Consider the following 72,089-nt stretch of genomic DNA (forward strand, 5'->3'; position numbering starts at 1 on the left):
AGGTGCTAGCAAAGTGTACCTACCACTTCACAACTGAAGGCACGCTCCTTCACACGTATGAATACAAAGCAAAAATGAAACACTAACAAGGTGAAATAAATGGTGGGTTAAGAGACAAAAATTTCAATACCAAACAAGAACACAATTTAATTAATATCCTTAGTACATTATATAATATGAATGTGCTATAATTACCTGACCTAAAAAGTTGATCTTCTCTATTCCTTTTCAGAGTATTATATTATTAAAAGTTGTCCCCTGATAGCCTAAGTATTCATGGGTACCCACATGTCTGACTAGAACAACGGATTGCCATACAGGGCAAGGAGCACTAGGATTTGGGTTGTATGAATAACATTCTGATTAAATATGTTCCTAGTATGAACATTTTCTTATTTAAAATGGTCATTTACTTGAAGATAAGCAAGTAGTAGAAAGATAAAATATTTTATGGTGATTCAAATAACTTGGAGATTAGATTCAAATATAGGATAGTTGAACATTGTTAAGAGTGCAATTTTTTAAAACTTAGAGTCAAAAAGAAAAGCTTTCAGCACTACCATTTTTTTGTGTAACTTTGCATTTAAAAAGAATAGTCATGGTAAGAATATTAAACATAATTCACCTTCTTTACAGATTTGAAAATACACTGTATAGTATTGTCAAATATAGTAGAACTTGTTCATCACAGTATCTGTAGCATACCATATCTACTATTGTTTATTATTGGAGTCAAATTTTCAAATGTCATAAAGTGATTGTTTCTGTCCTAAGGTAAATTTAAGCTTTTTCTAATAATCTCCAAAATCAATCACTGGGTGAATCTACTTTGTGGTCCAGATTCCATGACTAATGAAAGCAATTCACTAAAATTCAATGTTATAGAATTCCTCATCTAGGATCCATAGGATGAGAATTGAACATCCTCATAATTACTGGCAACTGCTCTATTGTAGGAGTGAAAAAACATGATAGGTAGATGGGGAGTCAAGATAATGAACTTCCCCAAGTAGAGGGAACACCAGAGTCATGAGTAAAGTTTTGTGACATGAAGGAGAGGATGTGAAAAGTAATTAATATAAAAGTACTCCAAATAAAACAAAGTTACTTACACAGTCTAAGGCTGTTTAAGATGCATTTGACCATGCATCTTAGTTTATGTGATAATAAATTAAAGAATGTTATCACAATATGTTACTTCAATGGATTTACTTTACTGCTGTCATGGCATCAAGTTTATGGAGGTAATTTTACTTTATGGGGTTCTTTGAGTCTTGGTTTATTTTTTGAGTCTTTTTTTTTTTTTTTGGAGGAACTCTGGCATTCTTTACATTTTTTTTCCTAGACTATTTCCTGTTGAGCACCATCTGGACTTGAAGTCAGTTTGTATTTATGCAGAATTGAAGAGAGAGTGTGGCCACTAGGTGGCTCCTATTCTCTTGGGTAGCCATCTCTACACAGACATATTTGGAAGTCTCTGAACAATTTCATTCAGGCTCAATTAATAGAGAGGGGGGACCAATTAACTGCCATGTAGATGTTCTAACACATTTCTATGAAAAGATGTTTAACAACAAGGTAGAGAAAATTTTTTAATAATATATGATGCTTAAACTGTGAAAACGCAGGGGATAAGTAGAAATGTAGGCAGGTGCTGGGAGTCACCATACAGTAAATGGAAAAATACCATTGAAAGTTTGGAATGTCCCTTTAAGGGTGCTTGTCAATAGTGGGTGCTCAATAAATACATGTTATTGATTAACTCAGATAACTTTCCTGCCCAGAATTGTAATCAAGTTTAAATTATGGTGATATTCATGATACACCTTGGAAAGTATAGTGAACTTTACTGCTGTCTGGAGGATAGGAGATAAGGGGAATGGTGATTAGAAAAGATGAGATTTTAAGGTGGGCAGATTTGATTGTAAATTTAGGCTGAATCTTGCTTATTAATTTTGTGACTTTTATTTGTCTTCAGTTTTTTTTATATCTAAAATAGGGATTATATTACATTTTAAATGTTGTTCAGTAGATTAAACAAGGTAAGTTCCTATGAGGCTTCTAATAAAATGTTTAATGTTTTGCTGGTGTTCCCAAATTGTTATTTGCTCTTTCATTCTATGCAAGGAAAAGACACATTTGTGCTGTTTTGGTTTAATATGAACATAAGCATAGCAGAGTTTGGGGAAGTTTTAAAAAATAACTTTTAGGTACACTTATACAATATTGGTGGGAATGAAATACAATCACTCTGAAAAGCAATATGGAGCTTCCTCAAAAAACTAAGAATGGAACCACATTTTGACCCAGTTATCCCACTCCTCAGTATATATCTAAAGGACTTTAAGTCAGAGTACTACAGTGACACAACCACATTAATGTTTATAGCAGCACAATTCACAATAGCTAAGCTATGGAACCAATCTAGATGTGCTTCAACATATGAACAGATAAAGAAATTGTAGTATATACACAACTGCCATAAAGAAGAATGGCTTTATGACATTTACTGGTAAATGGTTGGATCTGGAGACCATTCGTGCTAAGTGAAATAAGTTAATCCCAAATATACAAAGGTCAAATGTTTTCATTGATATGTGAAAGCTAACCCAAAACTGGAGGAGGGATATGATTTAAGTGGATTAGACAAACGGGAATGAAGGAAAGGGAGTATGGATAGGGAAAGGAAGGACAGTGGAATAAATCCAACATAACTCTCATATGTAAATATATGGATACACCACAGTGAATCTCACTGTGTACATCCAAAAGACTGGGGTCCTAAATAGAAAAAGATATTCCATGTTAGTGTAATTATATCAAAATGGATCCTACCATTATGTACAACCAAAATGTACCAATAAAATATAAAAATACTCTTTAGTCTCTCATGGAGATTGCTGAATTTTTCTGGAGTTAAAAAATATCTATATGTAGCCGAGCGCAGTGACACATGCCTATAATCCCAGTGGCTCAGGAGGTTGAGGCAGGGGGATTGTGTCAAAGCCGGCCTCAGCAAGAATGAGGCATTAAGCAACTCAATGAGACCCTGTCACTAAATAAAAAATATAAAATAGGGCTGGGGATGTGGCTCAGTGTCCAAATGCATGTGAGTTCAATCCCCAGTACCCTCTCTCCTCTCCCTAAAATATATACATATGTGATGGAGAAGACTGGGAACCATTTATTAAGAGTCTACTGCCTCCCTCACAGCCCACATGCAAATCTGTCTCCAATTCATTCAAAACAGTGAAATATGAATTATGCTGGAACATATAACGATGTACAAAAGGAGAGATGAGTCATATTGTTGAGTCTAAAGGAAAATCCACGATTTCCTTTAGATATAGACTCAAAGTAAAGAAAGCCTACAAGAAATTTCTGATGAAAATTACACTATTTCAAACTTAAATTTCAGTGACCACAATTAAAAATGTTTATCTTTATAACTTCAAATATTATTATTAAATCACTAAATAATCAATCTCACTATTTCTAGACTCACAATCAGATAATTTCATAGATATCAAAGACACATGGAACTGAATATGATAATTTAAATAGTAATTTATGGGCCATCCATAATAAAAATGGAGTCAGCTTCCATAATAGGTTGAACTCAAACTGTAACATTTATCTAGAAAATATACAACATGGCATAGCCAGGTATATATATATATATATATATATATATATATATATATATATATATATATAGAGAGAGAGAGAGAGAGAGAGAGAGAGAGAGAAATTAGATGTTTAAAATCCACATTCAGAATCCTTTTTTTTTTAATGATATGACTTTTGGGCTAGTAGTTTGTCAACTCCCAATTTAGCTTTTCCCTGTAAAGAAACAATTTCCTGGCACAGGTAGCCTTACCCTTAACTACTCAGTTAAAATTAATCATTCCAACCAGGACACTTTTCAGAGTAAAATGACTTAATAACTTAAACAGAATGATAAGGGTAAAACAGGGAAGTTCAGGTCAAACCACTTTATATACTTTTTTTATTGGATCCTTGTGTGTGCCTCACAAGTCAGTACTTTGACATCCACCATGATAACAGTGTTCTGTGAGCATGTGGGATGTTCTTACAACCATACTTTGTACACAGTGGGCACTCATTAAATGCTCATTTTTCCAAAACTAATATAATATTTACCTCACCATAAAGATTGAATATCATGATGTTTTCAAAATATTTTGATAACATAAGATATGACATAAAATGGTAGAAATCATTACATTTATTATGGAAGTCCCATATTGATGGATTTGGGAAGGTGCCTGAATTGAGAGGAGTGTTGATGTCTTAAAGCCCAGTGACATCACTAGAGGAGACAGGATAAGACCAGTGCAAACTATGACTGGAGGTCAAACCTTGGGATACATTATATTTTAGGAAAAGGAGATGAAAAAGGAAGCATTTAATAAGAAATATATTCATTCCTCAGAGAATTAGGAAGTGGATCAGGAGAATATTTTTTCAAATTCTTTCTCTCATGAACTTTTTATTTTCTTTATGCCAGAGAGCATATCCAAATAATTTTTATTCTTCATAATTTTTGTGATACTTGAAACATGATAGATGCTGCATTAGTTAGTAAAAAACAAAAAAAATACGTAAATAAAATAATGCATTTCTTCATGCTATGTGTGCAAAAGAAGGAATGTGGAATGGACCTTGGCCATCACATCAGAGAAAAAGGATGCCCCAAATGTGGAATTCTGAATCTCACGTCTTTAGAATGAGGTTAAAAGGAAAAACTTGAGAAAGATGGTGGGAACTTTTGAGTACTTACAGTGTCAAGAATATCATGCTGTCTCAAGACAGAAGGAAAACAATTTTTCCTTCTTTTTATCTTCCTTTTCTTCTGCAGGGTTATGGATAGCTTCATCCCAAATGTCTCTCTTCCCTAGATGCCATGGAATTGACTTCATTCTCTAGCTACAGATGATCTTCTTCAAATTATCTTCATCATTCAAAATCAACAAAATGGATTCTCCACGTGCTAGGTGACAGGGCAATTCCCTGCAAGCTACCGGAAGCAAAATTATCTCCTACTTCTCTGGGATGTTAAATGACTTCATGGTCCCTTTGGAGCCCCCGCCATGGTATGCCCCAAAACTGAGGAATAAGGAGCCCTGTGAGCATAGGAAGCAATTAAATGCTGAATGTTGAAATAGGTTTATAGTTACAAATTAGTACATGGTAATAAAGATAATCTTCAAGGAATTGGGAATTAAAAGAAATTGTAAATCCCACCTGACGACCCATTTCTCTGTTGTGGGAGGATATCTCATCAAATCTTTGTTCTCTATAGACCTTGGGAATCTGGCTGCCTATTCTATCATTTTTCTGATTTCTCCCTATTTTCTGTCTCTTGTGGTTTCTTGTGTTCCATGGGCCCAAACTTAATTGCAAGGTGACACCAGTTTTAAGGGATGCTGGGAAATGAATTTGAATAGCCATGGACTTGGCTCCACTTGGCTTACTTACTAATATAAAAGAATATGATGACCAATATTGGGGTACACCCAAAATACAAGCACAGACTTGTGAGGAGATACCTCAGTGAAGTAGCCTGTATTTGTTCTGTGTTGTACTACATTCATGTTACTGTGTGATGATGTTTACCTCCAAAAGTGGCCAAACCACATCTACGATGTTGTCCATTAAAGCATCATAGAGCTAATAATATTCCCATTTCCTAATGAAATGAATGTCCCAACCATCATAACTTCATAGCACAGTAAATCATGTTTCGGGGGTGATTCTGTTTGAAGCAAGCCTACTGCACTGCCATCATATACCTGTACAGCACATACAATTATGGATGCTATGCAGTACTTGAGAGTGATTATAGATGAATAAGTACTGGCTATGTATTTACTATACAATAAACCCCAGTAAATATGTGTTGACTTAAAAATGAATTATGCATTTCTCTATCTAAAGGTTGATCACTGGACTCAATTTATGTGGGGCTGGGGATGTGGCTCAAGCGGTAGCGCGCTCGCCTGGCATGCATGAGGCCCGGGTTCGATCCTCAGCACCACATACAAACAAAGATGTTGTGTCCGCCGAAAACTAAAAAAATAAATATTAAAATTTTCTCTCTCTCTCTCTCTCTCTCTCTCTCTCTCTCTCTCTCTAAAAAAAACGATTTATGTGAAAAAAGTGGAATTATCCACTGTGTTTAGATAAATATGATTAAACAAAAATATAAATAAACAAAATATAACATACCCATACTTTAATAAATATAAAGGCTTGTTTACTTGTTTATTATGCTAGGTTTAGGGGCTTTTCATATATTTATCTTTTTGATGACCATCAACATAATGTATTTCTTGATTCAGTTCCAGCTTCTCTCTGTTGCTTTCCAGAATCTTTAGCCAATAGAGTGAAATTACAGCTGAGAGAAAAAAATTACACACACTTAGCTTGGCATATGTAGTACTAATAAGAATTAGTACTAAAATTTAGTACTGATAAAATATAATTTGTTCTTATATAGTGCTTTTTACCTTTGTGCATGGATATGTATGTGTATTTACTTTCACATCCATTAAGATCCATTAAATCTAAAAACAACCCGGGGAGTTAGCTGTGTCACTATCTTCATCATACAAATGAATACTTAGGCAGAAATAAAAATTCCACAGCAAGTGCATCAGAGAGACCAAAATCAAAACAAGCCATCCATACTCATGATATATACTAAACACAGATTCTTACATTGACATGACTTTCTTTATGTCCCAGATTAAGTATGCATTTTTCAATACAGAGGATATAAGGAAATTTATCCCTTCTTGTGTACTTTAGCCAGGAAAATGAGTACAGATTCTCTCAGCTACTTGCATTGCTACACCATCCTGATGAAACACCCATGAGTCACCAGGCCGGGAAGAGGCAGTTCTTAAAAAATGGATAGCTCCCAAGAAAGAAAAAGTATGTTTTTCCCCCATTGCTCTGGGTAAAATGTAGAGACAGAGAATTAAAATTAGAGATGGGGAATAAATGACATATACCCACAATGTTCCTATTAGCAGGGTCAGAAGCTGGTAAAGTCTATTAAAGAGATATTTACTGTAGTGGACTGATCACTCAGAAAACACTCTCAGTCTGAATTTTGTCCAAATGAGAGTTTTTTATTCAGCCAGCTGGAGACTGGTCCCTGCAGGAACCAAATTGTCTCTGCCAGGAACAGTGTCAGGTTTGAGTTCTATGGGGTTTATAAGAGGAAAAACCACATACTTGAAAATGTAGGTACTGTCAAGCAAGCAGAATACAAGGGCTGAGAAAGCAGTTAGCAGAGCACAAACAAACAACTACATCCTGGGTTTGAGCAACTTGTTGGCATATGAAGTACAGAAAAATATTTTTTTTAACATCTTAGAGAGAGCTTATATAATAGTTTCATATGGGAGTCATAAAAAGGAAGTCATGATGGGTACTTATACTTGCCTATTGCTATACATTGTACTTAAGTATTGTTCCATTGACCTATACTTATCTGTAACTATGTTAACCTATGGGCTTATACTTATCAACTTCCACTGTTCTATATCTTATTTCTAACAACTTAAATCTTGTGTCTCACTGTTAGATGATTATGTTGTCCTATGATATTACTTCTTCTAACTTATAACTACAGCAGCTTAACATTATCTATTCTATAACACTTATCACATAATCCTATTATCCTACTTATTAATATTTCATAACCTATAACCTACAATTTATAATCGATAATCTATATTGATTATGCTCAGACCATAAAATTTAGTGTATTTTATATCATTGCTAATGTTCTGTTGCAGCACTTTCACCTGAAAAACAAACCCCTTCCCTGTGTATCCCTCTAACAGTTCCTTTGTAGACACCAGGCAGATGACAAAAGCAAATGTTCTCACGTTGGAGACTTTTACATGATCTGGAGAAAAGCAGAAGTGCAAATATTTGTTTAAGAATTATCAGTAGGTCCCTTAGTGATATAGTTGCTACTTTATAACTGGTCCCTAGAAGGGGGCGGGACTTCTAGGGAAATTTAACTGCAGTTGCTTTCACTTTGCTGTAGCGCAGAGCTCTGGGGACTTCAGGAGGAGGTAGGCAACCCTGCTGCCTGCACTGGGACAGAATCCCACCCCTGCACCTAAAGCCTGAGAGCCTCCCATTCTGCCTCCCTTTCCTCTGTCTTTACATCTGTTGGCGCCTGTTCTAGCCACAAGCTCCCAGAGTGTGGAATTTAGTACCCGTGTGTGCCCGGAAGGATTTATGCAAGTTTGGCTGTTTACAGGAATCTTGGGGAAAGGCCCTGGAGGAGGAATTTAGCCATCTTCTGATAATCTCCACATTTCCCTTTCTACTATCATTTACTTTTCTCTCTCTCCATACCTGTACTTTTCCTTCCTCCTGTTTTTTTCTCTGGGAAAAAGGTGATGTTTTCTCAGTTTTGTGTAAGTTTGTGCTGTCAAAATGTGGCTTTACGTCTCCACCCAACTCAATCATTGCAGTTGCTAAGCCCATTTATGTCGAAACTGAGATTGCTGTTGTTCCTTTTTGTAAATACCTGGGCAATGAGAATCTAGGACTAAAAATTTAAAGATTGAACCACTCTCTGTTTCTGGGAAAGCCCCACTCTGCAGCCCAAATCACTTCCTGGCTGGCCCTGTTACACTTCTCATAACAGGCTGTTAGGGTGTGGTTCACTGGACTCTCCTGCTCCTCCCCTCCCTGCCTGCCTGTGACTGCTTCTGTCAGACTCTTGCATCTCTGATGTCCTGTCCAGACAGAGGTCCCAGGCTGAGAGAGAGGCTCCCTCTCCTCCCAGCTGCTTCAGATCCAAGACTTTGACCTTGGTCAGTTGCTGTGATCAAGTCTTTGCCCTAGGCACTTTTCTGAAGTGCCATCCTGAGTGCTGGAACAAAATTCTGATCCAAACTAAATTTGATTGTATTGGGAAGGGTGGGGAGAGTATGAGCATAGCATCTTTGCCTCAGTGAAGGCTGTTTCTTTGTAGGGAACCCTAGTCCACCTGACTTCTCCCATCCACTGGGGTGAAAACTGGGCATCTGAGAGCTTGGGTTTTCTCACACAGTCTTTGAGCTTCACTGCTCCTGTGTGAATCTACTGCTTTAAGCTTTCTGAAGGTGTTGTTAGATGTTCTTCCCTGTCCCAACCCAGCCTCTTCTGTGTGTCCCACTCTGGGGGTCATCCTAGAACCCCTTTTCCTCAGTGTGTTCTCTTGTGTTCTCACCTAACTGTCCTCTGTATTGCTGTCAAAATGTGAGCTGTTTTGCAATGTATAGTTTTTATCCAATTGTGTAAAATAACAGATATGGAATGATGAGCCTGGCTTATTGCTATGCATTTGTATGTGGGGGTGTGGGAGGTAGGTGCACAGGAAACACAAGAGATATAACATGGATGATCAGCATGGATGTTGCATTGGTTTTGGAGATATATTCTCTCTCTCTCTCTCTCTCTCTCTCTCTCTCTCTCTCTCTCTCTCTCTCTCTCTCTCTGATTGATTTATGTGCTTTAGATCTTACCCAGGGTCTTGCACAAGTTAGATAAGAGCTTTTCTGCTGAGCGATATCCTCAGTCTCAAGGTGTGTTTTAAATGGTTATTTGAATGGACATCATGGGCCTATAAATAGTATTGACAAATGTTTCAGAATTCTTAGTGTAGGATTGTTCCAGAAGGGAATCTGTCCTTCTCGAGAACATTTGTTTTCTGGCTTTCAGGTCCCTTAGGGAAGGTTGGGGTTCTGTGCACTCATGTGCTTCTGGGGTTCTGGATGAGCACTTGTGTGTCTTTGTTTTTCAGCATGGTCTGTGCTCCAGGTAGTGCCATTTTAACTCCTTAAAGCCTGTTTTTGAGGAAAACCCTTCCTGGTCTTAGAAATTTTAGCCCAGGGCACCCTGTTTCAGAACAGAGAAAGTTCATGATCCAATGCATAATGGACCAAGAGATTTCCAGTGGCTCAAGGGTCCAGAAGTAGGATCAAACCCACCTCTGGATTCCCTGGATGAAAGAATCATCATGTTGGGCTGGGGATGTGGCTCAGTGGTAGAGCAACTGTCTAGCACATATGAGGCACTGGGTTCAATCCTTAGGATCACATAATAGATAAATTTACTTTAAAAAATAAATCATAACTTGTATATATAAAATCTCAGTTTATTATAATATCACATTTAATATTTGTCCAAGATTATATATTATTAGTTTGAGAAATATGTATCAGACAGCCTAATTTAAAAATAGAGAAAAATGTGTATATATGCACATATATGAAATTATTAATATATATACATAATATTTTGAACATAGATAATAAACTGTAGTTTGGTTCAATTCTGAGCCTCATGAGGAAAATCAGAAGGCACATGGTATAAAAAGGTGCAGGACTCTGAATAGCATGATACAAAGTGTATGAGTTTGCCAGGATGAACCCAACTACTATGTATAACAATAAAACTAAAATTTAAAATAGCAGAGACATTGAACAATAGAAATGATGACAACAAGAACAATGTTGGTATCTGTCTCCATTGCTTAAAAGTCATCTATGCTACTGACTTATTCTTGGTTTTATTTTTTTGAGCTTTAGCAGTCTTAATAAAGGCATTGGAGCTTGCACCAATATATCAGAGTGTAGACTCTATGGTCTCTTTTAGCAGTTGTAGTGTTTCTGTTTTCATTCCTAGGTCTTTGATCTACTTTGAATTGACTTTTATACAGGGTCAGTTCATAGTTTCATTCTTCTACATATAGATACGCAGTTTTCCCAGTACTTTTTGCTTAAAAGGTTGTCTTTTCTTCATTGTGTGTTTTTGACAACTTTGTCAAGAATCAGTTGACTGTATGATCTATGTGGATTTCTATTCTGTTGGCCTTCATGTCTGTTTTTTTATGCCAATACTATGTTGTTTTTTGTTACCATAGGTCTGTAGTATAATTTGAGATTGGATATTGTGATGCCTGCATTCTTGCTCCTATGCATTGCTTTGGCTATTCTGTTTTTATTCTTCCATATGATTTTTGGACTGTTTTTTTTCCCCCTAGCTTTGGGAAATTTTTATTTTGATGGGGATTTTAGTCCAACTGTAGGTCACTTTTGTTAATATGGCCATTTTAATAATATCAATTCTGTTTTTACAGGAATATGGAGATTCTTTCCATCTTCTGAGATCTCAAATTCCTTTCTTCACTATTCTGTAATTTTAACTGTGGAGATTTTTTTTTACCTATTTGATTAGATTTATCTAGTTTATTAAGTAGTTTATCTTTTTTGAGACTGTCATAAATGGAATTACTCCTGATTTCTTTCTCAGCATATTAATTATTAGATTATAGGAAAATTATTGGTTTTTGTATGTTACTCTCTGCCCTGCTACTTTGCTGAATTTATCAGCTAAAGGTTATCTGGTGGAATTTTGGAAGTCTTTCAAGTACAGTATCATATAATAGTATGAAAAGAGAGCCTTCAGAGCAGGACACAATCTTTACCACATGCTCTTCTAACAGAGAACTAATGTCCAGAATATGTGAAGGATTCAAAAAAACTTAACAACCAAACCAAACCAAAGAGCCTAATTGATAAATGGAAAACAGATATAAACAGATATTTCTCAAAAGAAGAAAAATACATTCTCAACAAATATATGAAAAAAAGTGTTCAACATCCTTAGCTGTCAAGGAATGCAAATTAAAACTACCCTGATATTTCATCTCACTCTAATTAGAATACAAATAATAATCATTACTGGTGAGATGTGGATAAAAAGGTATACATGTTTATTGGGACTGCAAATTGGTACATTCATTTTGGAAAGCAGTTTAGACATTCCTCAAAACACTTGGAATAGAACCACCATATGACCCTGCTATCTCGATCCTTGGTATTTAGCCAAAAAGACTAAAATCATTTTATTATAGTGATATATGAATACCAATATTTTAACAGTGCAACTCACAAAGCAAAATTATGGAAACTGCCATCAACAAATGAAAGTTAAAGAAGATGGGGTATACATACACAATGGAGTTTCATTCAGCTATAAAGGAGAAGAACAAAATTATATCATTATATCAGTGCTGGTAAATGGATGGAATGGGTGAAATAAGCCTGACTCAGAAAGTCAAGAGTTGAATGTTCTCTTTCAATGTGGAAGCTACTCACCTTGCATAAAACTTAACTAAAAGTGGATCAAATACCCAGGAATTAGACTAGAAACCCTGCATACACTAGAATAAAATGTAGGGCCAACACTCCATCATGTTGGCTTATGAAACAGCTTCCTCAATAAGACTCCTAAAGTGTAATAAATAAAATCAAGAATCAGTAAATGGGTTGGTACCAAATTAATAGGCTTCTTCATAGTAAAGTAAATAATTAAGAGTATAAAGAGAGCCTACAGAATAAGAGAAAATCTTTGACACCTGTACCTCAGAGCATTAATCTCTAGTATATATATAAACTTAAAATTAACACCCCTAAAAAAAGCCACTCAAATAATCCAATTAATAAATTGGCAAAAGAACTGAAAAGAAGAAGAAATATGAATGGCCAACAAATATATGAAAAAATGCCAGGTGCAGTGGCACATGCCTATAATCCCAGCAGCTTGGGAAGCTGAGGCAGGAGAATCATGAGTTCAAAGCCAGCCTCAGCAAAAGCAAGACAGTAAGTAACTCAGTGATATCCTTCTCTAAATAAAATACAAAATAGGGCTGGGGATGTGGCTCAGTGGTCCAGTGCCCCCTGAGTTTAATCCATGGTACTCACCCCACCCCCCGACCCCAGCAAATGTTCAACATCTCTAGCAATTAGAGGAATGCAAATTAAAACTGCACTGATTTAATCTCATTCCAGTCAGAATGGCAACTATAAAGAATACAAGCAACAACAAATGTTGGTGAGGATGTGGGGAAAAATGGTATACTCATACATTGCTCATGGGACTACAAATTGCAACCACTCTGGAAAGCAGTATGGAGATTCATCAAAAAACTAGGAAGGGAAACACTATTTGATCTGGTTATACCACTACTAGGTATACTTTTTCAAAGGACTTAAAATCAGTGACCCAGCCACATCAATGTTTATTGTAGCAAAATTCACATTAGCTGAGCTATGGAACCAACATAGGTGACCTTCAACAGAATGAATAGATAAAGAAAATGTGGTATGCATACACAATGGAGTATTCTTCAGCCATAAAAAAGAATGGCTTTATGACATTTTCTGGTAAATGGATGGATCAGGAAACTATTATGTTAAGTGAAATAAACCAATCCCCAAATACTAAAGGTTGTATGTTTGCTCTGATATGTGCATGCTATCACACAACAAGGTGGAGAAGAGGGGTAGAAGAAAATTTCAGTACATTGGACAAAGGAAAATGAAGGGAAGGGAGAGGAAATAGTAATAGGAAAGACATAAGAATGAATCTAACATGACTTTCCTATGTACATAAATGAACATACTGCAGCAAATCTCCATACCGTGCACATATACAAGACTGGGAACATAACTAGAATAAGATGTAATCCATGTTTGTATAAATACATCACAATAAACTCTAATTCATGTATAACTCAAAGAACAAATAAAGTAAATTTAAAAATGTGGAAGCTAGAGAGAAGGAAAAATGAAATAAAAAATAACAAGCCATACAACAATACTAGAAAGACTAATAACGTTGAGAAAGGGGGTCAAGAGGGAGGGAGGAGGGGACACATGGGGAAGTCCTGAGGTATGAAATCTATCAAATTATATTATGGCCACATATCAACATACTACCATGAATCAAATATATGTGTGCATATATATAATACACAAAATAATATCATTAAAACAAATTAGTAGAGCAAATGGATCAGGAGGAAGGTGGAGGGAAAGGAAGGATAGGTAATGGGAAATGAGAGCTATCAAATTATATATATATTTTTTTATTCTAATCTGTTTTAATTTATTAATTAAGTTTTACAGACCTATAAAAATAAGATTTTATTTCATGGATTATCTTGACTGAAAGCAATGAAATTATTTAAAAGAAAATTCAGCTTAGAATAAGGGGACTTCATAGGAGATGCTATCCAATACAATTCTTTCTCTCTTTGCAGCTTTCTCTGGAAAAATACCTTGGTATATAAGAATATTCTCTTCCACAACAAATTTTAATCTCATGGCTTTAGGCATTCATTTATGATCCTTTCTTCATTCTGTAATTTCATTTGGGGGTGCACAATGGCGACTTTTTAATTTCTATCATTCCTTCTTCTTTATTAGTTGGCTTGTTTCTGTAGATAAAAACTTTCCACCATTACCTGAGGCTGAATGATCCTCCTAAAAAGGCAAAGTAAGTTATTTTTTCTCTTTATCAATAATTAGAGTATGAACAGTTGTTTTCAATGGTGACAAAAATGTTCTTCCCCTTTAACTTTTTTTAGTATCATCTTAATAGGTTTTTACTCATTGTTTTATTTATTTTTTTCTTTTTTTTATTGTTGGTCGTTCAAAACATTACACAGTTCTTAATACATCATCTTTCACAGTTTGATTCAAGTGGGTTATGAACTCCCAACTTTACCCCGTATACAGATTGCTGTATCACATCAGTTACCCTTCCATTGATTGACATATTACTTTTCTAGTGTCTGATGTATTCTGCTGTCAGTCCTATTCTCTACTATCCCCCCTCCCCTCCCCTCCCCTCCCCTTTTCTCTCTCTACCCCTTCTACTGGAAATCATTTCTTCCATTTGTATTACCTTGTCTTACCCCTCCTTTCCTCTTATATATCATTCTCACTCCCTTTCCCTCCCACCTCTCATCCCTGTTTAATGTAAATCTTCTTCTCAAGCTCTTCATCCTTACCCTGTCCTTGTTTACTCCCCTTATATCAAATGGGTCATTTGGTATTTGTTTTTTAACGATTGACTAGCTTCACTTAGCATAATCTGCTCTAATGCCATCCATTTCCCTCCAAATTCTATGATTTTGTCGTTCCTTAATGCAGAGTAATACTCCATTGTGTATAAATGCCACATTTTTTTTATCCATTCATCTATTGAAGGGCATCTAGGTTGGTTCCACAATCTTGCTATCGTGAATTGTGCTGCTATGAACATCGATGCAGCAGTGTCCCTGTAGCATGCTCTTTTTAAGTCTTTAGGGAATAGACCGAGAAGGGGAATAGCTGGGTCAAATGGTGGTTCCATTCCCAGCTTTCCAAGAAATCTCCATACTGCTTTCCAAATTGGCTGCACTAATTTGCAGTCCCACCAGCAATGAACAAGAGTGCCCTTTTCTCCGCCGCATCCTCTCCAGCACTTATTGTTGTTTAACTTCCTAATGGCTGACAATCTTACTGGAGTGAGATGGTATCTTAGGGTAGTTTTGATTTGCATTTCTCTGACTGCTAGCGATGGTGAGCATTTCTTCATGTACTTATTGATTGATTGTATGTCCTCCTCTGAGAAGTGTCTATTCAGGTCCTTGGCCCATTTATTGATTGGGTTATTTGTTATCTTATTGTCTAATTTTTTGAGTTCTTTGTATACTCTGGATATTAGGGCTCTATCTGAAGTGTGTGGATTAAAGATTTGTTCCCAGGATGTAGGCTCCCTATTTATCTCTCTTATTGTTTCTTTTGCTGAGAAAAAACTTTTTAGTTTGAATAAGTCCCATTTGTTGATTCTAGTTGTTAACGCTTGTGCTATGGGTGTCCTATTGAGGAATTTGGGGCCCGATCCCACAGTTTGTAGATCGTAGCCAACTTTTTCTTCTATCAGATGCCATGTCTCTGATTTAATATCAAGCTCCTTGATCCATTTTGAGTTAACTTTTGTGCATGGCGAGAGATAGGGATTCAGATTCATTTTGATGCAAATGGATTTCCAGTTTTCCCAGCACCATTTGTTGAAGATGCTATCCTTCCTCCATTGCATGCTTTTAGCCCCTTTATCAAATATAAGATAGTTGTAGTTTTGTGGATTGGTTACTGTATCCTCTATTCTGTACCATTGGTCCACCCGCCTGTTTTGGTACCAGTACCATGCTGTTTTTGTTACTATTGCTCTGTAGTATAGTTTGAAGTCTTCGACAAAGTTCAGCATCCCTTTATGTTCAAAACTCTAGAAAAATTAGGGATAACCGTAACATACCTCAACATTGTAAAAGCAATCTATGATAAGCCACAGGCCAGCATCATTCTGAATGGAGAAAAATTGAAGGCATTCCCTCTAAGATCTGGTACAAGACAGGGATGCCCTCTCTCACCACTTCTGTTCAACATAGTCCTTGAAACACTGGCCAGAGCAATTAGACGAAAGAAATTAAAGGCATAAAAATAGGAAAAGAAGAACTTAAATTATCACTATTTGCAGATGATATGATCCTATACCTAGCGGACCCAAAAGGGTCTACAAAGAAGCTACTAGAGCTAATAAATGAATTCAGCAAAGTGGCAGGATATAAGATCAACACGCATAAATCAAAGGCGTTCCTGTATATCAGCGACAAATCCTCTGAAACGGAAATGAGGACAACTACTCCATTCACAATATCCCCCCAAAAAATAAAATACTTGGGAATCAACCTAACAAGAGAGGTGAAAGATTTATATAATGAAAATTACAGAACCCTAAAGAAAGACATAGAAGAAGACCTTAGAAGATGGAGAAATATACCCTGCTCATGGATAGGCAGAACTAACATCATCAAAATGGCGATATTACCAAAAGTTCTCTATAAGTTCAATGCAATACCAATCAAAATCCCAATGGCATTTCTTGTAGAAATAGATAAAAGAATCATGAAATTCATATGGAATAATAAAAGACCCAGAATAGCAAAAACAATGCTAAGCAGGAAGTGTGAATCAGGCGGTATAGCGATACCAGACATCAAATTATATTTATATACAAATATACATAATGAATCCCACAATATGTATAATTATAAAATACCAACGAAAATAGTATAAGGCAATGTGAATAAAATAAAAAGCCATCTATGAGCCAGCCCTAGTGTAGGAAATTCATATGTGATTTGAAGGTACATGTGAATAAAATAAAAAGCCATCTACGAGCCAGCCCTAGTGTAGGAAATTCATATGTGATTTGAAGGTACAATTGTTCTCATTTTAGAAAGAGAATACCAAGGAGGATTAAGGTTACAACACCTATTCAGTATGTTTAAGAAAGGAGTAGTAAACCCACTTTTGAATACTTACTATTGGTATTTGAAGCACCCTCTAGCATTTTTAGGAATTTCTTCTTAGATGGCACTACAATCTCCCCATCTGGGGATGGCATTTAAAAGGAGCCTAGCTATAGGATTTTTTGTCCCCTTCTCCCCTCCATGTTTCTTCCTAGCACAAAATGTGACTTCCTGAATGTATTCTTATGCAAAAGGAGGCTCAGAATGTAGTAATGTTTGGATGCATATCTCCCAACATGTCATTCTGCTCATAATGTATCTTTTCCTCAGGACACGGTGTCAGCATGGAGGGCTCCTGTGGCCTAATCACTCTCCAAAAGAAGCCAGGTAAACCTGATTTCTGACTCTTGTGTACCAGTGTGTCTTTGATACCTAGCTCAATTCTTGGCTTGCAGGAGGCCTTCTATTATAGTGTGTTGAACCCTTGAACGCTGATCTATCCCCAGTGGCACTGAAAAGCATCTCTGTGACCTTGTCCATCCATGAGTTTGTGGCTTGTGTGTCTGCAACCTTAAACTATGAAAATGAGGAGAAAGTCCCTTTGGAGGCCTCCTTTGTGTTCCCCATGGATGAAGACTCTGCTGTCTATAGCTTCGAGGCCTTGGTGGATGGGAAGAAAATTGTGGCAGAATTACAGGACAAGATGGAGGTACAGGAGATGGGTCCTTTGTCTTCTCCTTTCCCTTTACCTTAATGATTAATGTGCACTCTTTAAGATCTCATTCAAATGCACCTTCACAAAAAATGCTGGAGTTGGATGCTTTTCTATCTATGCACTTCTAAATTCTGATTTCCTGAGATCATTTAGGGATAAATCAATTAGAGGCATTCAAACTACAGCTATGAAATTGACAAGACCCATTAATTTCTCTAACAGTCTTCATTTTCTTCAGTCCTGTCTTTTCATTTGTTGTTACCTTTCTTTCCCATCCCTCCTATTTTCCTTAGGCCCAACACAAATATGAGGATGCCATATCCCAGGGTCAGGAGGCCTACTTATTGGAGGAGGACTCAGACTCTAGAGATGTCTTCTGTTGCAATGTGGGGAACCTCCAGCCTGGGTCAAAGGTGGAGCTTACCCTGAGGTACGTGCAGGAGCTGCCCTTGGACGCTGATGGGGCCCTGCGCTATGTGCTCCCAGCCATCCTAAATCCTAGATACCATCTTTCTGGTAAGTACCTCTCCCCTTTGAGTAATAGTGGTGGCATAATAGGGGAATTCCCTTTATATTTATGGGGGTGCTAAAAAGTATTGGCAAGGGAAACAGAATGAAGTTCACTTTTTATAGGACGGCTTGAGGACAGTTGCCTTGATATAAAAACTCCTCTAGTCCCCTTGGATGAACTGCCCTACACACTCAGCATGGTTGCCACCATCAGCTCCCAGCATGGCATCCAGAGGGTCCACTCCAACTGCCCCTTGAGTGCTGTTGCGTTCCTTGCAGATGATAAGACTTCTGCTCAGGTAATCAGTAAGAGAGGACTGTTGTTGCCAGGACCCTATTCCTTGGGTCCTGACTTTGTCCAGCCATTCCCAGGTGGTCCTTACTTTTCCCTATTAACCCAGAGGGGGATGCATTGTGCTCCCTCTTCACCCAGGTTTAATGTGCTGAGTCTTCTCTTGATTCTCCCCTTTGCCCCTGGTCATGCTCACTGGTGGAGAAAGCCTGTGGCCCTCAGCTCTGACCTCAGCTCCAGGCAGCAAAGAGTGATGTTCTAACCTGACTCCCTTGCTCGTCCCTAACTCAGGTTTCCTTGGCTGAAGGACACAAGTTTGACAGGGACGTGGAACTTCTGATTTACTACAGGGAGGTGCACAGCCCCCGAGTATCTGTGGAGGCAGGGATGCTTGAGAAGAAGCCAGGTATGTTCTTTCTTCATTTGTCCTCACCTCCTAGGAGGTGTTTGTCTATCTTGGAATCACTGTCAAATATTCTCACTTCCATTTCCTCTTCCCAGTAGCAGGTGAACATGTCAATTTGAAATACTGAAAGAGTCTACAGCATGCACAGTGGTCAGGTTTGGGAGTATCCTGCGGTATTGTCTTGTAGGCAAGTTTAAGTAGATTAGTAGAGAATTGGGGAAAGGGCATAAACAGATAAATTCACAACAGAAAACAGACAATTATATACCTGTGACAATCATCAATTTTAAGAGATGCAAATACAAATATGTGACATTTTCCCCATTCAAACCTAAAAGATTTCCAAATCCAGTCATGCCTATTTTTTCAAAAGGAGTGATATAGATTGTTGAAAAATAATTGGGGGAACATGTCACATCCAGACCATATCACAGGTGAAAATATATGATCTTTGTGGTAATTCCTGCTTGGGGAATATTACCTAAGGAAGCAAATATAAATATAAGTAAAAATATGCACTAGGTATGTTTTAATATTATTAATAATGTTAATAATATCAAATATCAGTAAAAAAATCACAATGTCTCACTTGGACTAAATATACCATACTTTCAACAACTTGATAAATTATTATGCAGCTACTAAAATAATGTATGTTGACACATTGAAATAATTTTTAAAAAAGACCTCTAAGGAATTGGAAGTATAATGAAAGTAAGCCCTACCAATAGATTGCCAGTATATTATACCATACGTATTAGGAAAAAAACATTTTAAAAATCAAGAAATATACAAGTGGTGTTTGTGATTAGATTAACACAAAATTGAATTTTTAAATTCCTTTTTAAATTAAACAAATACTTCATTGGTTAATTGATCACAGCTACATATAATATCACTGCAATTATTTATTTTTTAATTTTGATAAATATAAATAAAAATTTTAACATTTTAGCCATTTTAAGTGGATAGATCTATGGCTTTAATTTATTTACCTTTTACAATAATCAACACTGTTCCTCTTCAAAATACTTTTAACATGCCTTGGTTTCTTAATTTTTAAGACTCAGGTTTGTAAATTAGTAAGCAGAGTTTCTTACTGAGGTTTTTTTTTTTTTTGCTCCTTTTTTTCTAAGTCTTCCTAAATACATATGTGCTTTTTTTTTTTTTTTATAACTAAAAGTGAAATAACCTGAGTCAGTCTCTTTCTTTGGCCTTCTGTGCTGCTTCCATTTTCATGACAGAAGAGATACTGCCACTCAGCAACCTTTTCCACGTGGATGGAATGGAGGCATTCTTGGGGACAGTCACATTCACAGTGACATGGTTGGGGCTAGGCCTTTGTCTCTGTGACTACAACTTCTACGAGGACTGTTCCCTGGAATTGCTTCCATAAGCTTTCCCAGGCTTTCAGTGCTGCTGTGTGGCCATGGTTGCTTCATGTTTGAGCTTACAAATTGGCACTCTTGGTGGGACCTCATTTGTCCAACTCTTCTTCCAGCTTTTCATACTGAAGTCACTCAGGGCCTCCTAACCTCAAAAATATTTGCTATAACTAGTTTCCTTCCCACGAAGCTGCACACTCTATCAGTTAGTTACCTGGTGTTTCTTTTCCTATTGGTGAGCTCCTTCTTGAAATATCCTAGCAGAAACCTGGCCTTTACTGAGTATTATTTAAACCTTATCTTGAAGATAAGGATTGAGATTTCTGTCTCTTTCCCTCCAAGGTATTCCCTTGTTCTCATGCAGATTTTCTCAACTGTTCCTCATGACTGACTCTGCAGGTCATAGAATAATATGAGGGGCAGTTTTTATCAGTCTTATGAATTCCTTGCAGCAGGTGCTACTTCTTGATCATATATTTGGTTTAGTTGATTGGATGTTATATATACACAATGATGAAAAGGAAAACCTTGAATGGCAGCCTGGCTCAGTAAAAACTTTTAGAACTTGTGCCACATGAAGTATATCAGTATGAGAGGAAAACACACTACATTATTGTTTGTTTGTTTGTTTTAATTTAGAATGGGTTTGTTAACTATATTAAGAATGCAATTTTAAAATTAAAATTTATATTTAACAAAATGTAATATTTATAACTAATTTTAGGTAAATATTATTAAGAGGTTAATGTGACCATCAAGAAAGTTCCTTAAAAGTATTGTATCGCTTAACCAATAAAACAATCATAAAATAGGTCTTATTACCATGATTTTCAGATGAGGAAATTGGAGATAACAAGTGGTAGAACTAAGGTTTGAAATACCGTGTTTGAAATCAAGGAAGCAGCATTGGTGAAGCTAAAGATAATTTGTAGGAGGCTGAAAGAATTATGGTAGACAATACACACGCAGTGCTCACCATGTATCTGGCGGTGTTCTGAACAGTTCATATGTATAACTCCCATCATTCTCATTCAACCTTTCTGACTTCTCAGAGCAGTGCCAACCCCATAATACCCAGGTGTCTCTCATTTCAGAAAGGAATCTACCTTCACCTATCAAAACAGTGCTGCATTATATATCCAGATGTCCAGGTTATGTAAACATCATTTTTTCAACTCCTCTTCTATCAAAAGTTTTTTGGGTGACATCTACTATATTAAGTAGCCTGTTTGATTAGTAGAGTATCCCATGGATAAAAGATTAAACTGAAATAGGTCTCATGGTCATACTGAATCTCAGGGCTACTAAGATTTTAATTCTACCATTCTGGAATCAGTTTACAAAAATAGGATAATGGTATATAATTCCATATCCTCTTATACTCCCTGAACTTTAAGCATGGAGTCAATATAACCCAGTCATTCTCATTTCATTTCCATCTCGGTAACTGATGTTTCAACTCCAGTATCAATTTTCATTCACATCTCAAAATGAAGTCTCAGCAATGGCTTTGACATTTTATCCATAAAAGGTGGTCTCCTCATGTCTCCTCACACCATTGTTTGTATGAAGCTATTTTAGTTTACCAGAGATTTTTCTAATCCCACAGCTTCCTTTTCTTGTGGGGAGCATGAATGAGTACTTCACACTAATGCACTATTATAATTATTGTTTGTGCCTACTAACCTCTACCCTGTCTTTTCTCTTTGATATGTGATCTATTTCTATATCTTTTATATGTTTATAACTCACCTCCAGCCTGTTGTAAGAAGATTGTGAATATGGATCAAGCACAGTGTTGTTTATATTTCAGTTTTTCCTGTCCCCTATTGTGTACACTACAATTACTTCCCAGGAATTTTAAGATTCTTGGGCTCTTGTTTCCCCCACCCCCCAGGATCTTTATCTTTTTCTTTTTAATAGATAGTTTAATGGGAGATCCTTCTGTCATGGTGAGTTTCTATCCAAACATTCCTGAAGATGAGGCATCTATGACCTGTGGAGAATTTGTCTTCCTTATGGACTGCTCAGGAAGTATGCAGTGTCCCATGAATAACCAGGATGGGTCTCAGTCACGCATAGAGGCAGCCCAGGTAAATCCAGTTTCTTCTTCTGAGTCAGGTAGACAAGTGAGGGTGAAGCTGAGGGGTTAAAGTGGGGTGCATTTGGAGGTGTAGGTCTGTTCTCCACCTGAGCAGCAGCTGGTACGACCACTCGGAGGCCTTGGAAGGTAAAGTGGCATGGAACCAAGGTGACAGGCTACAGCCCCAAGAGTTGGCTCCACAGGGTCTGAGAAGGTCCTCTCACTCTCTCCTCATCCTCTCTCCCCTTCAGGAAACACTGATTCTGCTGCTGAAGAGTTTGCCTATAGGCTGTTATTTTAACATCTATCAATTTGGATCTTCCTATAAGGAATTTTTTCCGTAAGTCTCTGAAAAGGCCAGAAAATAAACACTTTAAAGAGAGGAACTCTATTGTAAAGGGATTACTGTTACTAAAAGCTCATTTCTTGTGTCTGATGCCAATTTGATAATGAGGACATTGTTTTGAGAAAAGGAAAAAGTTTAAGGGACTCCTGTTCCACAAGGTGTGATTCTGCCCATCAGGGAGAACTGAAGGTTTTGTAAGAACAGTTCTAGGTGTTTTGTAAGAACAGTTTTGGTGTTGCCTGTGGGAGGTTGTGATTCACTTGTTAATTTGGGAGATAGCCATTTCTTAGATCTCTGGAGCCCCTCCTGAAGTCTGAGTTACTTGGTTCCTAAAGCAGGTGTGATAACTATCAGCCTAAGATTGGGAAAAGATAACCCATCCCCCACCCCTAGGTTAGGGAATGGGAGAGGGAGGAGAGGAAAAGAAAACATGTCCATTTTAAAATAAGCTTCAGTGGCAGAGCAGCAAAGTCTATATTCAAAGCATGAAGTGTACCACTGTAGGATTACTGAAGGGTTGACCTGAGTTTGGGGGGTTTGGGGTGGGATTGCTCTTTTTTTTTTTTTTTTTGGTGAGGGGGTTACCAGGGATTGAACTCAGCAGGGGCACTACTGAGCCACATCGCCAGCCCTATTTTTTGTATTTTATTTAGAGACGGGGTCTCACTGAGTTGTTTAGTGCCTCACTTTTTGCTGAGGCTGGCTTTGAACTCACAATCCTGTCTCAGCCTCCTGAGAGGCTGGGAAGGATTGCTGTTTGATGGGGTTTCTCAGCAGCAGGCAATATGAAGCTGCCACCATGCAACTGGATGCTTTTGTTTCTCTCAGGGAGAGTGTGAAGTACACTCAGCAAACAATGGAAGAAGCAGTGAACAGAGTCAAGCTCATGAGAGCAGATCTAGGGGGCACTGAAATCTTGGCACCACTTCAGAACATTTACAGGAAGCCCCCCATCTCTGGTCACCCCCTACAGGTAGGAATTGGAACCAACTTAACAGAAGGACACAGAGAAAATGAAAGAATTAATGTCCTTGAGCTTTACTGCAGGAATTTTAAAATATGATGTGTATTTTGAAGACTCTATTTTATAATAAAGAGAAGTGGCATTTTTCTTATCCCTTCACTCAATTGGATGGACAGTGGAACTGCCTCTGTGGAATGCCCCAAAGCCTCTGGCAAAGTCAGTGTGTGGAGGAGCCCCAAATCCCCAGTGTTTCCAGCAATCCAGAGAGGACAGGGTCCCAGTGACAGTGGAACACGGAAGAGTGCATGCCTGTTTGAAGAGCCCTTGGAGTCTCTGGAATGAAACAATTGGGGTTTTCAAGGGCAAATCCTGATACCTTGCAATGAGATTGAGGATTGATGTGTATTTTCTTTCTTTGTACAGCTTTTTGTCTTCACAGATGGAGAAGTTTCTGACACATTTAGTGTAATTAAAGAAGTTCAGTCTAACGGCAATAAACACAGGTACGAACTGAAAGTGATTTCTGCTGGGGTGACCATACTCCAGTAGTGCCACATGAAGCCTACAGCCTCATGATACCACTGTTGACAATGTTTTCAGAAGAATGACCCATTCTAAAATTTTATTCTTACCAGTTGAAAATGTATTTTTCTTCACAGAAACAAATGGTAGTTTTCCAAATAACACCAACAACACAGAAAACTCTTTGTCCTTTATTTTTCTAAGCCACAATAGAAGAAAGGTTTCATTAGTGTGTTTTTCTTTATTACAAACGTCTTTGACAAAGTTAAACAGGAAACTACATGAATTACTGTGATTTAGCTTGATGAACTATCACAATGAGCACAGAGTGACCCCACCCAGGTCTAGAGCTAGAATGTTATCAAACTTCTTCCTCTTTACCCTTCACACATATCCTGTTCTCACTCCCAATCCACTTGTTCTTCTGACTTACAACTCAATGGGTTATCTGTCCTTGTTTTCAGTTTAAAATAAGTGAGCTATAGAGTAGGTTTTTCTGTCTGTATATATTGTTTTTCTTCTTATTTTCTACAGTGTGTTGAGATGCAAACATATGTTGCATGTAACCATGGTAAATTTTGATTAGTTAATATTATTCCATGGAATAACCATAATATAGTTCCTCTTGATTCAAGTGCTGATGGACTTTGGCTTTGTTGTTAAAAATAATGCTGCTATGAACATTCTTTCATCCTTGTATTTACCTTTTGTTCACCCACATCTTTATAGTTAACCCTCCACATCTACAAGTTCCATATCTGTGGATTCAAATTTTTATGTAATATTTATATTGTATTAGGTATTATAAGTAATCTAAAGATGATTTAAATTATTCAGGAAGATAAGTGTAGGTCATATGAAAATACTATACCACTTTACACAAGGAACTTGAGTATCAGATCTGGAGGTTGTTTCCACATGGGATTTTGAACCAATCCCCCGTGGATGTGGAGGGAAGAGTGGGTATTGACATTTATATACATATATATTTCTTTCAGTAGACAGAGTTGCAGAATTTGAGGGAAATGCCAGACAGTTTTTCAAGTGGCTATAGTCATTTAATTCACAATGTCTTTACAGAAGGTTTTCAGTTGCTTCATTTTCTATCCAAAATTTATTGTGTATCTAAAGTGATATCTCATTATAGTTTTAACTTATAGTTTCTCAGTGGCTCAATATCATACCTAATTTCATCTGTATTGGCCATTCAGTTGTCTCCTTTTGTGACAGAGATTCAATTTGCTTTCCTATTTTTTAAAAATTTTATATTATATGATTTATCTATAGTTCACTTTATAATCTGAATGCAAGCACATTGCTGACTATATGTTCCAAAAATATGTTTTCTCACTATATAGCTTGCCTTTTTACCCTCAAAGTTTTATCTTTTGAGTAATGGTTATTCTTATTATAATTCAATTTTTGTTCTTTTTCTTTATGATTAGTGTTTTTTTAGATGTATTTGTGTGTGTGTGTATGTTTTATTTGAAGTACTTTCCTATCCAACATAATGAAGATATTTTCTTTTGTTGTTTTTATATTTTGTCATTTTGTCTTTTCTATTTAGATATAGAACATATTTGTAAATTATGTTTTTGCAACATGTGTAGTAGCCGATCATGTTTTATTTTTATCATGTAAACATCAATTTTTTTGTCATTTATTGAAAATTTTCAATTTCCCTCACTGATGGGCATGCCCTGTTTTCACAAGTATGTGCCTGTTCCTGTGTGGCTTGATTCTAGATTTCCTGCACCCCTCAATTGGTCTGTCTATTTGGATGTGTGCCAATATTACACCATTTAAATTAATGTGGCTTTATGTTTAATCTTGATTTTTCAATAAGTCCTCTACTTTGTTCATTTTTAAGGTTCACTTAGTTATATTTAGGACCCTGTATTTATATTGTAATTGTAGTATTACCTTGTCAGTTTTTAACCAAAAAATATCTAGTATGATACTGATTAGAATTATACTGACTTTTTAAAATCAATTAGTTAATTAGTTTATTTTAATTAGGCACATATGACATCATAATGCATTTTGATCCGTTGTGCATAATTGCAGCACAACTTTACATTTTTCTGGTTGTACACGATTCAACATCACACAATATGTGCACTCATACATGTACCTAGTGTAATCATGTTCATGTCCATCTCATTCCACCATCTTGCCTGCCCCCTAAAATCAATTTTTGGAGGATTTAGTATTTACTATGCTGAGTTTTCCATCTATTTACAAGGTACATTTGTCCCTCAGTCTCTGTGCAGCATTGGTTCCACAACAACCCTAAACTACCAAAATCAGAAGATGTTCACCTCTGACATACTTGGCATAGTAGTTGTATATAACATACTTACAGTCTCCCATATACTTTTAACCATCTCTAGATTACTCATAATACCTACTACTACAATGCAAATGCTAGGTAAATTGTTGCTATACTTTATCACTTAGGAAATAACAGAAAAAGTGGTCTATACCTGTTCAGTATAGACAAAATTAAAATTTATTTTTAATCTTCTGTTGATTAAATCTGTAGACAGAAAATCTATAGACACAGGAGGATAACTATATGTTTATGCACTCATCTTCCCCACAAAAAAGGACATTCTGCTAAATGGTCACTATAGAACTATTTAATTTAGAACATGTAGTATTGAGATAATATCATATTCCATATAGGCCGTATTTGTCAGTTTTCTAATAATTTGATTTTTAGTTTTGTTCCTGTTGTAGAAACAAATCCAAGAAGAAATATTTTATTTAGTTGTTTTGACTCTTTTGTCTTTTTTTACTGGAATAATTCAGTTTTTCATTACTTTTATAGGATTGATAGTTCAAAGAGAACTAGACAGATATTTAGTAGAATCTCTGTTTGTATTTGTTTGACCCTTTTAATTCATGTTTAAATTAACACTAAGCATTTTGGGTAGAAATATTGCAAAAGTGTAACATTAGGCCTGGTGATATTACCTTTGACAACTTAGTTACATACAGGGTGCTTTGTGACATATAAATTTTAAATTTGGTAAACATGTTGTTTTCCACAACATTTACTCAAATTTGTTACTTTAAAAATTATGTTATTACTATTTCTGGTAGTGCAATGCTATTCTTTTCTTGTGTTTGATTTTTTTTTCAAAGCAGTGATTGAATTGAATCCAGAGCCCTACACATGCAAAGCAGCTGCTCTGCCACACAGCTGCATCCTCAGCCCACAATGGTGACTTTTAAAGTATCAAGTTTTCCACATTCACTAGTGGCCATCCTTCTGTAAAGAAGAGCCTTTTCTCTCTTTCCTCTCTTCCCTTCCTTCTTTTTGTTCTATCAATATATATTCTTGAATTCTTCCACTATTTTTTAATGTATTAGGTGGCGTAACTATCATCATCTTTTTAGATTCTCAATATTTCCAGATCTGATCAATGGGAGCCCCTTTTATGTGCCCCCGTATCTTTTCCATGTGTTTCTTAGGTATTTGAATATTTTCTTGTTTTCAACCCAGAATGTGCCCTTCCCCGGCCTTCACTCAAGCGTTTCCCAAGAAGCCCTGTTCCATTTGGTTGGAATCATAGGTAGAAACCAGCATTGAGTGCTACCTATGCTTCTGACTATTGGCTGATACTGATTCTAGGTATTTCAGGGGACAGAACTAGCAAATATTTTTTTAAAAATCTTAAATTTTACTGATTCCAAATTTCCAATTCAATAACATAGCATTCTTTCTCTTTATCTCAAATTCTATGTTGATGTCTTCTTTCATTCAGGTGAAAAACTTAATTTTCCACAAAATCAGTGAATTTATTTATTTCCTTAATCTAACAACACATTCAAAATCTCTCTGTAATATTTTATAATTCTATGCATAGAGACTTTCATGTATTCTTCATTAGTTCATCTTCTTTAGGTGTTTGATATTGTTTTAAGTAGTATTTTTTCATATTTTTATTGAATAGATATTTAATTTCACTAAAGAATTAATTTTTCTTACATTAACTTTTATATAATGACTGTGCCTCATTGAGATATTAATTCAAATGGTGTACTGTAGATTTGTAGTGCAAAAATTGCCTTTTCTCCTATTCTGTGGAAGATTTCTTCTTAAGTATTTGCTAGAAGTTATAGTGGACTCTCTGGAACTAGAAAAGTATGGAAAATTATTTTTAAAATAATTTATGTTTTTGTATGTTCTTATTTTTATAAAAATTTGAATATTTTAAAAAAATTTCTTTGCAATAACATTCTACAGATATCACCTTAAAGTGTCACTTAATGTCATGATGTCTATAGTGATACTACTACCTTTTCAATTCTGATGTTAGTCATTTGTACCTTCTATTTTCTTCACATAGAAGTTTATCAATTTTCATGATCTTCCAAAGACCACTATTTTTTGTTTTGTTCATCCTCTCTATTTGTACAAATTTTTATTTCATTTTCATTTGTTCCTGTTTCTATCATTTTCTTTCATTTAAAATACTTGGTTTAATAGTTGTTCCTTTTCTAGTATCTTGAGATAGATGTTTAGATACTTAATTATGAGGCTTCTTGTTTGTTTCTAAGTCAAGTTTTTAAAACTATAAATGTAAGTATATCTGTAGTTAAATTCTGAATTTGGACTTGTTATTTTTCATTTGCAAGTTTTTGAGCATATTTCCTAATTAATATGCTCATTTTCTTTTTAAGCTGTGTTATTCACAAGCACATTGCTTAATTTTCTCACATTTTCTATATTCGTTTAGTTATCAGATATTTTATATGAATGTTCTTAGAAATTCTTTAGACTCTAAATTATATCCTGCCTCCTGCAGGTCTTACTCTGTTCTGATGGATGTGTACACTAGAATCAGTCAATCTTGATATGATTAGGATCTAATTAACTTCAGCCATGGTGATGGCCAGTCTATTTCTAATTCTCCTCTATGTCTTGAGTGTAGTACCCTAGGGTTCTGTCCAAACAGCTGAGAGGTTTTCAGAGACACTACCCTGTTGGAGACCTCAGTTTGTACTTGACACTTTCCTCAAAGGGTAAATGGACATCTGGTACCAGGCTCGAAGCTCTTGGCTTCCTTCCTCTTCCAGGATTTGGCACTTAGCTTCTTAAAGTCTTTGTACACAATTGACTCAATTCTCTTTACTGCTTTCAAATAAATTATTAAAAATATTGTGTACAGCTTCTCACTGACCAGAAACAACTCAGTCCAGCATTGCTGAGATCAGGACAGGGGAAAGTTTGATTCACACATTCAATTGCTATGAAGTCATAAAAAGAAGTCATATGTTTAAGTTCTAGTTTATCTTCTTGCTAGATGTTTGGAAAAATCAATTAATCTCTAAGCAATGGTTTCTTTACCTGAAATGGTGATACTTATAGTAGAACTTACCTTGTAGGTTTATTGTGAGGCTTAAAAGAATAAAACTATGTAAAACATCTAGGAATTGTCCTCGACACAAAATATGTACTATATACATTTTTGTTATTATTGCCGTTATTATTTTTATTATCATTGACATGAATCATGTTAGTGAGTTATAGGCATTTTTAGTTTAGTTTTTATAAATAAAAACATTTAAAATTATGCTTATATGCATTGTATAATATGGTATAGAGTTTAAAAATCATAGTGGAAATTTAAAGATGAGATCATAAAGAGACTAGCAGAATGTGATCTTTTGGGAGAATGACTCCAGTTAAATCACTGCAATTACATATCTGGTCCTATCCTCACAAGTTCAGAGTATTAATCCTAATACTGATGTCATTTGAGGGTGATGAGTCACACAAACACATGTCAAAATAGACACATAAGCCTGCATTCTAGTGTATGAATTTATGATGAAAACTTTCATTTCTGCCATTTTAAGGCTTATCATAGTATTACTAAGGCATTGTCTGTTTATGTACAATTTTATTTTGGAACCCAAATTGAGGTTAAGAATCTCCATCAGTGCACATGGGCCACAACAGGATGAGAACTTTTATCTTAAGAGTAGGAGGCACATTTCCATGCCCTAAACCTTGCAGGAGTAACATCATGATGCAGCAGTATCAGTCAGGCACTGATGACGGTTTCTAGCTTTTCCTTGGTTTGCTAGGGGACTCTTGTAGTTAGTTATAGCAGTGTTCTAGTCCCATGTCTACCATTTATAAAAGATGTGATCCTGCACAGATTTCTTAAATTCTTAGGGTCCTTGTTCTTTATGTGTGAAATGAAACACAACCTTGCCTCTGAGGAGACTCAGGATGATTCAATCATACTATTAATTTCAGGAATTTATTAAGGTTCCAAAATATACAATATTCTCAATAAATGGCTATTACAACTTTTCTCAATGAAGTAGATAATCTCATCATGTAGTTTTCACCATTATGTATAAATTTTATAAGTTCCTGTGTCTAACCTCCATTCATTTACAATTACAGATGTTTCTCATTTGGCATTGGAGAAGGTGCCTCCACCAGCTTAATAAAAAGCATTGCCCGGGTGTCAGGGGGAACTTCTGAGTTTATCACAGGCAAGGACAGGATGCAGCCCAAGGTGAGGGGCAAGCCATGTGTCCAGAGGTGGTCAATCCAGACCTATGCAGCAGGGTGGGGTACACTGCTGCAAGGGCGAGAGCCTAGCTTGCCTCTAACATGCATTTTTCCAAATACCCAAGGTATGAATTATATTTTCAGAGGGGCTGATTGGGTCTTACAGCAAATATTTTTACTTTGGAGAATGGCATCTGACCCTAATAGCTGGAAGTCCAGAGATAAGATTCTGAAAGAGCTTGGGCTGGGGATATTGCTCAGCGGTAGAGTGTTTGTCTGACATGCATGAAGCCCTGGGTTTAGTCCCAACACCACCAAAAATAAAATAAAATAAAATAAAAAACCTCCCTGAAAGAACTTTAGGTCTTGTATTTAAGTGCCCAAACAGAAACTAAGAGCTTTGGCTATCATGTTTGAGATTCCAGGCCTGTGCTTCAGGACCTCTTTTAGTGTCAAATTGATATTCCATTATCAGTGTGCACAAGGAAAAGATATCTCTGGTTCTGTTTCTAAGTTCCTCTTTCCCAGTTACTGCCATGCCTTCTCTAGTTCCATTCTCCATGGATCAACTTTCCCTAGCATATCCTTCATTCACATTTATGCTATTAAATCTCTCAACCTTAGCTTCCTGTATGTAAAGCAAGATAAATAATACCCATATCCCCAAGATAGGGTTAAGGATTAGACATAACTTGTATTGTACCATATAGCAACTGATACATGATAAATATTGAGTTAATTATAATTATCTTCATCCTTTTTTTATTTATGCTTATTGTATTTCCTTTCCTCCATCAGGTTCTTAGGTCTCTGAAGCACTCTCTTCAGCCTGCAGTAGAAGACATCTCCTTGAGCTGGAATTTGCCTCCTGGTGTGTCTGCTAACTTGCTTTCTCCAGAGCCAACTGTCATCTTTAGGGGTCAGAGGTTGATCCTCTATGCCCGACTCACTGGAAAAATGCCGGTGAGTCCCAGTTCTTATTTGTTTCTCTGTTCAGAGTAGCTACTGCCCTGACAGATTCGTTGAAGCTGGTTGGTGTATTAGGATTTTAGTAAGAGGTTGTAAATGCCAGGTAGAACCAGCTCTCTATCTCCCCCATCATTTCAGGTTTCTGGTTTCCTGGGATACCTAATCACTACTAAGAAATGATAATGTGCTGAGCTGGGGAGTTGCCCCAGTTCTGATCACTTTCTCTGTGATCTTTTCTTTTTATCACTTTTGTTCTTCTCCAATTTGTAGGCTGCAGAGGCTACAGGAGAAGTAGGCCTCAAGTACACGCTCCAGGACAAAAGATTTGAGGATAAACTGACATTTTCTCTCCAACCCAAGCCAGATGCTGAGTGAGAATTGTTTTCCCTTCTCTTTCTTGTTTTTCTGACCCTTTGCTCCACTTCACTTCCTTGCCTTTTCATCTTGTTCCTTCTATTCTTATTCTTCCTTCTTCTTTTTTTTTTCTCCTTTCTTACTGCTTACTTCTTTGGACTGTGGCTTAAAATGTGTCCTTGTATTCATTCTTTCTTTGTGTGCCACTCTGTTTCTATTCTTTCCTTCTCTAATTTTTCTTTCCTCTGCTATCTCTAAATTTTAAGAGCACCTGTTAGCTAGAATGTGGGTGTTTTTCCCCACCTCTCTGGAAATTTCTCTTTTTTTTCTTTCAGCCTCACTATTCACCGTCTTGCTGCCAAATCCTTCATCCAGACCAAAGACCTTGGCCTCACACAGACCCCAGCAATGGACAAAAAAGACGTGTTGAAGATCAGCATTGAATCTGGAGTCATCAGCTCCTTCACAGCATTCATTGCCATAAACAAGGAACTCAAGAAGCCAGTTCAGGGGCCCCGGGTTTACAGGGAGATTCCAAGGCCAGTTCTGTACAAAGCCTTTAAGAGCCCAAGGATTTTATGTGGTGAGTTCTATTCCATGCATAAGTCTCATGGATAGCTGCACACACTATTTTAAGGAAATTGTTGTGAAATATTTTTAAAAACATTGGTTTTTTTTCAAAAAAAATTACATACACATTTAGTAGTAGATAGACACAATAACTTTATTTTATTTGTTTATTCTTATGTGGTGCTGGAGACTGAACCCAGTGTCTCACACATGCCAGGCAAGCACTCTGCCACTGAGCCACAAACCCAGCTTGCCCTCCACCTCTAGGATTTCTGCCTAGTGTTAAAATTTTGTCTTACTGAAGTAGAATATAATCTATTGGCAGAGAGATTTAATATGAAAAGGATAGTAACGTGTACAAGGTGCACATAATCATTTAACAAATAGTTTAAATATGAAGCTGATTTATGTTCTTGATAATGAGGTAGCTAATGATTATCCAAATGGCTGACATTTGGAATGATGTGGGCCTGGAAGTGGTGGAAGTCAGGACTCAAAGAAAAGGCAAAGATTTAAAGGAGTCACTGGGAATAGTTGGAAAATGGATTGTCCAGAGAGAAATAGAAACATCTGTGAAGGAGGGTTGAGGGTCCAGTTAAGTTTGGCACCTTGACTTATTTTGTGGGACCACACTGCCAAAAAAACCCCTTAGCTTATGTTTATCTTTTCAGCAACTTTGGCATAAAAATGTTGGGCTCATTGCAGTTTGGGGGTTTTGCTAAATTGGGTGTAATGAAAGGAAATTACCGATATGGATTTGTAGATGTTGATAAGCAGTTGGCAAAAATTAAAACTGAGATGTAGATTGAGTACACAATGAAGATGGAAGGAGGTTGATATATAGGAAAGCAATATATCAAAAGATATATTAAAGACTTAAGTGATTAAAGATTAAAGACTTAAGTGATCTAGAGGAAGTGAAAATTCAGATAAAACAGGAAAACTTGGATATTTATATTTAAAAGTAAGATTTTTTTTCAATTTATTTTTTATAAGTGAAACAATTCTTTGTGATAACAAAACCATCATGACTTGGGAGAGTGAGACCGAAGAAGAATAGAACCCAAGTAATTAAATTGAGAAGGTTAAAAACCTGGCTGTCTCCATGGGAGCTGAAATCTCTCAAGAAGATGGCCGCCCTAGGAATAGAGTGAAGTCTATGGTCTGGTTTTCAGTTTCCTTAGTGGATGATGGGAAATGACCAAGAGTTTGGGAACTGACAGTAATAAGGACATTTGGGAGGTATCGTGTGAGGGTGGAGGAATATTGATCTGGACTGAATAGGTTGCCAAACCTGGATGGTTGGACTGCAGTACATGGAACAACAGCCAAGTGAGAGAGATGGAGGGAAAAGAATGTTTTGGGAGGATTCATGAGTCTTCATTTAAGACTTAGTTGGAAGGAGCCTCTTGAAATGAAAGTAAAGAGGTAGGTAAGATTGTTTAGCCTGTGTCAGGGGTTAGAGAGGGCATAATAGAAAATAGAGATCTGAGAGTGTAAGGGTGTGTTGTGTTCAGTGGTGAGCTCATGGGAGAAGAATGACACAGTTAGGGTAGAAACTGAAGCTGACTGATATGGATGGGAAAGTGTGTGTCTCAAATAATCCTTAGACTTTATATTATTTTGGCCTGCTGCAGACAGCAAGGGCAACTCATTGTGTACATCGGTATTTTTCAGCTTTTCAACAGAACTCAGGCTATAGTGATTGTTTTTATCTATGGTAACATGGGATTCAGCTTTCGTTGCTACCATGACATATCAGGAGAATGGTTAACATCCCCATAGGCCTATAAATCACCGTGGTCCACAGTGTAAGTGAGCATCTTTCCAGGGACATTTTCTCACCACTGTTTGTCACACATAGGATCAGGCGCACCTCTATTACATGCTCAGAGCTTGGGGAGTACATACTCATCTCTCAGATGTTCTGTCTCTATGATGGGAAAGCCGTGTTCTTCCAACAACAGCAGGACCAAGTCAAAAAGTTCTCATAAAGGTGAGGTGGCTTTATTTCACTTCCCTAATCTACCATGTAGACTTTCTAGTCTATGATGTCGACTAATGGGATGATTTCTAAATAAACACAGCCTTTTTCCCCCTCTCTACCTGCATAGGTTGTCTGCAGGCAACAGAGTTCTGTCTGGAAACAGCAGAACTCTGCTTTCACCCTGTTTGGGCCCCCATTTCCCTAGTCATCCTTTTACAATTTGGGTTTGAAGATAGACCTGGGTACTGTCTGACCATTCTCTCGGGAGCAGACTGGTGGCAGCCTGTCTCTGAATCCTGCAGCTTATCTCAGGTGTGCTCAGAGTTCAGGGGCTCAGTGGTTTCCTCTCGTTCCTTTTTTTCTATTTTTCCCTCAAAGTGATTGGAGGCACTAAACTTATGCAGCTGATTGACCTCCAAAAAGCAAATGGTTCCTGGGATCTGAATGAAGATCTGACTAAGATCCTAGGTGTGAGTTTGGAAGACCTGCTTGCTGCACACCCTGCCCAGGTAAGATTCAAAGAAAACAATGGAGTAGGTATACTTTTAAGGAAGTAAAGTTTGTAATGGGGAGTGGGGATGTGTATTGGTCATTGTTTCATCACTGTAACCAAAATACCTGACAAAAGCAACTTAAAGGAGGAAAGATTTGGCTCAGAGTTTTTAGTCCATGGTCAGTTAGCTCCATTGCTTTAGCCGTGAGGTGAGGCAGAATAGCATGGAGGAAGTGCTTGGTGGAGTCAAGTTGCTCAGTTCATGGCAGCATGGGAGAAGATATAGCGTTCAGAGCATGTCCTCAATGTTCCACTTCTTCCAAAAATGCCCTGCCTTCTCCCAATAATCCACTCAAATCATTTATCTACCAAATGAATTAATATACTAATGAGGTCAGAGCCCTCATTATCTAATCATTTCCTAAAAGCTCCATCAGTGCATTGTTGCATTGAAGAACAAGTTTTGACATCTTTGGGGTACATTACAGATCCAAACCATAAAAGGGTAGATCAGGATCCACCTGAGAAAGCAGAACACAGAGGGATCCATAGACATAGTTAACTTCTAATAAGTCAAAGTTGAAAGTTTTTCTGGTTATTTTAGAATAGAAATAACAAGGAATTTATGGGCCAGCTAGTAGGAGTTCATGTGAAGGTTGATGGAATACAAGGAGAAAGTAACAATCCTTTGGACTTAAAATCATATTCCTTTCCAGACATCTTAAATGTAAAGTTAAAACTCAGGTTGTCTTCTGTACCAGGAATTGTACTAACTTAACATTCATGACCGCATTTACTCCTCATTTCAATTAAATAAGGTGGGTCCTATTCACGTTGTTGTTTGTAGATAAAGAAGCTGAAGCTTACAGGAGTATAAATATGTGTCTGAGCCAGTGAGTGGCAAAGCTGCATTTAATGCTAGGACTATCTGTCCTCAGAACCACTAATAATAACCCCACTATTAATAGTAAAGAATGTGGTTCATACATAAAAATGTACATCAAAGTCAGGATAGGTGAGTACAAATGGGAGCCACCTAGTTATTTTAATAATTGCAATATACTGACAGAGATAAAATATATTCAGAATGTACATTCAGTTAAGGTAACTTGCTAAAACTTCTACTCCTAGAGAAATTGATAAAATATGATGGCTGTCAAAAACATAAAAGACAAATCCCATTTCAAACTTTCAAACTTAGGAAAACAACGAACTAACCTTCAGATTTTCTATGATCTGAACATGCAACATCCATGAGTCACCTGTGGCTATTAGCCTTGGAATTGTGGCTAAGGTTAAAATAAAAATTTTAATTGAATGGAGGTGTTCTATGTTGTGAAATATATACTGACTTCAGGTAAAAAATAAACAATGTACAATGTACTATCAAAATTATTTTATGTTGATTTCAAGTTAAAATAATGATTTTTTATAGTGTATTGGCTTACATAGATACTAGCTGAAGTCAGAGCTCACCAGTAGAACACATGCTTAGCATATTGAGGGAAGTCTCTGTCTATTGTTCAGCATGTGGACCTCTCAGGCTGGGCCACTGTCCTGGCTGTGGTCTGGCTGCACACCCATGGTAAAGACCAGAAGATGGAGTGGGAGCTTCTAGAAAGGAAAGCGGTGGCCTGGATTCACACCCAAGCAGGTAAGAACACACTCCCAGGGCCTTTCCTTCCCTCCCAGCTGTGCACCTCCAGCCCTGGCAGAGGGTAACCCCAAGAATCTTCATAGTCACTTCTTTCACGGTCTTGGTCCAGACAATTTCTGATCTCTCAGGAGTCCTTTCCTTGGCAGGAGGAGGGTAAAATCTTGGATTTGAGGTAGGATGGGGAGAGTTGAGTAAAGATGTAAGGGAACATGATGGGGAGTGTGAATTTCTACAAGGACATAAAGTATGCTTGCTCTCCTCTCTCTCTCTCAGTACTAAGCTGAATAAGTATCCAGCTGGACTTGGAGAATCTCCTCCTTGGAGGTTTATTATCTCACAGCTGCTGAGTGATTCTGAGACCAGGGAAAAGTAAAGGAGAATATGGGCATGAAGTAAAGAAAAATAAAGAGCATTGAGGAAAGATAAAGCAGAACTCAGGGTTTGGGGGTCACTGGGAGAACAGCTGTCTCATCTGCTGTCCCCCATCCCTGATGGTTCTTAACCTTCTTCACAGGCTCCAATGTGCCCACGCTTGTGAAGACTGCAAATACTCTCCTGAAGTCATCTGTGGACCCTGCTGTCTTTGCTCCCTAAAGATGTCTTCCAGCAAAAAGAAAAAGGCGGGGTGGGGGGAGAGGTTTCTCTTTGGCTATCAGCACCCTTTCACCATTTCTTCTACTGTAATGCTTTGTGTTTTAAATCTCACCTATATCTCTCTTGAAATAAAAGTAAAGGATGTTCACACCACCTTGCCTCTCTAAGCACATCCCTTTGAATGTAATCTTCTTTCCCCAGCATGACCCTCAGACAAGTAATGGTGGTCCCAGAACCTATACCTTTCCTAGAGAAGTTCAAAGCATCCATATGCAATACTTAATATTCTTCCCAGGCTTTCCAGAGTGATGGCAAGAAAAACAGGTGACATGGGCACCAGACTAACAATTTCAATATTCGATGCCAGAGATTGCCTAAATGATAGAATTTTCTGTACAATTTTTGTCACCCATTTTTTGCTCTTATATATTTACCAGAACTCTACAGGTAAGCTTTGAAGTCTTCTATCTTTGAAGGAAGAGTTGGAGGGCAATTAAAAGCCAACATCAGTGTTGATGTGACCTCAAGATTACAAAGAGAAGTACATGAAGGGTACACTGTGAGCCCTAGCCCTGTTGGAATCCTTCTCAGTGAATTCTTCTTGGGTTTGTGAGCCTATACCAGATGCTTTTGCTTTCAATCTATGCCTAAATGACATGGGTTGGGCTAATTGTTGGAGACAGATGTTGTCTTAAATCCTGAACACCTTGTAATAGGATTATAACCTTAGCGCTAGCCTGAACCCATGAGCACTGCATATTAGGTTCTGATCTAGTGCAATAGAGAAAGAGTAGGATTGATGGTAGACCTGAATCTGGGTTGCTCACCACATAAAGAACAGTGGAAATCCATCTGATGGCTCTCATAACATCAGAATGAAGTGGCCCTATTTGCTGTATTGTCAGTATTAGAATGCCTATTTGTATGCATACTTTGTTTTCTGGTCTTTCATAGATTCACTCATTGAATCTTCATTGCTTTTATTACCCTTATTTTCTGTGTCAAATTTGCTGACATGTCCACTGTTCGAACTGAATTCTGTCCCCACATCTCCTGTAGGCTGATTTACTGTCTTGCAAGAAGCAAGCAAAGGGCAGTTTTCAGAAAATCACATATAGCTAGGTACATGAAGACTAAGGCAAATGGCTCAACCCCTCAGGGGTAATTTTTCCATTTTCAGAACTGGGGTGCTAACCTACAGTCTATTAAGACTTTCATGTTGAATTTTCTAGAATTTGAAGCAGGACCTCAGTAGTTTTCTCTCAGTTATTGCATCATCTATGTGAAAACTGACTTTAGGAAAATTCATGTGATTGCACCATGGATTCCAATCTGAATGTTCCTCTGAGTTTGCTATGGCTGTGATCAGTGGAACAGGACTGCAGGATCACCTGGATGCTTGATAGAAATGTAGAATTTTGGGACAACATCAAAGATTACTTTACTGAAGTCAGCATTTTAGCAAAGTTCCCTGGTTAACTCGTATGCACATTGGAGTTTGAGACCTGGGGGCCCAGTATGGTCAGGTGGCTGAATCCCACTCTGCAATCTAGATCATCTTTATCTATCACATGAGTATTATTGCAAAAGAAAGTTTTCCAAGGACCATGAAACATCTGGAATTACCCTCTGCACATAAAAATATGTCACTGATGTGTTTTATACATAGAATTGGTCACTACACTTAATGTTCAGCCCCCTTTTCTCACTTTTCAGCTTTCAGACCAAACTAGGATTTGAGGCTGCCTGGCTTTCAGGAACTGATGATACAGGCTGGGAACCCAAGAGAAATGCTGTTCTCATATCCTTGTGGTTTCCTGCACTCTGCACTTGTTTCCTGCCTGCCAAGAACTTGGCCACAGATAGATGATGGATATCCTTGCCTCAAGATGTTCTTACTCAAACAGAGGAGCTCCAATAGAGTGAGGAGACTTAATGAAATGTCCTGCCAATTCACCCCAATCCAGCACAGTCATCCTGGGGATTGATTATCTGATATTCCTCTCCCAGTTCAGTCCTTGTTTCTTTAAAATCAATCCATCTTCCTTCAGATGAAAACCCCCATGCAATGAACCATCACATGGATTCTGTTTCTCCTCTCGGTTCTGAAGTTTTGCCTTATATATTTTGAAGTTCTTTTGTTAAATGTATCACCATTTAGGATTATTATAACCTTCTCGGAGAATTGACTCTTCTATCATTAGGTAATGCATACCTTTATTGCTGATGATTTTTCTTTTTCTGAAGTTGGCTTTATCTAAAATTAACATTTCTACTCCAGATTTCTAGTGATTAGTGTTAGCCTAATACATTTTTCTCCATAACTTCAACCTATAAAATTGTTTTAATTTAAAGAAAGTTTCTTACAGAAAACATGGTGTTTTTTTATTTTTTTGCTTGTTTTAGATAATCTACTCTGGCAATCTCCATGTTTTAAACAGTGTATTTAGATCATTTATATTTAAAGTAATTATTGATATTATTTGGATAATATCTACTGTTTTTGTTACTATTTTCTTTTTTTATTAGTTGCTCAAGACAATACAATGATCTTGACATATCATATATTTGATTCAAATAGGGTATGAATTCTCATTTTTACACATGTACGATTGCAGGATCACATTGGTTATACATCCATGTGTATATATACTGCAATCCTAGTGTCAGTTGTATTCTGCTGCCCTCCCTCTCTCCCCTCCCCTCCTCTCCCCTCCCATCACTATTCTCTAGCCATTCTACTGTGACAATTATCTCTTTCTCTCTCTTTTTTTTCTTCCCTTCCCCCTCACACCATCGTATATGTATTTTGTGAACCCATGAGGGTCTCCCATCTTCTGTGCAATTCCCCTTCTCCCTCCCTTTCCCTCCCTCCTCTTTTCCTTGTTTTGTGGTAATCTTCTTCTCATGCTCTTCCTTGCTACACTGTTTTGAGTCACCTCCCTTATATCAGAGAAGACATTTGGCATTTGTTTGCTAGGGATTGGCTAACTTTGCTTAGCATAATTTGCTCTAGTGCCATCCATTTCCCTGCAAATGCCATGATTTTGTTATTTTTTAATGCTGAGTAATATTCCATTGTGTATAAATGCCACATTTTTAATCCATTCATCTGTTGAAGGGCATCTGGGTTGGTTCCACAGTCTAGCTATTGTGAATTGTCCTGCTATGAACATTGATGTAGCTGTGTCCCTGTAGTATGCTCTTTTTAGGTCTTTTGGATATAGTCCGAGAAGGGGAATAGTTGGGTCAAATGGTGGTTCCATTCCCAGCTTTCCAAGGAATCTCCATACTGCCCTCCAAATTGGCTGCACCAGTTTGCAGTCCCACCAGCAATGTACAAGTGTACCTTTTTCCCCACATCCTCGCCAGCACTTGTTATTGTTTGACTTCATAATGGTTGCCTTTCTTACTGGAGTGAGATGGTATCTTAGAGTGGTTTTACTTTGCATTTCTCTGACTGCTAGAGATGGTGAGAATATTTTTTTGTACTTGTTAATTGATTGTATATCCTCCTCTATGAAGTGTCTGTTTAGATCTTTGGCCCATTTGTTGATTGGGTTATTTGTTTTTTTGTTGTTTTTGTTACTATTTTCTATGTTTCATTTGTTCTTTGATCTTTCCATCTTGTTTTTTTCTTTTCTAATTTTAATTAATCACTTTTATGTGATATTATTTTGTCTATACCCTAAACATATTTTTTTAAAAAATGTTTTAGCTGTTGCCTTATAATTTGTAATATACATTTAAAATTAATCTAGGACCACATTCAAGTAACATTGTACCATTTTATGCATTGTAACAGTGTTCCTAAATTCCTTTCTCCCATCCATTATGGAATTGCTCCTATACATGTGTTTCACTTATTCATCTACCTCCCAAAAGAATTATTACTATTACCTTAAAATTAGCTTATAGATCAATTATGAATAAAAAGTATAGATTTATTTTTATTTTGATTTATTCCTTCTCTTTACTCTTCTTTCTTAATGTGGATCTGAATTTCTGACCTGTATTATTTTCCTTTATACTGTAAATTTCTTTGTTTAGGTATGTTTAAGTACACAGATATTTACTGTTGTTATAATTGCCTATAGTATTTAGTACAGTATCATTATACAAGTTTAGAGTCTAGGAGAAATAGGCAATAATATATATCCTGGTGTGTAGTGGGCATACATCTAGGTTTGTGTGAGTATACAATATCATAACTTTTATCAAATGCTATTAAGTGTTTTGTGTTTTCTTTATATACTTGTAGTCAAGATCTGAATTCTACTTTCACTAAAAACAAAACTGCTCTCTCCCCCAGTCCTACAAGCTGCATATTTATGACTTTATTACACATCAGAAATTTCACAACAACACTATATGGACAACCTTCATGTCTGCAGCTATGTGTGGATCACTCAAGAGGTATAACTACAATACCCAGTGATATGACAATGGCATTCAATGTTCAAAGCAGAAAAATCAATCATATTGGAAATACCATCCTGATTTCACCTTTTTAAGATCCTCAGTTTCAAAACTAGAGATATTTTGACTAGCTGTTTTCCAAACTCAAGAACTAAGATCATACTCTGCTAATTTTGTTTCCACAGAAGATTCTTTAAATACTTTTAAAAAATACAATATCAAGTGATTGATTTAGTTTCAGTATTGTACCAAAATAGGGAAGTTCTTAACATTTTAATTGTTCATGTAAGAGATGATGTTCTTACTGTTAAGAACTCTTAAAGATAAGATGCAAGTCACTTATCAGATACATGACACTGCTTCTATGGACTTATTTAATTGGTTTAATCTTGACTCCAGCTAATATCTGTTTTAGGATATTTTTTGTACCCTTAATATTTTAAAAAGGAGTAAATTAGCCTTGGAAAAAAGGAAAATCTTCCTACATTATACCAGTTGCATAACAAAATTTAAAATAATCACAGAAAACTTACAGTCACAACAATGCCATAAACTCAACAGAAGCAGAGAATGGAATGGTAGTGGTCAGGGTGTTGAAGAAGAGGAAGAAAGGGAGATATTAATCAAAGGGCACAAATTTTCAGTTATACTGACGAAGTCTTAGAGATTTACTGTACTGCATAGGGCTTATAGATGATAAACTGCATTTCATACCTAAACATTTGTTTAAAGGTGAAAGAAACTTTTGGAGGCAGTGTGTAGGTTCATTGTATGCACAGGTTTGTGATGATGGCTTCATGGTATATACTTATCTTTAAACTCATTTGCACACATTAAATATATAAATATTTTCATATGTTGATTATACCACAACTATATGGTTTTTTTAAAAAATTAAAAAAAGAAGAAGAAACTATTATCACCGAAATGAAAGAGAAAGAAGAATATCACAGTGGTAGGTAGATCAGCACATTAACTCCTAGTGGGCAGAGGTTAGAAAATATAAAACATTGTTTACCAGACTCCCTTGCATTTGAGGTTTTGATGTGATTGAAGTTCTGTCAGTCAGATGCACTTGAGAATTGGATGTTGAAACCAAGTCATGTGGCAAAAAGCAGGACAATGGGTATCTGTATTTGCTAGTATAAACTGTGTGTTAATACTAGAGCTGCCAACCATAACAATAGCTTCACATTTCAGCAGCTTTCTTAGTATCTCCTAATTCAGCAACTGAGTTAGTGACTCAGGTCTACAGCATGGATTTGGATGGAGGTACAATAATAAAATAAATAAAATAATTTTAAAATCAGAAAGAACATGCACTATCTTCAGTTATTCATTCACAATGAGAATATCCTCAATAGTACACTTAAGACTGTTCTCCTTATATCTTCTTAAATACTTACAGTGATAGAGAAAAGGTGGTATCATAAGGTTGCTTATTTTATTAATGTATACATTATAATAATTGCTTCTTATTTTTAAAATACATCTGTCTTCCTATTATGTCTGTCCATGATTCATGAGTCAGTTTATCAAACAACTCATATCACGTCTATCCACAAGTTCTGCAAACATCTGAAGACCACATTTTTCTCTCTTTTTATTCTTTGAGTACAAAACTCAAATCTCTGGAATTCATTATCAGTACTTTGAAATTAGAGTCTCAGCTTAGTTTCCTCCTAATTATTTAATATTTAAGTTACTTACTCTTTGTTTTGTAAAAAAATTATGTCAAACAATACCACCTACTTTATGAAATTTCTTTTAGAGATTAAGTATAATAATAAATGAAAATTTTTATCACAGCTTTTATTATGTGGTAAGTGCTTAGAATTAATTATTAACTAAATAATAACTGTTTTGATAATTTGTTTTTGAGACGGTTTATATATTTATTTTGGTCATTCTGTTATGAATGGCTCCCCCATATTTCTCTTTTGAAATATGTACCTGAGGATACATACTGTTAGTAGATGCATAAGAGTTATTATCTAATTATAGTCCTGTCTTAAACAGTGATATTTACTAGAAACAAATACATAGTTACATTGATACACAGATATTTTTAAAAGTGATGAGAGAAATAGTATCACAAGCAAAGGCTTGAAGGTATGAAGGGTTACCAAATGTGGGCATAGCATAGCAGGTGATCTAATATTTAGTAGGCAGCCTATCTTCCCATGCCATCAATCTCAGAGCACCTCTTTATGATGATACCATTACTATTATCTCGTGATTAGATGATGAATGAGGTTGACAAACTAATTGCTCCCTCAGAGCTATCACAGAGTTCCAATCAGGGCTTAAAAGGATGTAAAAAGCACTTCTAAGAAAGCAACCCAGGGAGAAAGAGGGTATGCTGGTCTCAGTTGCACAAACCCCATGAGATTCTATTTTTTATAAGTAAGGAATGGCGGCTCCTATGGCTGGAGCACACTGTGCTCTGCTCAGCAACGGTAAATGCAAGGTTAAACTTCTGTCAGGGTCTCACCATCAATCTCTGCCTCCTACTTATTAACGAGACCACATATGGGGACCTTTCTGGTCCTTTGAGCTTCTTTTTTTTTTTCCTGAAATGGACTTAAAAATCAAATAGCATCATCTAATCAGAGATTATCATGGTGTCTGATTATAGACAAAGAATAGGGACTTCTGTGAGCCTTAGGTAACCAAGGGGAGGGAGTGAAGAGCTCACAGGAATTTGAGTTGTTCAGGGAGACTATTCAGGTGTGGCTAGAATTAGTAACAAGTGGTAGAATCTAACTCCCACCCCCTAAAATGTCATTGTTTTTATCTTAGTGTTTATATTTTTGCCCAATTCTAGAGTGGTATAGCTGACTTATTCTGGCATGGTCTTTATTTTTAGAAATGTTTTTCAGAGGCACTTTTCACAGCATATGATTGGAATTTCTATCTTGAATGTGGCTCTATAACGAGAAAGCTCCTATATTAGATACTATACTACTATACTACAGCTAGTACTATGCTGTAGCATCAAAGGCGTAGGAAAACCCAATTTTATGATCTCTAAAAGCTAAAGAGAATTTAGCCAAGTGTGGTCTAAAATACAGACTACAAATTACCAGGAATAATTTAGATGCAAAGATTTTTCTCACCTTCATGTAAAGCAATTGTGAGGACACATCTGGAAGGGTATAATTGCCCATAAGTGGAGCAGACTGTCTCAGAAAGCAGAGACAAAGAGATGGCAGATTTGACTAATGATTAAGGGTGCAGACAATGAAATAAAACAGCTCTACCATATAGTAGCTTTGCATTCTTGGGCAACTTACTTAATATTTCTGAGCTTGTATCTCTTATCTGCAAATAGTAATAGTAATAGTAAATTTTTATTATAGGTACATTTAAAAGATAAGTCACAGTTTCACAGCATGGATCCAGTCCTTGGAACATAGTAAGTACTAATTAAATGGTATGTGTGTATGTGTGTAAATATGTGCAATTATTATTACCATTGTTAAGTGAATAATGAGAAGGAGAACCTGCGTCTTCCAGTCAATAGATCCTGCTCTTCACTTAAATAACCTTCCTAATTAGTGCTTCTGTTTCTTTTAGTTCAACATGAGACACTGTACTTTCCGCTTTGTCACAGTAACATGAACTTGATGCTTTCCTTGCTGCTACTGTTTGTTTTGTTTAATATTTCTAAGTAGCCATAAGTCCATGTAGAAAAAAAATTAAAGTACTAGAAGAACAAGGGCAGTATCATGTGATAAAACTGTGGAACTTAGCACTCTAAAATCCAGAGGAATGTATTCTGAAGAAAATGTTATCTAAGTCTATTCAACAGTGTTATTTAACAAAACATTTATTGGAAAATAATTACATAATACCAGCATTAATAAAAAATACTTAAATAACTATATTTAAGATGCATAAAATAAAGGGAAATTTTTACTTAGTTGTTCAGGGAGACTATTCAGGTGTGGCTAGAAGATTTGCCAGATATTTTCATGGACATTTCATAAACTTTACTGTGATACCAGGATGTTTTGTGCAGACATTGTTGTAAAAATTTTGGCTTCCATGTAGCAGATGATGAAACCAGGCCTATGGAAGACACTGTGCCAGTTATTTTTATTATTTCAGCTAATAAAAGGCTAAGCCAGGATTCATATAGAGTGACCTGCATCTTAATACAATCATTTTCTGTTATTTGCAGAGTGTAATAAATAGTTGGAGTTTGTTACTTAAAGATATCACAAGCCTTCCAAATATAAATGTGCTCAAAGAGAATAAATCCATGGAAAAAAGTTTTCTCACTTGAAGATGTTTTGAGTATAACTCTAAATTTCTGCTCTTGTCATGGTGGGCAATTATCAACCTTTACAAAATATCCCTTCCAAAATTGGATTGACTGACTCTGAAACCTCCATCTCTTATTACCTGAAATTATTGCATAGATTTTTCTCTTGTCTTTTCTATGACGGCAGATTGCTTCTGTTTAAAAACATAGTCAAAGCTTGATAATGTGACTCTGTTGTTCAAATTTGGGTGCTTCATACCCCTACTCAGGGTCAGACTTTCTTATAACTATGAGGAATCGCTCAGTGGTGACTGAGTTTGTTCTGCTGGGCATCCCAAACACAGAGGGCCTGGAGACCATGCTCTTTGTCCTGTTTTTGTCCTTTTACGTCTTCACCCTCATGGGGAACCTGCTAATCTTGCTCGCAATTATCTCCTCTACTCGGCTTCATACCCCCATGTACTTCTTCCTGTGCAAGCTATCTATTTTTGACATATTTTTCCCTTCTGTGAGTTCTCCCAAGATGCTGTTCTACCTGTCAGGGAACAGCAGAGCCATCTCCTATGGGGGCTGTGTGTCCCAGCTCTTCTTCTACCATTTTCTGGGCTGCACTGAGTGTTTTCTGTACACAGTGATGGCCTACGACCGCTTTGTTGCCATATGTTTCCCTCTACGCTACACCATAATCATGAGCCACAGAGTGTGTGCCATCTTGGCTGCAGGGACCTCATTTTTTGGCTGCATTCAGGCCACCTTTCTGACCACTCTCACCTTCCAGCTGCCCTACTGTGGTCCCAATGAGGTGGACTACTACTTCTGTGACATCCCAGTGATGCTGAAGCTGGCTTGTGCGGACACCTCAGCCCTGGAGATGGTGGGGTTCATCAGTGTTGGCCTCATGCCCCTCAGCTGCTTCCTCCTCATCCTCACCTCCTACAGCTGCATTGTCTGCTCCATCTTGCAGATCCGCTCTGCAGAGGGCCGCCGCCGCGCCTTCTCCACCTGCAGTGCCCACCTCACAGCCATCCTGCTTTTCTACATGCCAGTGGTCCTCATCTATCTAAGGCCAACCCCAAGCCCCTGGATGGATGCAACTGTTCAGGTCCTGAATAACTTGGTCACTCCCATGCTAAACCCTTTGATCTATAGTCTGAGAAACAAGGAGGTGAAATCATCCCTGAGGAAGGCCCTCCACCTGATTGGCTTCCTTCCTGAATAATTGTAGAGAGAGATCAGTAGCTAACACTTCAGCCACACATTAGAGCTGATGAAATACTTTTATTTGGTTTGCATAAGGTATTATTATTATTTCCATTTTTTAGCATGGGGGACTGAGATGCTGAGAGTTAAAGTGATTTGTCTCAGGATGTGTAAGGAACAAGTAGCAGAATGAAGACTCCAGGGTTGGTCTTCTGACTTTTCTTGTGGACATCAGAGGGCTCCTAAAGAGGAAGAGAAGTTTTTCCCAGTAGGCTGAAAAAAAAAAATGGAACTTGTGCTTCTCAATATTAATTGTCTTCATACTTTTTCATTTCTACACCTCGTTTTCTTCTCATTCTGTTGCTGTTTTATCTTGGCTAAAGTGATTGCCTTCTCAAAAATCTATATTGGAAAAGCTATCATTTTATTAGTCTAAAGGTTGTTGTTGAAGTGAGAGAGAAGCATCTCTGTGGTTTCAAATAACATCCTGTACTTAAGAACCTTGAAGAAATTGTATGAAGAGAAAAAACTTCTGGCTAGGACTTGAGACAGGTCTCTGAGGTGAAGCAGAGGTACCAATATTCTGTATCACTTACAAATCCTGACTTTAGGGATTGGACCTGAAAACAAGCCTTGAGTGTGCAAATGCAGCATGTGAGTAGAAAGCTTTTTTGTTTACTGAAAAGGTTTGACTTTGGTTTAATTTCCCGTGTTTCTTGATTTTGTTTTCTGGTTCAAATATCCTGCAAATAAAAAATATGCCATTTCAATCAGGACAGCTATCATTTTCATGTCCAAATTTGTTAAGCCTTATGTTTGGGGACTATTTTTGTTGTGAAATTTGTTGGAGTCTAAATTTGCAAATTATGCTGTATGCCTATATGAATATGTCACAATAAAACCAACTGTTTGTACAATTAATATGTAGTTACATCTGTAAACAAAATTGAAATTATTTTAAAAAAGAATGATATACAGAGGAAAAGACACCAGGACACTGGAAAGAAGATGATGGAAGAGGAGGAGGAAGAGGAAGAGGCAAGTGGATTTCTTTTGTCTGTCCTTCTCAGAATCAGAGCATAGCAGAAGTACCTGCCCCACCCAATGAGTAGTGCAGAGTCTTTGTCTGCTGCCTCCAAGGTAAGCTGACAGAACCAGAAGGTAAGCAAACTTCTGGCAGTAACTACTCTTGGGTGCCTAAAAACCTTCTATCAGTGCTGTTTTCCTCTTGTTTTTCATTAAGCAAGAGTCTAAAGGGGAAGTTGGAAATATATCTCAAATTATTTTTCCTGTATTGCAAACCCTTCTCATTATTCTCAGGGTCCATTCTGACATCCATGAAGCAGATGTACAACTCAGTAGAACATTCCAGGGTTCATACTAAGACCAGGGTAGAATATGAAGCAGAAAGAAAGGAGTACATTTTCTGGGATAGAGAAGAATCTCACAGAAGTATTGAAGATCAAGATGTGTGTGATACCTTACTTTACCCAGAGGAAGGAGAGCTGAGGAGTATTATCCAGGAAGAAACAGCCTACTTCTCAATCTTTCTTTTAGGGATCTGAGGAGGAGGGTGAGAGAGAATTACTTAGGCTGATATCTCTTAAACATGTGCCATTATGAAGGAATGTCTTTGCAGTAAGCTCAAATTCAGTATAGCTTCTGATTTCAGGGTTCTTCCCCAGCTAAGCATGTTGTTCTTAGATTGAGGGAGAAGCCTGGAGAAAAGAACTCCATCCATATCGCCTAAAGCAAACTAACCTGTCTGCTTGTCATAGTAGTTCTGAAACATACTTACAAGTCTTGTGTTTCCAGGTACAGCCTAAGCTCTCTCCATCTCAATAGAAGCCCAGAATGTCAGGCCTAGCCTGGTATATGGAGAACTAGGTTGACTTTTATGGTAAAACTTTTATGGGTTCCATCATTTAAGAGGCACCATAAGAAGAATTTGAGAAAAAGTATCAGTGGAGGAAACCTCAAATTAAGTAGCCCACCCTGCAGACTATTTTATCTATAGGGCAGATAAAGACAGAGGATCAAAGTTTAAGGACAGGGAGACTGGAGAAGAACAGGAATATTGGAGCAGAGGTTCAGAGAATAGTTTTGAGCAGGGTGAGGTGCAGGAAAGCATTTCCTGAGGCACTCTGGCTTTAAGCTTGGCCCAGGGGCCAATCAACACTCAGCACCCTCCCCATATTCTAGATTCTTTAAAGGCTTCTCCATTTACTCAAACAATTTCTGCAAAATACCACAGCACTCTACACTCATGTTTACTTTTTGTTCCTTGCTAAATTCTTTAAAAAAGCAAAGCTTGTTCTGACTTTGACCTGTGTAATTTTCTGCAGCCCCTAGAGAACAAATGTGTGTTATGAGCCTCCATGGAAGATTATGACATAGACACTAAAAGTGATGTCCAGATTATGGTACAGACAAGGCAGAGAGAGGCTGTGGAGAGAGGCTTCCAAGGGAGTATCCACAGGGGTCTGCGCTGTTCATTGCCTGCTCTCCCTGATGATTGGTTCCCAATGAAAATGACTGAATTTAATGAATAAAAAATTAGAAATTAATGTTTTCAGTCACTTGATCTGCATAATGTTCTTTGTGCAAAAAATGCTAATTTTTCCTTTAGCAAAATAACCATTCAAGCTAAAAGAAAAGCATTGCTATGTGGTATACTGGTTGACTGAGGTTGAAGGGCAACAATACCTGTCATTATTGGAAAGCTAGATCGGTGAGGATCTAGCCTATTCTCTATTATCCCTTTGTTTTTTGTTTCAGCATACAGACAATTATTTTAATTCTTATCTCAGACAATATCACAAAGTTATCTGTTATTGTCCTATTGATATTTTTTAAAAAATGTTTTATCCAATATTAAAGAATTAGAAAATAATATTAATGAAAAATAGGCTAAGTGCAAGAAACTATGATACAATCAGTGCACATATTCCTCTACCTACTTTAAAGAAAAGAGTGATGCCAGTGGAAATCCCCAGAGGTTCTGGCCTGATCCCATACTCTTTCCTCCTCCTGGATAACATCATTCTCCTGAATGTGGTGTTTTCTTTGAATTTTGTCTCATATGTTTGTGTCCCTGAACACAATATTGCAAGGTTTTGAAACTTATATTAATAAAATTCTATTGAAATTTGCTTTTTTTAAGTTTAAATATTAACTTTTAATATTTATGTATTTGTATGCCTGGAATTAATTAATTCACTATTTACAGAGTGTAGCAGCCCATTAAAGAAATACATCTACTTTGCCACTGTGTAGTATCACATTATGTGAATATATTAACATTTATATTTTTATTACTAATTAAATAAACATGAAACTCTTCCTTTTACATAGCCATAATATTTTATTGAGTTCTTATGCCTCTCATGTATACAAATGACACAAAGATACCATCACCAAACTCTCTTCAAGATTTCTTTCCATAAGCGAAAAGAGAAAACAGGAAAAACTATTTAGTTTGGATTTGCCCAACAACATACAGTAGTACACAGATTGGATATAAGCAATTTATTTTGAAATATGCTCCCAAGAAGCACAGTAAGGGAGTAAGTGATATAAGAAAGGATAGTCAATTAAGTATGTGTTTATAGCTCACTGCTATGGAGAACTGGAGCTCATTCCCATTAGAATCCTCTGGAAGACAGTATGAAACCTCCTCCATTATTGCAAAGGATGCTGGGGTATTTCTGTATCAACCATTGCCCCAAATTTGTTAGTGGATGTTCTTTGGAACATTAATGATCAAGCCCTTCTGGCCTGCTCCGTATACACAGACTAAAAAATCTTCCTTGGCCAGAGACTGCCCTCAGGCAGAGGACATGGGATCCCTCAGCATGCAGTGTGGTGGTGAACACCTGTAATCCCAGCAGCTTGAGGGGCTGAGGTAGGAGGATCATAAGTTCAAAGCCAGCCTCAACAAAAGCAAGGCACTAAGCAAGTCAGTGAGACCCTGTCTCTAAATAAAATAAAAAATAGGGCTGGGGATATGGCTCAGTTATCAATTGTCCCTGAGTTCAATTCCTGGTACACCCCGCCCCCCCCCCAAAAAAAAGAGTAAGAGTTAACTAGGTGTAGGAAGGTGAAGAAAAAGGACAGATGAGTTGTCACAGTTCACAACTCTCTTTTCCTTTATTATTGGTGGAATAAATGGAAGCATGACTTCTGGGTGACATTACATTGATGGTCAGGACCTCAGTTTATGCATTTGCCACATGTTATTAAGTGTCTGGCGGTAACAGACCAGGACTCTGATTTGAGAAGGATAGTGATGGTCTATGTTGACAGAGGTGACAGAATCAGATAGTCATGATTAATTTTGATCTGAACATGTATGACTATTACAACTGTTAACAAGTCACACAGCTGATTTAAATTGCTACATTTTAATAAAATAGAAATATATGAATGTACTTTGTTGAACTGTAAAGACTGACTTAGTTTTTTAATTTATCTAAAATTACATTTTGAAGGTAAAAAGGATTTGATAAATTCATTATCTTTCCTCTTTTCTATTTTTCAAAAATATTCTTTAAGTAAAGAAAAATTTAAAAAGGAAGACAAAAGCAGTGTTCAAGTGACAAGAATCTTCTTTGGAAACAACTCTTCAGACATATTGGTGAAAAAGAATAGTGTTTAAAAACAGTATGTGCTGGGCTTTAAAGTCAGACAGACATGAGTTTAAATTCCCAATCAGCCACTTCCCATTGGTGAACCATTCGATAATTACTCTGAGTACAGTCTAATCAAATTTATTATCAGGATGAAAGCACCTCACTCACAGGATTGATGTGAAAATTAAGTGATGTTAACCACAACAGGAGCTCAGCTGAGGCTTAGTGTATAGTAAGAAATTAACAAATGATAGCCATTTGTATGAGTCATACTAGTCTGGTACTCCAGAAAACCATAGCCTATAGGAAGAAGGGTCATAACCTTTGACTTATAATAGGGTCACATCATAATAAACCTATTATAAATTGAAATATTGTCAACTGAATGTGCATTTAACACACCTAGACTCCTGAACATCAGTTTAGAAACACAGCACACTGTAGAATGTTGGCAGTTCACTCCGGAAGATACTGTCACCACGCAGCATCATGAGAGACTATTGTATCACATATTGATAGTCCAGAAAAAGATCAAAACTCAAGATTGAAAGTACAATTTTTATGACTATGTATTGTTTTTGCACAATTATAAAGTAAAACAACCATAAGTCAAATCATAAATCAAGGAGTGTGTTTGTGTATGTGTGTATTTGTGTGTGTGTGTGTGTGTGTGTGTGTGTGTTTTAAGGAACTGGCTCCAACTATAAAGGCTGAGAAATCCCAACTCTGAAGTAGGCAACTGGAGACCCAAGAGAACCTGTGGTATAACTCAATGTAACTCTGAAGACTTGAGAACCAAGAGAGACAGTGGTGTAAATTTCGGGAGAAGGGCAGGAGAAGAACAAAGTGCTCAATCAATAGGGTCTCCAAATTTCTATTTTCTTACCATCCTAATTCTATTGAAGACTTCACATTAATCGAATAAGGACCACCCACATTAAGGAGGCAATGCCCTTTTTTAGTGTATTGATTGAAATGCTAGGCTCATTGAAAACATTTTCACAGATGCACTCAGAAAAATATCTGGCCAAGAGTCTGGAAACTGGTTCAATCAAGCTGATTCCTAATGTTAACTATTACATCTATTATTATTAAAGTATTTTAATTTAGTTTTTTATAAAATACTTTACAAATTAATTTATACTTAACAATATGTTGAATTAAAGTAAAATTATGGGCTGTTTCCCATTATAATTCACACAATATTTCTTTATTTAAGGTCACTTAAATACTGAATACTATATTATATTGCCCCACAAAAATAGTAGACATTGAAAGTAACATTGGAATTACACAGTGTATATCATTTCAATCTGTGTTGGTCATTTCAATCTGTGAGCAGCAACTAACAATTTATATGCTGATATAACAAAGGCTTGGTAAGGGGGATAAAGTAGAGAAGAAGACCCTGTGCCCAAATTGCCCCAAACTCTCAGGAAACATTAAAAATGTCAGTGCATCTGTTTGTAACCACTATGAATTAGGATTTTCTCAAAGTAAATTAACCAAAGCAAAAACATGAGATGAAAAGTTATATTAGATTGAATAGTATTTGTATTACATGAGCAAGCTGAGAAACTTATTAAAAATATCACTACAGGTGAGAAAGAACAAAATAAAGCTACTACCGGGAAATGGTTGTGATTAGCCAAGATTTCTGAGGCATTTAATAGATTAGCCAGGATTTAAAGAACATTTAATATGAGTGCTATGCCTGGTCTTTTACATTCTTGTCTCACTTAATTCTCATGGTTTTTCCATGAGATAAGTATTGATTATCTCTATTATCTCTCATTTAGGAAAATGAGACTGACAACTTGGGCCTCTTGCTCAAAGTATATCAAAGCATTCAGCCCCGAGTTTGTCTCACTCTTACACGTGCTTCTGCCCTCATGACTCTCATGTACAATCCATGATGGGAACCATTGCTACCAGCATGTGCTGGTCATTCCCATTAACATCATTTGTTGAAACTCAGAAAATAGTTCTTATTCCTTAAATTAAATAATGGAAAACTCCCAATAAGAAATATGTTTTCAAAATATTCTCTTACTCCCACATCAAGCTGTATGATCTCTCAAAGGAAATCACCAAAAAGAGAACTTTTTAAATTAATTAACCTCAAAGGAATCATTCCTGTGAGATGCTTCTCATGCTCATTAAGACTTTTTATTCTTTCCCTGTAGCTTTTGGTCCCCATCTGTGAGCTATGTCATGAGGAAAAGTGGATTAATAGGACTGGGATATATTTAGGCAGGGAAAGGGAGCTTGTTAAAGGGTTCATGTCTTGGATTCTCTCTGTAATTCTTGTTCTCAGGAAAAGCCAGTCATGAATGAGACCCACACATGTGTATACACAGCTTCCTTCCCACCCCACACATGCTCATGGACAGTGTCATCCACCTCACTTTCTCCAGTGTGTCCATGATGAGGCCTGTGTTTCCTAACCCACTGCATTAAGCACATTCCTCTAACATTGCCCCTCTAAAGGAAGTTAATGAGAAAAGTGACACTTGCCACTCACACTGTAATTAAATATTTGACTAGAATATTAACAGTGGAAATATGGAGTTATTCATGCGTAGGCTCCAAATGAATACTTACTTTGAGTACAAACTTCTCTCACCTCCACGAAGCGAGAGGAGAATTTGTCAATCAGATTTCAATGGTCAGATTTAGGTTCACCCAGCATGTGGTGAAAAGCAGAATGAATTTCATGAAGGAATACAGGGGCTCGTGACAGTTTTCATGGTTTTATTTTCATGTGTGTGTGTGCGTGTGCATGTGTGTGTGTGTGTGTGTTTCTTTTCTTATTTTTATTTTTTTGTTACTAGGGATTGAAACCACTTTCCTTTAATACTGAGCAACACCCCCAATCCTGTTGATTTTTTTATATATATTTGAGACAGGATCTCATTAAATTTCTGAAGGTCTTGCTAAGTTGCAGAAGCTACCCTGGTACTTTCGATTCTCCCGACTCAGCCTCCTGAGTTGCTGGGATCACAGACATGCAACACCTCACCTGACTTCATGGTTTCATTTAAAAAGATAGTTGCTGATTCTTCTCATCAGTACATGATAAGATATATCATACCTATCTCAGCCCTTCCCCACATTCAGAAACCTCAAAGATAGATGTATTTTACATTCATAGTTATTTTCATGGCACTAGGGAATAATTATTTTAAATACATAAAAAGCATGCACATATGCATTTTTATGCACACAAAGTATAATTAATAGGAATAACAATAATTTGCAACAAATAAAGTTTATAAAAATGGAATAGAATCTATTGTTTTAAATAAAATATCATTAAAATCCTTCAGGATCCACAATAATTATCTATGTCAAAACAGATCAATAAATGCTTATATCTCGTTAGATGTAAGTGGATAGAAATTGATGGAACCTTAAATGTCATGTAAAGCAATTATTTTGTATACAATGAAACAACAGGACAGAGAGGTCAAACAACATAAAGAAAATAACAGAACAAATGTCGACAAAGTTAGGTACTAGAATCTAATTTAGTATTTAAATCTCCAATTAATCTTGTCTGTTTTCAAATAAGTTTTGTAATTGCCTTGATACTTGTCTTCTGCATAAATTGAAATTTCTCCAAGAATAAGCACTCTGTGTCTCCATGTATATCTGTTTGCCTCTAATTCTATCTGCATTTCACCTACAGTGGTCAGCACAAGAGCTGGAGCATAACTGAGATTCTAACTACTAGTGCTGTTGAGTTGAATATGTCCTTGTAAATGACATCCCCATGTAGCTGGCCCTCGGTCTTCTCCAGTTTGATTATGTACAAAGCAAAACCTAACCACTTGGAAGTCAATGGTGAGCAGAATTGAAGAGAAACTTCTAGACTAGGCCCCATAACTATGTCTTATTTTTTATTCTTGATTATTAAAGAGAAACTTTTAACTAGAAGGAAACTTAGAGATTATCAGTGTAAGGACAATTTTTTTTATAAATGAGGGAAAAGACCTACATTGTGAAATGAGTGTGGAGGAATGAGTGCACCAAATTGAGAGCTCTGCATTCCATCAAGGGACCTGGACCATTTTAATTAACTGAGAATTAATTTAGAAACATTCATTGAGGATTTACTAGGCCACTTAGCAAGGAGCCATGGAGAATAAAAGATAAAACAGACAGAAGTCTTTATGAAACTGACTAAGAGAAACGTGTATATTACCAATCATCAGAAAAATACAGTTAAGCCTGGAAGTCTAGCCCTGACTGACAGACTGATTGCCTAGCATATGCAAGGCTCTGGGTTCATTCTTCCTTAAAAAAAGGAAGGTTACAGTTAAAATATTGGTATAAAAAAGTTAGTTTGATCTGGAAATATCTGCGTAGGTCTGAAGAAAGAGGTAACATATAAATTGGATTTTATTGGCTGATAGAATTTGAAAATTTGGAAAAATTTAGAAGTAGGAAAAAATTGTGCACTGAAAAATTCAGAGGTTAGGACTAGAAATGGCAAGAAAATGAGAAAAAGTGATATTTTTCTTCTTTTCTTCAGTGTAAAAAAATCAGTGATATAAAATAATATTGTATTACATATGGTTAAACATTTTTTGATTAAATATTATACCATATATGGTCATGCACCACGTAATATTTCAATCACATACATTCATAAGATTTTAGTGGAGCTGAAAAATTCCTATAGCCTGGTGACTTTGTAGCTATTTTAACATCAAATACAACATGTTATTCAAGTGTTTGTTTTGATGTTTGTTTTGATGAAACCTAGTGTAATGCCAGCTCTGTAAAATTACAGCACATATAATAACATGCTATACATAATACTAGGTAACTAAAAGGACCAACTATGCTCCTGGTTTATGCATTTACTACATTGTGTGTTTTATCCTTATTTTAGAGAATACTTCTTTTGCTTATTAAAAAAAAGTTTACTGTAAAGCTGAATGCCTTGTTAGGTTGTTGCCTGGCTCATCCCATGTTCACGTGTATTTTGACTACATCAAGCGACCACATTTGGTTATTGACTTACACAATCTAGATTTGTCTAAATGCACTCCAGGATCCTAGCACAATAATAAAACTGTTTAGTGGTGCATTTCTTATGACATCTCGACATGGTTAAGTGATGCATGACTGTGCATTATTTTTATTTCAGACTATTTTTATAGGATAGTATTTTATAGCATTTACATTATCTACAGCAGGGTATTAGGGAATAGATTTATATGCACTTAGTATAGTCCATGCTAAAAACTTTGGTTCTGTTGTCAAAAACTAAAGAAAAGAAAGCAGCCGGCTTAAAATTAATTGTTAGATTATCTCTCTTTTAGCTCCCTTTATCTCTGCATTTGTTTTTTATGGAGACCTTTCTATAGAGGACTTATGAGTCAACAACAGTCCAAAGCTAATACATGGAGCCCTGTGAGACAAAGTGTAAATTTTAATTTAAAGGTCAGTGGGATAGATACTATTAAATAACACACTGCTCAAATAAATTTCAAGTTCTATTAAATGTAATGAGGTTTATTATCTTCCACACATAGCCCTACATCTAGAATCCCACTATCAGACCCTCCATTCACACCCTGGTGTACATGATGGTAAAACTGATGTCACTGCTGTACTTCTTGGAGACTCACAGTACACTGTATGTTTTGTGATGGCAAGAGGTCACCCAGCTCCATCTCCACATTTGCAGGAGAACCAATTTCTGCTGTGGTCTCCGTATTGACCCCTAACACCATTTTCCCTTGGAGAATCCCCTCATCAAAACCTCATATGTGCTCATGGCTTCCCTTCAAAATTTAATGTATTTCCTTTAAAATTTAATTATTCAGCTAGTAAAATGGTACACTTTTAAGTTTCAAAAGTCATGTTTTTAAAAAGTGAGATTACAACAAAGATAAGAATGGCTTCAGTGATGGTACCCTGAACTATAAAATCAAGTTCACCAGTAACAAATGGAAATTTCTTTTTATTAAATTCAGTATCAATTAGTTGGTTGTAAAAAGCAATATCAGCAGATCAAATTAATGCTACATACTAGAGTTTTATTGGTTCTATACTTGCTTTTTATTAGTTCATTTTTTATTATTGTAGAAAGGTTAAAAGCAAGGTTTTATATCAAACTTTGTGCTTGAGATAACATTTAAGAAAATCTACATTTCAATTTGAAATATCAATAGTTTAAATCTAGCATTTTACCTCTGGATATATACCCAAGAAAACTGAAGACACATGTACACACACACAAAGACATGTACACAAATTTTTATAATGACATTATTAATAACCCAAAATGGAATAACCTATACATCTTAACCTAATAAGTGATAAACAAAATGTAGTATAATCTATTCATGGAATATCACTCAATCATAAAAAGGATCAAAGAAGTGAGAGATACTACAAAATGGATCTTGAGAACATTAAGCTAATAGCAAGAAACCAGAAACAAGAAGCCACGTTTTATCTGTTTATATGAACTATCATAAAATACAAATCCATACATAATGCATAAAAGTGCATTGCTAAGGCAATGGGAATGAGGAATTCTTATTTATTTTTTGGTATTGGGGATTAAACTCAGGAACACTCAAACATTGAGCCACATCCCCAGCCCTTTTTTTTCTATATTTTATTTAGAGACAAGATCTCACTGAGGTGTTTAGTATCTCACTATTGCTGAGGCTGGCTTTGAACTTATGATCCTCCTGTCTCAGCCTCTAAGCCTCTGGGATTACAGGCGTGCCCCACCATACTGGCAGAAATTCTTTTGAAGTGATAAAAACATTCTAAAATTGTGTTATAATATTATTCCAAAACTCTGCAAATTCAATAAAAATCATTTAACTCTATGCTTTAAAAAGATGAATTTATAGTATGTGAATTATATCTTAATAAAATTGTTATTAAATTACCAATAATGTCTCTTCATGACATTATATCAACCTATTTATAGTGCTTATAAAAATAAGTGTTAGTTCTTCACATTTGCAGAGATTTATATTTCAGAAAAGCACACTGTATCTCATTTGAAATTCAAATAAACACCTGTAAGAGATATTATTATTTTAGTTTTATAAAAACTTGATGATCCTCAGACAATTTTACAACTTGCACACGAAGAACACGAAGAACTTGAACACGGTGAAAAATAATATTGAGATATTTTTCTAGTTTTGAAATTTGTTTAAATAAACAGAGCCATGATTGTTTTTGTTCCCTTTAAATTTGTTTTAAGATTTATTAATATTAAAACATATATCTGTAATTTTACAACAAGCTTTTGTATTTGTTTATTCATACTTCCTGTCAGACATATGGGTGATTCTTCTTATTGTTATGAACATTCTTCTGCTTATCTCTGGGCTCAAGTTCAAGAGTTCCTCTAGAAGGTATTTTTAGGAGTGGAAAGACAAACAGTTGTTGAGAATGAAGTGATTATTAAAAATGCATTTGTGATCTGGGGATGTGGCTCAAGCTGTAGCACGCTTGCCTGGCATGCATGGGGCGCTGGGTTTGATCCTCAGCACCACATACAAATAAAATAAAGATGTTGTGTCCACTAAAAACTAAAAAAATAAATATTAAAAAATAATTCTCTCTCTCTCTCTTAAAAAAATGCATTTGTACCCTGAATGATGAAAATCCTAAAACATTCCTGTAAGCACTTTATATTGACACCTTTCTTAATATTTTTCAAATTGTTAGTGTTAGAATTTTCCATTCCATTTTAAAATTCAATCCTTGATAACTACTAAAGTTGAACATCTTCTAATATGTTTAAGGACAATTTAGATTTCATCCTCCCTCCCATGTCTCACATGGGCAGCGGGAATGGGTGTCCCCTTGGTGGAATGGGCTGGCTGAGAAATAGAAGCTAAGAGAAATAACACGGTGAAAAACCCACACAACACAAGAGGTAGTTTCAAAAGCGGGACAGGAGAGGCAAGCTGATGGAATGGATTGAGCTTCTCATGAAAATGAAACCCGAACCTGCTTTATTTATATTAGGAAACATCAAAGGCCTCCCTTAGAATGTTCTTCACCAAAATAGGGTAAAGGTGAACTGTTCAGTTGCTAATGGGTTACACCTATCTCCAGTTACTACTATGGGAGACCTTTCTAGCAGATCTGAGGGGAAGGTCATGTGCATTGGGCTATCTGTCACCAAGGGAGAACAATGGAAAGTTCCCAATGCCAGGCCTAACCCTCCCTGGCTCCTATGCCAAGTGAATTTCCTCATTGTTTTACAGATGACTTCTCACATCATCCTTTGGGAATTTATATTATGTTTTTAGTTTTGTATTCCTTTTAGTATCTCAATTTAAAAAAAATTGACTAATACTAGTTCTGTATGTACTTTAGATTTTAATCTCCTGGTGGTAACATGTACTGCAATTACCTTCTCCTACTTTGCAGTTCCTCCCTTTTTCAGCATTAAGGCATATTGTTGATAAAATCAATGTCTTCCTTTTAATATGGATGATTTATCAGTTTTCTTTTGTAATTATAAATTACTGACTCCTATTTAGATATTACATACTACTTTTAGTTATATTTTTAATTTTTTGTGGTTTTATTTTTTCATTTTTAATCATTTTTCACTTAATCCACCTAGTATAGGTTTTTGTTTGTGATTGACATAAGAATTCAATTCTCTTTTACTTTTAAAAAATTTAAATAGTTGTCCCAGAACAATTTACTATTTAATAGTTCATTGCCTCCTCCACACACACACAATGTCTTCAATGTTCCCCAATTTTAGGATTTTTGCTCTTGTGTAATCATCTGTTTAAAGTTAGTGACTCAATTCTAGAAAATAGAATGTGGCAGGGTTGGTAGAATGTCACTTTCAGAAAGTTTTGAAATATAGTTTGTTTTGATAAAGTCACCCAAATTTACTTGCAAATATTGTAATATCTCTTATCATCTAATTAGACCACAAGCTCCTGTCTTCTCTTTCATTCTTTATGTGATTATATGTGCTTTCTCTCTTTTTTCCAGAGATACTTTTATTACTTTATTTAAATAAAGTGCCATATTCTTGCATTCACCAACCCTCACATTTTTTCACTATTTCATTAGTTTATGCTTTCAAACATCCTTTTCCCCACATTTCTATTTGTGCATTACTATTCAACATAATGATGGGATTAGTTGTTACAGATTTGTACATGCACACAATATAAAAATATAATTTGGCTAATATCACTCCCTAGAACTTCCCCCTCCCGCCTCACTTCCCACCCCTTTTCCCCTTTCCTCTATGATCTCTCTTTCATTTTCATGAAATATGCCCCACCTTTCTTTTTCTTTTTCCTTTCTAACTTCCATATGTGAGAGAGAACATACAGTCCTTCTGAGCTTGGTTTATTTTGCTTAACATAATAGTCTCCAGTTCTATCCATTTTCCTGCAAATTATATAATTTATTTTTTCTTTATGACTGAATAAAACTCCATTATGTATATGTACCACATTTTCTTTATCATCCATCCATTGATGGACGCCTAGGCTGGTTTCATAATTTGACTATTTTGAATTGTGATGCTATAAACATGAATATGCCTGTATCACTGTAGTATGATGACTTTAATTCTTTAGGATAAACACTGATGAGTGCTTAAGCTGGATCATATGGTGGTACTTGCCTAGTACTTGGAGGAATCTACATGCTAATTTCCATGGTGGTTGTATTAAATTACAATCTCCTTGATACAGTAAAAGGGATCCTTTATCTCCACATCCTCTCCAGCATTTATTATTGTTTGTATTCTTGATTACTTAGGCAACTTTTCTTGCTATTTTAACTAAAGTAAAATGAAATCCCAGGCTGGGGTTGTGGCTCAGCATGTGTGAGGCGCTGGGTTCTATCCTCAGCACCACATAAAAATAAATATATAAAATAAAGGTCTTGTGTCCAACTACAAATATATATATATATATATATATATATATATATATATATCAGTGTAGTTTTAATTTGTATTTCTCTAATTGCTAATGATGTTGAACATTTTAAAGAAATTTATTGGCCATTTGTATTTCTTCTTTTAAGAAGTGCTTGTTAAATTAATTTGCTCATTTATTAATTGGGTTATTTAATTTTTTGATGTAAAGATTTTTGAGCTCTTTATATATTCAAGATATTAATCCTCCATAAGAAGAGTAGAATAAATTATTTCCCAATCCATAGGGTCTCTTTTTACATTTATAATAGTTTCCTTTGCTGTGCAGAGCTTTTTAGTTTTATGCAATCTACTTCATTCACTCTTGGCATTATTTCCTAAGCTTTGGGAATCCTATTGAGAAAATTGTTGCTTGTGCCCATATACTGGAGTGTTGATTTTACATTTTCTTCTAGGGGTTGCATAGTTTCTATTCTAATTCTTAGTTCTTTTATTCATTTTGAGTTTATTTTTGTGCAGGATGAGAGATAAGGTCCTAGTTTTATTCTCTGCATATGGATAACCAGATTTCCTAGCACCATGGTAAAAAGACTTTATTTTCTTCATTGTATGTTTTTGGCTCCTTTGTGAAGGGTCAGATGACTGTAAATGTGTGAGTTTGTCTCTGTGTCTTCTGTTTTATTGATGTGTCTGTTTTTAATATGTTATGCTCGAATTTGGGTCCCCCAAAAGACCACCAGAGACCAAGATCCATGTAAGCAACAAAGAGGTGTTTATTGTGAGCTAGCTCAGTCCTCCATACACACACACACACAGCAACTGGTGACACTGAGAGGTCCCAAGCCCAGGGTTTGCAGCAGTTTTATACACTTTTTGGGGAAGGCAGGGACTTCACATACATCATAGCATCTCTTAGCAAATAATCACACACCATGGGAAAATCAAACAACAACTCTTAACATTGATTTGCACGTTCACTGGTGGGAACAAGTTGGGTAGGGGTGATAGGTTAGTACCAGAAGGGGATTCGTTTGAACTGATTGGTATAAGCCATGAGGGGTGTACGTGTTGAACTACATGGTTTCCCAACACGTTATCAACCACCATAAACTACTGGGAGGGTCATCTGGCATCCCAGGTATTTCCCTGTCTCATGCTGATTGGTGGCTGCTAGGGGGTTACTATGGGTCCTCACCTAGCCTGACTGAGTCAGGGATACCTGACTCCGCAGTTCTCTCCTGTTATTTGTAGATAAACAACTCAGAAGGGTGGGTATGTGCCTAGGAGTGCTCTGTGAGTCTTTCAAAGGACAGGGGTCATGCCCCCTTTCCTTGGACAGGCTTTGCTCTGAGGTAGAGGCTGGTTTCTCAAATACACATAGTTCTTTGATAATGATGAACCTTGTTCTATGGAAGATGAACAAATCTTAGTTTACTAACATCTGCAAAATCAAGGAGAACCTCCACAGAAGAGAAACTCCAGACTTAGGCAACTTTTCTTGCTCATGGTTGTATGGGTCTTTAATTAATAATTTTGAATAATTATCTTAATAATATTACAGAAAATTCATATGAAGAAAAATTCCCAGCTTATGGTAGTCAATTTACCAAATGACAACCCTGTTTGTTGAGAAATCTGGTAATAGAAACTACATATACAAATAAAAATAATAAAAAACATAGCTGAAAAGTAGAACTATCCTACTCTGCTAAGGTTGCCATAGATTCATGCAGTCTAATAAGTACAGTAGGACTGTTTTGAGGCTCTAGCTCCAATATATTCAAATGCAGAGGAGGTTATGTCTTTGATATATGAAATTGTGGGCAAGGTGAGCACAGTTCAGTCCATAGGAAGAACAGTTGAGAAACTGAGATTGAAGTGTGTGAAATTGTGTGAGTTTTTAAAAGCCTGAGAGATATAGGTGTTATTTCTTCTAATAATAATATATTTTCCAATTGGTGGAATGGTTTCTACATAGGTCCTAAAATTGAACCATATCCCTCACCTTTTCTCTAAGCCAGCAAGTGTTGATATAAGCCAGGCACAGTGGCACACGCCTGTGATCTGAGTGATTCAGGAGGCTGAGGCAGGAGTCACACAAGTTTCAGTCACCCCGGGAAACTTAGCAAGACCCTGTCTTAAAACAACAACAACAATTAAAAAAAAATTTCAGAAAAAGACTGGGGATATAGCTTGGTGATAAAGTGTTCCTGAGTTTCACTTCAGTACCAAAAAAGAAAATAAAAAGCGTAGATATGGCTCCATCCTGTGTATATCACAATAACACCTCAAGGGGAAGTATTATCATATTGTATTTTGGCCTATTTACCATTTTTAATTAATTAGTCCCTTTGCTACACAACCTGCTTGAATAGTATTCATTCAGGCATGGAATCCCAAGGCTCCAAAGACATTTAAGTTTCCACCTATGTGGAAACAATGTAGCTATTAGTGTCTTAGAAAACATCTTTCCAGAAGAGAAACACAAGGCCAACTTTGTCATTTATCTGGATTCATCTGTCTAAAAAGAAAGAGCTTTACAGATTATGGGAGGAAATGCCTGACGTTGGTTTACATTTTGGACTTTAGATCCTAGATGGGCAGATGGTAAAAGGACCAAACTTCCTTCTTGTAAGTCCCCTAAGAGCCATCTTTATCACTTTTCTTTTCTCTTTTGTTGATCTCGCTTTCATGCCTCATATACTCAGAAAAGAGAAATTGGAAACTTTGGTTTACAAATATTCTCAGATTTTGTGATGAAGAAGAATATACAGCTAGTGGGCATAAGAATATGTTATGATTTGCTTGGTTTGAAGGCGTTTTCATTTTTTAAAAAATCGTCTGAATCTGATCCATCAGTTCACAAACCCCATTCTGATTATTTCCCCTGATAACCAAGAATTTGTACTGGATTAAAAATGATTTTTTAAAGTGAAAATTCTTAATGATCCTATACCCAGATAACTTCAGCTCTTTTTTTTCTGTGGTGTGTGATGGCCAAAACTTTTTTGGAGGTGGTACAGATTTTGTGTAGGATGTGATTTGTATCTTGTCACCTGGAGGTAGATAGAAAACTTTTAAGTACTCAGTGGAATGGAGTAAATTGGGAACAGATAGATGATCAAGCTGTTTTACATGGTTATTTGGGGAGGCTGGGGGATATTATTAATCGACAGTATGACACAAGTTATTGTACAACACAAATGAGTTAATCCAAGTCATGCCAGACATTGCATGAGTTATTTCATTCTTAAATTCACTGTTTATGAAGGACCTACTCTCCTATTTTATGCTAACCACTGTTGTTTGCACTGATGACATAATTTAAACATGAAAAATTATTTATTCTCCTAGACATGTGTGTGTGTGTGTGTGTGTGTGTGTGTGTGTAGCTGTAAACAGAGGTTCATTTTCATTGCTTAATAAAGAAGAGAGACAGATGAATGGTATCCAGGCAAAGTTCAGCAAGGTCAATAATGCCTACAATGTATCACAGATGCAGTGCAATGGAAAGACTGATCTCTTTCAAAAAATAAAAAGCATTTGAATTTAGTTCCTAGTTTTTCCATTCACTAACTGCCTTAATTTAGAACTATTTAGCCTTTCTCTTGTGAAAATGTTTTTTTTTCTGAAGATCCACAGTAGAGGGTCATCATGAGTAAACAGAGATCATGCATGTGTTTTGAACTATAAAGTAGTAATTGTTCAATCTTTCTTTATGACTCACTTTAAAAATGAACAAACATAATGTTGTCAGTGATAGTGATTGACAAATAGACTAATCTCCCTCGTCCATTATTGTGTGGATCCTGATGTTCCCTTTAAACACTTTTGCTGCTAGAGTTTTCTTTCCTTCTATTTATTTATTTATTTTTGGCACTGGGGATTAAACCCGGGGCACTTAACCACTGAGTCACATCTCAGCACTTCTTTTTTAAATATTATATTTTTATTTTGAGACAGGATCTTGCTAAGTTGCTTACAGCCTCACGAAGTTACTGAGGCTGACCTCAAACTTGTGATCCCCAACCTCCCCTCAACCTCCCAAGTTGCTGGGATTATGGGCACCCACTTCTGTGCCCAACTTGCTTTTACATTTAAAAAAATGTTGTTGTAATAAAAGACATCTCTATTGTGAATCAGTACAACAAAACTACTTGCTTCAGAAACTTTTAAGTTGGCTGTGGCAGCTCCACTCTAATATATAATGCCCTGAATCTTGGGGCACAAGCGGTCTCTCTATAACTTACAACCTGAATACTCATTTAAATTTCATTTCCCTAGTAAGGTCACTCCTGGAGAGTGAGCAAGGTCATACTTCCATGTCTTCTGTTTCTTCTTCCTTCCCAGGCCTGTCTTTCATGGATTTGAAGAACAGCTCTGTGGTGACAGAATTCATCCTGTTGGGAATTCCACACACGGAGGGGCTGGAGACTATACTTTTTGTCCTCTTCTTGCCCTTCTATGTATGCACCCTGTTGGGAAATATGTCTATCCTGGTGGTTGTCATCTCTTCCACTCGCCTTCACACACCCATGTACTTCTTCTTGGGGAACTTGTCTGTGTTTGACATGGGTTTCTCTTCTGTGACCTGCCCCAAAATGCTGTTCTACCTTATGGGACTGAGCCGGCTCATCTCCTACCAAGACTGTGTCTCCCAGCTCTTCTTCTTCCACTTCCTTGGAAGCATTGAGTGTTTCTTGTATACTGTGATGGCCTATGACCGTTTCACTGCCATCTGTTACCCTCTTCAGTACACAGTAATCATGAACTCCAGAATCTGTGTGGCCCTCGCTGTGGGCACATGGCTTTTAGGGTGCATTCATTCCAGCATCTTGACTTCCCTCACCTTCACCTTGCCATACTGTGGTCCCAAGGAAGTGGATCATTTCTTCTGTGATATCCCAGCACTCTTGCCCTTGGCCTGTGCTGATACTTCCTTAGCACAGAGGGTAAGCTTCACCAACGTTGGCCTAGTGTCTCTCATCTGCTTTCTCTTAATCCTCGTGTCCTACACTCGAATCACGATCTCCATCTTGAGTATTCATACAACTGAGGGTCGCCACCGTGCCTTCTCCACCTGCAGTGCTCACCTCATTGCTATCCTCTGTGCCTATGGGCCCATTATCACTGTCTACCTACAGCCCACACCCAACCCCATGCTGGGAACTGTGGTTCAAATTCTGATGAATGTGGTAGGACCAATGCTGAACCCTTTGATCTATACTTTAAGGAATAAGGAAGTAAAGACAGCCCTGAAAAAAATATTGCACAGGACAGGACACATTCCTGAGAGTTAGTAAGAGTATTAACAAAGTAAATGTTAGAGTCAAGATGAAGTATTTTCTTTTTCTTTCTCAACTGCCTGGAAAAAGAGCAATTCATCACCAACGTTGTTCTTCCATCTATCTTATGCTTGACCTTGTGCTTAATTACTCTGTTTGAAGGTACCTGGGCAAATTGGGTTAGCTCCTAATCTTAGGATAATGAAAAGTATTGTGAGTATTATACACACACACATACACACACACACACACACACACACACATACACACACATACCCTTGAGTCTGTTTTCATTTCACTACAAACTAATAATGTGACTATTAGTGTGATAAAACCATGGTTCATCAAGTCAGATTACCAGATTTTTCAAGTGGTTTTCCAAGTATTCAAAAATCCCAGAACAACTGAATTGATTCCAAGGTTTCCATATTAATGGTAGTTAATGAGACTGCTCTTTTATTTATTTTATATATTAGATTACTGGGCAAGAGTCCACTAAAAAAAATTGAAAGCCTCTGGACCATGCCATCCCTATGGTACTTTGTAGGACTAAAACCATAACATATATTCTTCTTTCTACATATAGATTTCAGGTTCTTCAACACCTAAATTTCAATCTTACTCCTCTGAGATTCTCTTAGGCTTTTTACATTGTGAAGGCTCCAACATTCTCTTTATTTGCCTACCAAAAATATCTGTTATTTACAATAAAAAAAGACCCCAGGTCTGGGGATATAGATCAGTGGGAGAGCATGTACTTTGTGAGATCCTGGGTTTGATTCCTGGACCCATAAAAACAAAACAAAGTGGCAACAACACAAAAACTGTGAAGGAAATATTTATGATTAAGCTTACCCCTATATAACCTCCTTTTTTGGTATGCATCAAAGCTAGCTATTTTGTTTCACAAATGGTCACACAGAAGCCCTATGAGGCTAATGACTGACTCTGCAGTACCACATTGTTAATTTATTTTAGCATAATTCTAATAACCAGATGAGCAAAAAGCCACAAGAAAAACCGGGTGTCCCTCTTAAAACATGTTCCCATAGGAAAATGGTTCCACCACAGAGGATCAGATAAAGAGATGTTCTGTTTTATTGAATGGGAAGTCTCATGGTCAAGAGGATGTGACCAGGAAAGGCTGAAACTTTGAAATCCGTTGCTCACAGGCCCATTGATCATTATCACAGAGTTTTAAAAAGTGCTATCAAGCCTCTCTAGTTAGTTGCCTGAATATTAAGATCTGCTTATTCATTTTCCCTGTCCACTCTGCTAAACTCTTTAACCTCCTCCAAATTAATAAATATGATGCCTCTTTTCCCTCCTGGATTTTATAGAATTATCCTGTGCTCTCATCAGATCTTTTCTGTATCTTGAATATTTCTATAGGAAATTTGCTCTGTATGACGGTACTTCATTATCCCTCAAAATTTCATCTCAGGAGATGACTTTGAAGAAAGGTAAATTATTAGATTTGGGTTCAAAGACGTCTATGTCTTAATTCCAGGAACCTGTGATGATATTAAGCTAAGTGGCAATAGGAAATTAAAAATGCTCATGGAATTAAGTGGCTAACCAGCAAACCTCCTGAAGAGATTATTCTAGGTGATTTGGGCAAGCACATGATTATGACAAAGATTCTTGCAAGTGGAATAGGAAGGCAGAAGAAAGATATAGGGTAATTGTTTGAGAAAAAAACCAAAGCCCTACCAACACTAAGTTTTAGTTCAATGGGACCTATTTTGGATTTCTAAACTTCAGAATTGTTAAGATAATTGTTAAGATAATAAATTTGCATTGTTTAAGCCAGTTCACCTATGGTAATTCGTTACACCAGAAATACGAAACTAATACAGCTGGCATACCTCTAAGCTTCACCATTGATTCAAAGCTGTCCTATGACTCTTCCTTCCTCAGCAGAGGTCTGAGAGCTGGAGGTCTGAGAGCATGGACTCTGAGGGTTGGATTGGGTCCCTGTGAACCTCTAAGCCTCACTGAGCATGTTGGCATGTCTAACTAGTGGCACACAGGACAAATAACCATAGACTTTCTCTGAAACATGTCCTAGAAAAATATTGGTGTAAGTACTCTGTCCCGACCTGTTCTAGCAGCACAGCAGTATGTTGGACCTGAGCAGATGTTCCTTGGCCTTACAAAACAATATACTTTTACTGCCAAAGTTCCAGTCTGTCTGAGGATAAGAAGATAAAACTGTAAAAAGATTATTACTCCTTCATCGTGCTCCAGAAAATCTCAAGTGTTAATTATCAAAAATAGGGATAATAATGTATAGATTGAAAGCTAGCATACCAATCATTGAAAAAGGATTCATAGTTATAATTAAAAGGCACATTTATAACTTAGTATTTTAAGAATTAAGCACCATAAACCAATATAAAAAGGCTTAATATAATGCCTGGAAAACTGATTTTGGGATGAAACATCAAAGTTTACAATATGTACTAAAATAAATATTAGATGAATGAAGAATTAAATAATAAAAATTAAAAAAGGAAAGACAAACAAGCCAAAATAATCCAGTTGAGAAAATTATTCTGTGTATTTTTTCTTACTTACTAAAGAAATACAGAAGGACTGGAGATGAAGCTTAGTGGTAGAGTGCTTGCCCAGGATGTATGAGGCCCTGGGTTCAGTATTTAGTACTGCAAAACAAAGGAAAGGATGGAGGGAGGAGAGGGAAAGGAAGTAAGGATGGAATGAAGGAAGGAAATAGAGGAAGGGAGAAAAAAAGAAAGGGAGGAAGGGAGTGAGTGGAAAGAAAGGAAGAAAGGGAGAGAGGAAAAGAGGTAGAATGGGAAAGCAGAAGGGGGAAGAAAGAAGGGAAACCTCCCAAGGGGCCTCACTAGTGAAAAGCTGTCAATCACCATGTATTGCCAATTTCACCCAAATTGTTACAGTTCTCTACAAATAAGTACCTGACATTTAATTGTGGAAACATCTCTGACTTGTGCTATTGGGCTAACATTTAATATTACGTAGCATAAAAACTACCTTCATTTTGGGAAAATAGAAAAATTTCTGTGTAAGTGAGGTTTGTAGTATTTCATGTTTATTTCAAAAATTCTGTCCTCACTTAAACTGGAGGGAAGGGTAGCTGAGAACTAGTACCACCCGCTTTGGTTCCACACCACTCGACCTGGCAACTTAGTGAGCAACCCCAAGCCCCATTCCTTGCTCTCCCAAAGGGATACACAACCTCAGAAGAAAGGCAACAAAGGTGGTATGGCCTAGGCAGCGAGCCGCCATTTTTAATATTTGTCAACAGTTTTGACCTCCTCAGCAGAGACAGTCCTTTAATTTTTCATTAAACATTTATTTTTTTTCTTTCTTCTTTTGAGAGAAAGAGAGAGAGAGAGAGAGAGAGATCCTTCTCTCTGTGCTGATTGACTTGTAGATATATACATTTTTTTCTTTTTGTTTTCTCTTAATTTGTATCCCTGTTTTTCTTTCCTCAACTCCTACTCTCCATATTTTGACTTAGAAGGGTAGGATTTTTCTATTGTGTGTATGTTTTGGTTTTACTTTTTGTTTGTTTTGCTCTTGTTTATATTTCCTTTCTTATTCCTTTTTCCTCTCTTCCCTTTTCATAGTCATATTCCTTGTTTTCTTCCTCTTTCATTATTTATTTTATTTCTTTTACTTAATTCAACTCATCATTTTATAGCTATCTATCCTACTTTTTCTGTTAAGCTTCTGAATAATTTAAACTTTCTTTTACCTTCCTACCCCATTTCTTTTCTCTTATTGAACTGCAATTTTACTATCCTTAAGATAAATTTAGTTTACATAACTACTTCATATTTTTGCAGTTATAATTACTGAAGAGGGTAAAGTTGACACCTATTATATTTTTTAATTATGGATTAGTTTGTAGCTGTTTATTGTTGTTGCTCTTGTTAAACAACACCTTGCTATTCCTCTTCTTGAAGTAATTAATATTGTGTTTGCCATAGTAGGCACAAGACATTTATTCTGATGTTGTGTTTTGATTACTACTATTGTTGCTGTTGCTTATTTCCCTTTTTCTGAAATAGGCTGGGAAGAGACTGGTACACTACAAGTTCATATCACCCACACCTCCACAACATGTGAGCTCACCGTCTTACACACACAAACTAACCCTACTCAAACTTCAAACATACTTTATTTTTTTTCTTTTTTCTTTTTTATTTTTTTATTGGTTGTTCAAAACATTACAAAGCTCTTGACATATCATATTTCATACATTAGATTCAAGTGAGTTATGAACTCCCATTTTTACCCCAAATACAGATTGCAGAATCACATCGGTTACACATCCACATTTTTACATAATGCCATATTAGTAACTATTGTATTCTGCTACCTTTCCTATCCTCTACTATCCTCCCTCCCCTCCCCTCCCATCTTCTCTCTCTACCCCATCTACTGTATTTCATTTCTCTCCTTGTTTATTTTCCCATTCCCCTCACAACCTCTTATATGTAATTTTGTATAACAATGAGGGTCTCCCTCCATTTCCCTTTTCTCTCCCTTTCCCTCCCACCTCGTGTCTCTGTTTAATGTTAATCTTTTCTTCCTGCTCTTCCTCCCTGCTCTGTTCTTAGTTGCTCTCATTATATCAAAGAAGACATTTGGTATTTGTTTTTCAGGGATTGGCTAGCTTCACTAAGCATAATCTGCTCTAGTGCCATCCATTTCCCTGCAAATTGCATGATTTTGTCATTTTTTAGTGCTGTGTAATACTCCATGGTGTATAAATGCCACATTTTTTTTAACCAGTCGTCTATTG

General features: G+C 36.5%; 3 protein-coding genes across 4 annotated transcripts; all 3 read left to right on the forward strand.

Annotated features, from left to right (window-relative positions):
* The first annotated feature begins 8,041 nt into the window (after positions 1 to 8,041).
* Positions 8,042 to 37,726, forward strand: LOC101956908 (von Willebrand factor A domain-containing protein 5A). 2 transcript variants are annotated; one of them, XM_005339503.5, is made up of 19 exons: positions 8,042 to 8,117; positions 17,516 to 17,572; positions 17,692 to 17,894; positions 18,194 to 18,416; positions 18,534 to 18,709; positions 18,994 to 19,108; positions 21,588 to 21,644; positions 22,417 to 22,586; positions 22,828 to 22,916; positions 23,751 to 23,895; positions 24,310 to 24,389; positions 30,839 to 30,953; positions 31,748 to 31,912; positions 32,189 to 32,289; positions 32,608 to 32,855; positions 34,707 to 34,838; positions 35,208 to 35,338; positions 36,850 to 36,976; positions 37,494 to 37,726. In XM_005339503.5, exons 2-19 carry the CDS (start codon positions 17,530 to 17,532, stop codon positions 37,571 to 37,573), a joined length of 2,400 nt encoding a protein of 799 aa, XP_005339560.2. In that variant the 5' UTR covers positions 8,042 to 8,117; positions 17,516 to 17,529; the 3' UTR covers positions 37,574 to 37,726. The 2 variants fall into 2 exon arrangements, with proteins under 2 accessions (XP_005339560.2, XP_077903358.1); XM_078047232.1 differs by lacking the exons at positions 8,042 to 8,117; positions 21,588 to 21,644.
* A 6,204-nt stretch (positions 37,727 to 43,930) lies between these two features.
* On the forward strand, positions 43,931 to 50,261 carry LOC101972338 (olfactory receptor 10D1B). Its single transcript, XM_040286805.2, has one exon. The coding sequence runs from the start codon at positions 46,552 to 46,554 to the stop codon at positions 47,479 to 47,481; it is 930 nt and encodes a 309-aa protein (XP_040142739.1). The 5' UTR covers positions 43,931 to 46,551; the 3' UTR covers positions 47,482 to 50,261.
* A 16,109-nt stretch (positions 50,262 to 66,370) lies between these two features.
* Positions 66,371 to 67,309, forward strand: LOC101957200 (olfactory receptor 10D3). The gene has a single exon (XM_005339504.3). The coding sequence runs from the start codon at positions 66,371 to 66,373 to the stop codon at positions 67,307 to 67,309; it is 939 nt and encodes a 312-aa protein (XP_005339561.2).
* Positions 67,310 to 72,089: the final 4,780 nt, after the last annotated feature.

The sequence above is a fragment of the Ictidomys tridecemlineatus genome, chromosome 4 (genome assembly GCF_052094955.1).
Source record: "Ictidomys tridecemlineatus isolate mIctTri1 chromosome 4, mIctTri1.hap1, whole genome shotgun sequence".
NCBI classification, from domain to species: Eukaryota; Metazoa; Chordata; class Mammalia; order Rodentia; family Sciuridae; genus Ictidomys; species Ictidomys tridecemlineatus.

Bases quoted from the DNA above. Each gene is read 5' to 3' on its own strand.
- LOC101956908 (XM_005339503.5), top strand. From the start codon at position 17,530: ATGGAGGGCTCCTGTGGCCTAATCACTCTCCAAAAGAAGCCAG. The intron at 32,856-34,706 runs GTGAGTTCTATT...TGTCACACATAG, and splicing joins GAGCCCAAGGATTTTATGTG to GATCAGGCGCACCTCTATTA. The intron at 35,339-36,849 runs GTAAGATTCAAA...TCTATTGTTCAG, and splicing joins TTGCTGCACACCCTGCCCAG to CATGTGGACCTCTCAGGCTG.
- LOC101972338 (XM_040286805.2), top strand. From the start codon at position 46,552: ATGAGGAATCGCTCAGTGGTGACTGAGTTTGTTCTGCTGGGCATCCCA.
- LOC101957200 (XM_005339504.3), top strand. From the start codon at position 66,371: ATGGATTTGAAGAACAGCTCTGTGGTGACAGAATTCATCCTGTTGGGA.